General features: G+C 36.2%; 2 protein-coding genes across 12 annotated transcripts; one reads left to right on the forward strand and one right to left on the reverse strand.

Annotated features, from left to right (window-relative positions):
- Nucleotides 1-10,121: 10,121 nt before the first annotated feature.
- Nucleotides 10,122-14,049, forward strand: LOC132268981 (probable protein phosphatase 2C 51). Of its 6 annotated transcripts, none has more exons than XM_059769933.1 (7): nucleotides 10,122-10,251; nucleotides 11,617-11,913; nucleotides 12,211-12,400; nucleotides 12,853-12,955; nucleotides 13,049-13,190; nucleotides 13,400-13,583; nucleotides 13,678-14,049. In XM_059769933.1, the coding sequence occupies exons 1-7, from the start codon at nucleotides 10,185-10,187 to the stop codon at nucleotides 13,967-13,969; spliced, it is 1,275 nt and encodes a 424-aa protein (XP_059625916.1). In that variant the 5' UTR covers nucleotides 10,122-10,184; the 3' UTR covers nucleotides 13,970-14,049. The 6 variants fall into 6 exon arrangements, with proteins under 6 accessions (XP_059625916.1, XP_059625917.1, XP_059625918.1 ...); XM_059769934.1 differs by having other exon boundaries at nucleotides 13,409-13,583; XM_059769935.1 differs by having other exon boundaries at nucleotides 10,130-10,531.
- Nucleotides 14,050-14,878: 829 nt separating this feature from the next.
- LOC132268980 (uncharacterized) lies at nucleotides 14,879-50,214 on the reverse strand. 6 transcript variants are annotated; one of them, XM_059769930.1, is made up of 21 exons: nucleotides 49,573-50,204; nucleotides 48,960-49,218; nucleotides 48,170-48,275; nucleotides 47,931-48,072; nucleotides 47,419-47,680; nucleotides 46,816-47,183; nucleotides 45,868-45,914; nucleotides 44,116-44,266; nucleotides 43,713-43,899; nucleotides 42,514-42,739; nucleotides 37,557-38,066; nucleotides 36,842-36,899; nucleotides 36,271-36,358; nucleotides 34,367-34,441; nucleotides 33,382-33,465; nucleotides 33,057-33,200; nucleotides 22,164-22,233; nucleotides 19,547-19,629; nucleotides 19,375-19,429; nucleotides 15,680-15,778; nucleotides 14,879-15,531 (listed from the first exon to the last, which is right to left on the reverse strand). In XM_059769930.1, the coding sequence occupies exons 1-20, from the start codon at nucleotides 49,838-49,840 to the stop codon at nucleotides 15,713-15,715; spliced, it is 3,249 nt and encodes a 1,082-aa protein (XP_059625913.1). In that variant the 5' UTR covers nucleotides 49,841-50,204; the 3' UTR covers nucleotides 14,879-15,531; nucleotides 15,680-15,712. The 6 variants fall into 6 exon arrangements, with proteins under 6 accessions (XP_059625913.1, XP_059625912.1, XP_059625910.1 ...); XM_059769929.1 differs by having other exon boundaries at nucleotides 14,879-15,601; XM_059769927.1 differs by having other exon boundaries at nucleotides 14,879-15,582; nucleotides 49,573-50,203.
- Between the last annotated feature and the right edge of the window lie 21,875 nt (nucleotides 50,215-72,089).

Genomic DNA, 72,089 nt, shown 5'->3' on the forward strand with positions numbered 1-72,089 from the left:
TATTTGGGTGCTTAAAGAAAAAATTGGAGAAATTGAAGACAAAATGGTACGAGAATCTCCCTCAAGTGCTCTGGGCCTATCGAACCACTCCAAGACGACCCACGGGAGAAAGCCCATTTGCTATGGCATATGGATCCGAAGCTGTCATTCCTACCGAGTCCATAATCCCAACCCTTCGGACATCCTTGGTACTGGAAGGGAACAATGAGCAACAACTCGAACATAGCCTTGATCTTGTGGACGAAAGGAGAGATGCAGCAGCAATTCGGCTCGCGGCATACCAACAGCAGGTGTGTAACAGTTATAACAAACGCGTCAGATTCAGGAGCTTTGTGGTAGGCGATTGGGTTTTGAAGCAAGAGACAGCTCATGTAAAGAAACTGGAACCTAATTGGACCGGACCCTACAGGGTTACCGAAGTAGTGGGGAAAGGAGCATATCGTTTGACCGAAGCTGGCGGACGTCCCATTGCGCGTCCTTGGAACGCAATACACCTTAAAAGGTATTTCTATTAGTTAAGTTTGTCGATTTTGCTGCAAATTCTTCACAAATAAGGCTGAGTATGTCCACAGTCAGCCAAACTTTTCTTTATTTTGCTTCTATATTCAGTACAACTCTACTCTATTTATTTCTTTCTATAAAAATGGGGGCCATACTACTCTATGATTATGCAACTTTTATGCATGCGTCGCATTAGGCAATTTTTATGCATGCCAAGTCGCACTATGCAATTTTTATGCAATTAGAAGCACTATGCAATTTTTATGCAATTAGAAACAAGCTGCTTTTATGCAATTAGAAGCAAGCTGCTAAAAAGCATTCGTCACAATGATTTTTAAGAAAAAAAAAAAAAAAAAAAAACATGAGTTATGGCCTATGCTTAAAACTTTTTATCCCACATCGATAAAAAAGTATGTGCTACATTCTGTTATATATGGGAATATTCAAATAGTTAATTACGGTGTAAGGAGGGCCCACTGGTATTTAAGGCTGTCAAGCTCGATACCAGAGGCATTCCTTACACCGACCTTTTTGGCAAAATTTAGTCTATATCCCACATCGGATAGAAATAGAAAAGAAATGCGATTCGTATATGCGTGGTCCACAACATTTGGTTGCCAAGAAGGGAGTCTCAGTGGAGGAGGAAAGTCTCTAAAGTCAACAAATAGGAAACTTCACAGCCACTGTTACTCACTTTCTTGGCCTCTTATCATTTTTGAATCCTCGGCCTCATGATAAGTTGTTTGAGAAAAAATATAAACAAACTTCCCCTCAGGCTCAGCGCCGTGGAGTAGTTCGTTCGCCTCGGACCCTAAGTGTTCGGTTCGGCAAAACCTCCCTTCAGGCTCAGCGCCGGGGAGTAATTCATTTAACCTCCCCTCAGGCTCAGCGCCGGGGAGTAGTTCATTCGCCTCGGACCCTAAGTGTCCGGTTCGGCAAAACCTCCCCTCAGGCTCAGCGCCAGGGAGTAATTCATTTAACCTCCCCTCAGGCTCAGCGCCGGGGAGTAGTTCATTCGCCTCGGACCTTGAGTGTCCGGCTCGGCAAAACCTCCTCTCTGGCTCAGCGCCGGGGAATAATTCATTTAAACCTCCCCTCAGGCTCAGCGCCGGGGAGTAGGTCATTCGCTTCGGACCCTAGGTGTCTGGCTCCGCAAAAATCTCGCCTCGGACCCTAAGTGTTCGGCTCGGCAAAAATTTCGCCTCGGACCCTAAGTGTTCGGCTCGGCAAAAATCTCGCTCCGGACCCTAAGTGTCCGGCTCGGCAAAACCTCCCATCCGGCTCCGCGCCAGGGAGTGTTTAATTCGCCTCGAATCCTAAGTGTCCGAGACAGCTTCGGACCCTAAGTGTCCTATTCAGCACTATTCCTCCACGACTCAGTGCCGAGGGACAATTCGCCTCAAATCCTAAGTGTCCGAGACAGCTTCGGACCCTAAGTGTCCTATTCAGCACTATTCCTCCACGACTCAGTGCCGAGGGACAATTCGCCTCGAATCCTAAGTGTCCGAGACAGCTTCGGACCCTAAATGTCCTATTCAGCAATATTCCTCCACACTCAGTGCCGAGGAATAATTCGCTTCAGACCTCTGGTGCCCAGATCAGAACTCTTTCCTCCGGACTCCAAGTGTTTAATACCCTGTGGATGTGGATATATCATAAGTTCATCATGATCCACCCCACATCAGGAACATACGAGAAGGAAAGAGTATGTATACGTCTACTGCAGGCAAGTAAAAGGCAAGAAGAGTTCACTTAACAGTTAAATCATTGTCCATATGAATCATCCTGAGATATCAACTAAACTGTTAAAAGGATCTCCTTCTTCCCACCATCCTTGCTTTTTCTCGGATAGCATAAATCCGAAGCATAAAGACAATGTGTTTTGTTTAAACACATTACCAGTCAGAAAAATATGAACAGTATCAAAAGCATACAGCAAAAACAAATCAGGTATTGAAAGCCTAAAACAAAAAATTATATTCATTATCCCAAACATACTGTCAATAAAAACAAAATACATAATTCTACTTCCTCTTCGGATCGAAGGGAGTAGATTCAAAAGCATCCACTACAGTAGGACTTGGGGTAGGAGGAATTGAAGCCGCAGGGGTAGAAGAGCTAGGAGTACCCTTCAGGTGCGCCTTCACCATCTCGGCAAAGCGGATTTCAGCTTCCAAAGCCTCTGGCCCTTCATCATATGGGAAGTACACCCCCACCTGCTTGTCAAAAGCGTCCGGATCCATCGTCCTAGGGCCTGAGCCCTGATTATAGCCAGACCGAAACGCTTTAGCACTAGCCAGGTGTGCCAGATAGGAGTAGCGCCCCTGCATTTGCTTCCCCGCCTTGAAGCAAGTAGTAAAAGCCTCGGTCAGGCGTTGAACTTCGGCCTGAAGAGAATCCACCTTAGCCTCAGAGGCTGCCAACTGCCTCTTATACACATCCTTGGCTTCAGAAGCTATCTTCAGATTGGTAGAGGCAGTGGTGGCCCTCTTCTCTGCATTGTCAAGATCCTTTTCTAGTTTCTTGATGGAGAGGGATTGGGCTTCAGCAGTGGCGCAGAGGGCCATGGTGTAGTATAGACTCTGTATAACAGAGGAACAAATATGAGCATAAATGGAAACATAAGCAAGCAAGAGTAACATAATTCTGAAGGAGCAATGCGAACTTCTATGGCCCGGACCGGGGCAGAGGGGAGTAGTTGTTCCAACCCTATTTGGCTGATGGCTTCCTCGTCCTTTGGGAGCCACATCCCTCGAGCCACCGCCAATGCACTGAAGGGTCTGTGATCACAGAATCCCCTGAATGCAGGACTGACTTGTCAACCCTAGTGAAGGAAGGAGTCCAAGGAGCCCCAGTCTCAGCCAGAACAAATGCCCTGACTTCATCTTCAGGTTCGGCCTCTCCAGCCTTTTTCCCTTTGCTTTTAGAAGGGACCTTGCCCTTGCTAGAGGATGGGGGGTTGAGGCGAGATTTCTTCATTGGTGGTTCCTCAGCCTCCACCTCACCCTCAGTAAATCTAATAACGACCAAGGGTTGGGCATCTTCGGCTTTCTTTTTTAAAGCCTCAGCCCTCCGTATCTCCTCCTCAGTCATGGGGAAACTGTCAAAGGATGGTAGAGACAGATCCATGAGGTCTGCAGCAACAGCACTGGAGGCAATATCCTTGAGGTTTGAAGAAGTTAGCAGGTCCTCGATAGGCGAGGGGTCACTCCAGACTCGTTCCTCAAGAAAAGAAAGTCTGTTCCTTGCTGCGAAGGATGGGAATGTAGCTGAAAAAACACCAAGAAACTCATAAGTACGACGAAACATTAAGACTTGGCAAGGAAAATAGCCAGAACACTTGGTATGAAGGGAGGTTAAGTATTCTATACCTAATTTCCCGAACTTGCGCGGGATGGGGAGCGTAATTGATTGGGGCACGAACCATTTTCCTTTAACTATAACCATCCTTTCTTTCCACTTCTTTTCGGATGAAGGAAGGTTCGTGCATATCCTCTGATGAAGGGGAGAGGTAAAAAAGAAGCGACCAGGCTCGGTCCCATGCTTAGATATATTGTAAGTAAGCAGAAGGTCGGCAAAGGTCAAATCCAGAGCCTCTAATTTCCGGCGCACCAACAGTACCGAAAGGATGCGAAAGAAATTAGGATTTACCTGAAGGGGGGCAAGACCTAACTTGTTGAAAACTAAATGATAGAAGGGATGAAGAGGGAACCGGAGGGCATTAAGATGCCCTACCGAAAGAAGCAATTCATTATCTTCAATTCCCTCGCCGGAGGTAAAATCGGCACCCTCGGGATATTCTGCAATTTCTACTCCCTCAGGAATATCAAATTCTTCCATTACCGAAGCAATAGAGAACTTGATACGGCGAATAGAGATGATTGCTTTCCTCTTTTCATGAGTAAGAACATTATCAGAGCCTGAGGTGGATGTCTCGGCTGGAAGGGGGGAAGTACCTAATTGATTCAACGAAAGACGATCTGTAGAAACCCTAGGAGGGGGAGCCCTAATGCGAATGGGGAAGATAAAGGTGTGGATTCAGAATCCCCAATGTCTATACGTTCGGGAGTAGATGAAGTACTTATAATGAAAGATTGAAGAGAAAGATGCGGAAAAAAACTAACCTGACAAGGCGATGGAATGAAGAACGCAGGAGTGCAGCGAGGGCGAATGTAACTCTTGCAGAATCTTGTATGACGGAGTAATAATGAAAGACCTCGAACCGTTTCTGAAGCAAAGTAAAAAATCAGTTTCAATTCCCTCTTTAATGGGAGCCGTCACTCAATTAAAATTGAAATTTGGAGCAAAGTGTGGAGGGAAAAAAACTCCTCCAATAAAAAGCGCACACGTCATCACTACACATATCTACACTCCGAGGACATATAAGGCCCATCATACTCAAGCCCAAATTGAGGGTATTTTTAGCCCAAGACCATTGTTATTTGTCCTCCAGCCTCCATCAAGGCCGAATCAAGAGGTCATCGGCCCAACTGGTTAATATTTAACATCTGGTCTGTTACTCAAGCCCAGCCAGATCAAAGTATGTTCAGCCCAGTTATTCAAGAATGCACAAGTCCTATCAGTTGAAGGATTTACCGTAGAAGGAAAATTCTGCGATAGGAAGTTCTGTACAAGGCAAGTTCTATGTATGGAAAATTAGACAACGGAAAGAACTCTATTAGTAAAGAATGTTTATATGGAAAGAATTTGAGGGCAAGCAACGCGAGTCCTACCATAATTTCACAATCTTTTGTATATAAATAGAGGCTTAGACCTCCAATAAAGAGATCAAGCAATTCTACGCTTCAAGATATATTGTTCTTGTTTATCTTTACTATTGATTGAGCGAGTTGTTTTATTTTTCTTAATCATTATTGGTTGAGCGAAATTTTGCACCTACACGTAGCAATTACAATTTTAAAGGATTCTAATTCTCTAAACACCATAACCATATATATATATATATATATATATATATATATATATATTAAGAGTCTTTTTTGTTGGTAAGGTTTTGTGTGTTCCTTTAGTAATATAGTAGTTTTAAATTCTATTTCTATTTTTCTCACTCAATTTAACCGGGAAAAGCAAGAAATCTCTGCACTTATTGTAGCTCTCTCAATTTTTTCACTCAAGACTTAGCTTAGACACACAATATTTTAGTGAGATTATACCGAAATTGGCATGGTATATATCAATTTTCTGATAAGTTGTTGATAGGCTTTGTAATTCCTTTTCTTTATTTTGATGTATGATGTGGGTATTGCTAATTTATGTGTTACTTTCATATCATAATCCTTTTCTTTTTCTTTTTTTTATCTACGTATGCAAGTTTTTTTTCTTTTTTTGTTGATTCAATTTATAAATGTACTCTTGGTTGTTTTAAAGCAATTTAGGTGAATCAAACAAAAATTATCATCATTTTAAAAAGTGAGAAAGCATGAACATATCAATTAAAGACCAAATGATCTCTTCTGTTGTAGTTATTTTAGCGCCTGGTTAATTTAACTCAATGTGAAGATAAAGCTTGTAAACTTTATGAGTTAACGACATTGCTTTAATAACAGTTTATTTTTCCTCTTCATCTTCTTGTTGGTGTAGTGCTTAACTTGAATAGCATGTAATATGAATTCAAATAAATAAATAAATAAAGTGTGAAGAGAGTTTATCCCTTTTGATTCAATTGGAAATATATCCAAGTTAGGGCAATTTGCACAGCAAGTCCATAAACAGTATTGTTATGACAAACGCAACAATTCCAAGATAAAACCAAGAATCACGACAGAAAAATAAAAACACTAAACAAAGAACACAAAGATTTATACGTGGTTCGGCAACAGCTTACGTCCATAGTTAGAATCAAGCAAAAGTTTTCACTATGTATAAAATTGAAGATTACAAGTTTCAGCCCCTCTTTGTTTATGTACGAATTTTAGAGTCTCTCTTCACGCCACTCCAAACCCTAAGCGCCCTTATATATTAAGTTACAAGAGACTAATTATGGTTCATGACCCACGAGCAAAAAGGGGTCAAAATTTTATGCCCACACAAAGCTCATCCAACGGATCATCGCGTCATAAGCGGGTCACTCGTCCCGTCACCAAATTCGAGCCACAACATCACACGTACATTATTAAATTCATACAAGCTTAACTAATTAAGTTTAAATGCATCAAAAGAGACCTAAACACTAATTATACTGTTGATCCAGTAATTTACCCAAGGGAACAATTGACATCTAAGCTTTCATTCTTCATTTACTTCGAGTGTTAGCATTATAGACCTCTCAATACATTAGTTCATGATCATGCTTTTGGTGTTGTATGTTTTACAGTATTGGCTCTATGTATTAGTTCAGGACCGATTAACTAAGTATCTTGACTAAGTCTAGTGTTCATAAATCAAATACCATGGAAGTTTAATGAATTTTTTATGGTGTATGAATTTTCACTACTTCTGATGCTCATCATATAAAGAGGGGGAAGAGCAACTAGTTTACTAACTCTTAATTTCATTGACCATAAGTCAAGTAATTGTTCTTCTATTTCTGAATACATGAAATGAAGTTATGTATAATTTATCAAAAAAAAAAAAAAAAATCTATATATATTTTTTAAGTTGGTTGAATAAATTTTGTTTGCAGAATTCAGGAAAATGGCTTGTTTATCATGGCAATGCTTTTTGTGGCATTACTAAAATATATTAGACTATATTAATGGCAATGTTTTTTTGTGTTTTTTGAGATGACAAAATTGGTGCTAATATGCTTCAATAATTGTGTTTGATTGATGTAGCGGAAGCGATAAAAGCATTCATATGGAATAGGGGTTATCTTGAATCCACAAGATAGGGTTAAGTGTAAAACATACAACTATGATATAGTGCAAAATAGTGTCGGTGTAGTGTAAAACACCCATATACTATTGATTTGGTGCAAATAACCTCCTGGAGACTTCAAAAGGTGCAAATAACCTCCTGGAGACTTAAAAAGATGATAATATCTCATTTCAGTAGAATAAATTAATAAGTATCAATAGAGGCCATGTAAAATGACCATTTTGTCCAATTTGTGTAGGATTTTGTTTGTTTGAGATAAGAATAAAATAAATCTCATTTTGTCCAAGAATGAGATAAGCTAAACCAAATAACCCCAAAACTGGATATAATAAAACCAAAACCAAATACTCTCAAACTACTTCATCTATCCCAAAAAGAGTGTCACTTTTAAAGAACCGTGACTCTTACAAATTGACCACAAATTAAAGAGTATATAATACACCCTTAACTTTTCCTTCCTTTCCATAAAAATAAAATCTTTCCAAAAAAATTAATTTTCCTTCCTAATTTTTTTCTTATTAATTCTTGCATTTAAATGGAGCATAAGCAGAAAGACAAAGGAAACATTGACATCGAGATATATATAGAGTTCGTGTCTCAGTAAAGGCATGTGTGTGTGAGAGTATCAACTAAGAAAAATATATATACATATATAGTTGATACTCTTACATACACATGCCTCTACTAAAATTCGAACTCCTAGCCCCCCTTTAGGAGGTAGGATCCTAGTACCTCTGGGCCACTGTTGGTACATCGAGATATATATAGAGAGAGGGGGGGGGGGGGGGGGGGAAAAAGGGGTAGGCCAAACATGCCATCATTTTTGTTTGTTTGGAGTAAATAAATAAATAATTTGACACAAACAAATAAAAAGTTTTTTTTTCTAGAAAAAATAAATTGTTTGATATAACGATACAAAAAGAAAATAAAAGGAAAAGTAGTAGTTTTGAAGAAAGAAAAAGAGAGAGGGGGCGTAAGGAAATGTGTTGGGGTTTATGCATATTTCGTTAGGGGCAAAATAGGAAGAAAAAAAAAGGGTAAAATCGGGTTTTCATATTTATTTTTGCCAAAAAGTGGTCAGAAGGACTTATTTGCACATTTTTTTAATTTTATAGACTAAAATACACATTTTAAAAAATGAGGGATGTATTATGCGCATAACCTAATACATCCCTCCTTTTTGAAAATGAGGGATGTATTCTGCACATTTTCCAACTACACAAAACTGGTGCTGCACATCTTTAACTACACGTGCAACAATAAAATTTTGTTCACATCTAATTTCTTTTTTGGCTGAATTGAATTTCTTAACTTTATCATCTTCAATTACAAGAGGTGAAACAATAATATTTTTTCTCACAATCAATCTTTTGAGATTCACTAATTGCTTTTATAAAATTATCATTATTCTCGATGCCATCGTTAATAAACTGTCTCTCTTTCTTGCAATTTTGATATTGTTGATACAACATCTGCTGATAACTTGGCAGTAAAAATTTAGCAATCAAAACCATAATTGTCCAAATTGTTTTTCGTGCCTCTTACAGTTAGTCTTTACCTGTTCCCACCAAGCTAAAGCACCCTTTTTAAGCATGATTGCTACAAGAGAAACTTACTTGTGTTTGGGCATGTCAAAATACTCGAGAAAGTAATCAACTTCATTAAGCCAATCCAAGACATCCTCAGCGCAAAAACTATAAGTAAAAGTAACTAAATCAAGTTTTTTCTAAAAATTACGATTGTCTAAATACCTATAGTTTCTGTCACCTCGACCTACCGCAAGTTCTCTAAATCTATAATTCTCATCATCAAAAGAATCTGCATAGGCTGGAGCTTACGTGGATTATACATGAACATAATCCATATTCGGTTGGCTACGAAATACATTATCAGCGCAAACATGAACTAAACCACGACCCCACTTGCTACCAATCCAAAAATTAGTTGCTACGAACTATTCTTGAGTATGTATGGCTGCCCAAGGGCCTGCACTCTACAATCATAGCCAGCAAAGTGGGTGCTACCAAAACGAGTAATTGTCATCAACCTAGGGGTAAATCAAGGCTCTAACACCAACTGACATAGCGAAAGTGATAAAAGCGTTCACATGGAACTGGATTATCTTGAATCAATAAGATTTTATTTTTTTATTTAACACCCACTTTGCTCTTTTAGAGATTTAAACCATCACCATTCACTTTGGTACCTTGAATCCCACAAGGAAAAAAAAAATTCACAAAGAAATATGATATTTTATTGATAAAATTGATTGATTATTATGCTTTTGTAGTACATCATATTTATAAAAAAAAAAAAATAAGGTCCTAAAACTGTAAAGGAAACTAATAGCAAAAAGAAAATAATTACTTCAAGGAAACCAAAAATATAAAGAAACTACCCAAAATTAAACTCTTCCTAAAAATAAATAAAAATATAAAATAAGACCAATATCAAAACAATTAGGTAATCATCAAGCACATAATCAATTAGGTAATCAGAAAATATCTAAACACTTAGGTAATCATCAAGCACATAATACAAGAGGTTAAATAATAAATAAATAAATAAACTGAAAAGAATTCTAATAAATAAATAATCCATGAATAAATAATAAATCATCAAACTCAAATAAAATACAACTCCAAAATCCACTAAAAACAAGGACCCCTTGATGTAGTCTAGTGACGTGGCGTCTTCCTATTAGCTGCTTGTGACTCTGTGACGTCCTCCACACACTATAAATACACACATGCTGTCAGTAGTAAACACCAACTGACCAACACATCATCCTTCTTCTTCGACCGCTTAACCCAAATCAATAAACTCATTCATATATATATAGACACATGTGCTTGAAAGAAATCGATTCTAATATAAGCCTCGCTCTCGGATTCCATCTTCAATCCCTTCAAAGTTCAGTGTCAATTTCTACGTTCTTTCTTCAATCTTTGGTGCAACATTCAATTCGTCACAAGTCGTTCGGTCTTTTGAATATATAGTTAAGAATTAAATGTATTGTGATCAAAATATTTTCGGCTTCTACCAGGTGTTTGATGCATTTGATTCCTCAGTCTGCTCAATTACATGTGTATATATATATAATATATGTAATATGTTTGTGTGTATATCTCCTTTGTTCTTGGTTATCTGCACGAAGGAACCATTTTTGTTGAGGGATGATTTTTTTGGCCAGGTAACTGTTCGATGAAATGCCTAAATAGAAATATAGTTCAAGATTCCTGGAAAGAAATTAGTTTCTTTCTTTTGTTATCACACGTTATTCAGTCCACTGGGACTCATAAACTCTTCTCCTTTCTGAACACAGATTTATAACTGAGTTTTCAGAAAACAACAACCAAAATTTTGGTACTGTTTTCTGATCTGAAAACATAAATTTAATTTTGGTACTGTTTTCTGATCTGAAAACATAAAATTGTTGTCGAAAACTGAACCAAACAGGCCAAGTCTTTTGATACTCTTTCCTTTATTTAATATATTTCTTGCAAACATTGGGAACACCCGAAAAAGGAGAACCAGAAATTTTCTACAACTTTTCAATTCTCAGCAACTTTCCTTTATTTTCATGTACTTTGGTTTTCTCATTGAGGAGAAATAAATTCTATATAACGCCTTGTAATTGCTAAGGTTTGATAACTAGTTGAAGAGATTGTTTTACATCAACTAAAAGTTTGCTTTTCAATTCTCCTTTCTCTTGTTGTTCTTTTTATACTGACATGCTGATTTTCATTACAGAAATACTTTGATATCAAGTCAAATTAGTGAATTCTACAAAAATTATAGATATAATCTCTCTATCTATATTTTTTTTATTGATAATTAATGATGTAATCTTAAGGAGGAAATACAGAAAGGGAGCCATTGGCATTGTTTTGCACTTGTTGTCATGCATCATGCTTAATGCCAAACTTTTTACTGTTACACCAAGCTGCCCAAGCAATAACCAGTCCCAGAACCATGTGTAGGCCGGTTTCACATTAGATGATGCCTTAGTAATATATATAGATATATATATACAGATATATATATTCTATGAGGCATTTCCTGTTAGTACTTATTTTATTTGTATAGTTTCTTCTCCTGTGCTTAGTTATTCCATTAATTTCTACTGCTAAAATTTTGAAGTGGGGCTCTATGCTACAGTTCTTTCATAGATTAATTGTTAGTGGCCTCTGCATTTTTTAAATATAATACATCTTTTTTCTTTTCTTTTCTTTTTTTTTTCACTTTTCTGACCCTCTTTATATTCTTTTTATTCAGAGGATAATTCAATCACAAAACTGATGATGAAAAGATTAAATATTGTAGTACTTTTAGTACTACTTCTCTCTGCAATTTCATCTGCTACTCAGGAGGTATCTGTATCCTGCATGATGCTTTACGACGAAGGTGGTGCTCCTGCTGTTTTTGAGTCTCCTGAGTGCTCCCAATGGGTCATCTCCCCTGAATCTCTTAGAAATCAAGCTGCTAATTGTCAGTTTGCCACACTTCAGGGGCACAGGGAATATCAAGAGGATCGTATTGCATGCAATCTTGAAATGAAGATACCGTTTGTTGGTACTCTCTCTCTCACACACACACACACTAGATAAAAAATAATGAAAAATAACATAAAAAATTCAATCTGGAAGCACATATCTCTCACACACACACTAGATAAAAAATAATGAAATATGACATAAAAAATTCAATCTGGAAACACATAATAAATTCGGTTAGAATATTTTCTAGCAATATATATGACATATTTGTTACGTAATAAAAAAATATGTTGTAAATGGTAAAAGACTTGAGTAATAATGTTTCATATGAGCATAAAGCAAGCAAAATTTATGAAGCCTGGTGTGGATGCAGGCAAAAATGGGACCAAGGAGGTGATGGTTGGTATAGCAGCAATATTTGATGGTCATAGTGGTGCTGAGGCTAGTGAGATGGCTTCAAAATGTTTCCTGGATTATTTTTACCTGCATGTTGTATTCAATGCATACAAGCAAGCGTTATCCTACCAGGAAGAACATGGTTTGCGTATTTCAAATTCAGAAAGGTATCTCTTCAAGTGCTTGATTATTATAAGTATAAATAGAAAATTTAGAAGTCTGAACCTTTTTATTGTCAAAAGGTGTACTGTTTCCGTTTTTGTATGTCATTGCAGACTCATCTCAAAAAGTCCGTTTTAGTTTCTTTTAAAATGTAAATGAAGATATCCATATCATCTAGAACGTAGCCATGTTCCTGCAATTTTCCTGGTCATTCACTTAATATGTTAAAATTTCTTGTACTTATTTCTGTATTATTTATAACCAGTACTGCATCAAAAATCATGATACACTCTTTTACTTTTGTTATGTTATTTTTTTACTATTATTAGTTTTTTTTTCTGTATATTGTATTCTGGGTGTTTGATACATGATATTATCATCTAAAACTGCCATTTGAGTTTATATACGAGTAATTCATGATATGCTATTGAGATGGAAAGGCTTGTGCATGGAACAGTTATAAGGGATTTTTACCAGCAAACGATGATGAATCAATAAAGAGAATTTTGAAGGAAGCGTTGTTGAGGACAATCCAGGATATTGATTTAAAATTTTCTCTGGTAAGCATCTCTCTCCTCATTTGTATACTGTGTCCTGCACTTCTTAAAATTTGCTCTCATTGTCTTGTTTCCCATTCATTCAATTATTTACAGGAGGCTTTCAGTAACAGATATTTTTCGGGATCTACTGCCACCGTTGCTGTTTTGGTAGATGGTCAAATTTTAGTTGCCAATGTTGGTGACTCAAAGGCACTTTTATGCTCAAGGAGAACTGAGTCTCTGCTGGAGCCAGAAGGTCTTCTTATTCTTTTGGCTATTATTAAGTCCTATTGTTCCATTCATCTTTTCTTGCAATTTATTAGACACTGGTCGTATGAAAAGTAAAATTGTTTTTATATTTTGCATCAAGAATGATATGGCAGGACGACCATTTATATACTTTTTCCGGGGTTGGATTTATTATGCATCTAATGTTGTGATCTGAGTCAATGCTTATCACTTCAGAAACGACAGGTACATCAATGGGGAAACTTCATGCTGTAGAACTGACCAGAGATCATCATCCAGATAGAGATGATGAAAGAGCCCGAATAGAAGCCGCTGGTGGTCATGTTCGTGTGTGGGGCGTGCCTCGTGTCAATGGTATATTAGCCATGTCCCGCTCTATTGGTGATATATATTTGAAAAGGTTAGTTTTCCTACCCTAACCGTTAGCCGTCATATATCATAGTAATTTTGAGATGGAGAATTTATTCTCATCTCCTTCTGCTGATTATTATTAGGTACGGTGTTATTGCTACACCTGAATTGAAGGGTTGGCAACCTTTAACTGCCAACGACGTTTATTTGGTAATTGCATCTGATGGCATATTCGAAAGTTTGAAACCAGATGATGTTTGTCATCTTTTAAGCGACAAAAACTCATCCTCACGTTTGAGCTCATCCTCATTGGCGGACTGCATTGTGAAGAAGGCCTTTAAGAAAGGCAGCACAGATAACCTGACAGCTATAGTGGTTCCACTCAGATCAACTGCTTTTTCACAAGATCCTCCGGCAACAAAAGAGATGATGTGATTTGTGGAGAAATACTGATTTCCTTCGCTTTTAGCACTTCCACTGCAATCTCCAAATATCCACTTACCATTTTTTTTTTTCTCGTTTGCTCTGAAACACTAGATTAGAAGGCGTTTGATTTGGTACAATACTTAAGAGGCTTAGAGTATATAGTTTTTGTTAGAACGTTGTGGGTAGAAATATATTATATATTCAAATCTTCTACTGATTTTTTAGCTTTGTGATTGCTAATAAACCAGGGCCTTTGATTTGTTGTTGTTAGGACATCATCATATTCACGGAAGTCTGCCTGCTCAACACGCATACAAATAGAACTAGAAATGCAACTCAAACTCAAATCTCAACTCCAGCTTTAACCCAAGCTTCCCACTCAACTCAAATCCAAGCCATGAACCTTGGGCTGTTGGATGTGAAAAAATTCTAAAAGTGAGGGTAAATTTTCAAACCACCAAAAAAGGAATAATGCTTGAAAATGCCCAATGAATATCATATTCATTCATTTATAATAAAGAATATCATATTCATTAATTTATAATAAATTAAAACTTAAAAGGGTAAAAAAAAAAGATTTTGAACATGATTCTAGAATATACATTGTATAGTAAAGTTAATATTCAAGTTCTGGGATGATCCCAAGTTAAAATAAAATAAAAAATTCAACCAGACCTCAACCTTAATTGTAAAAATAATTATCAAACCCGTCGGGTCAATTTGCACCCATGACTAAACATATCCATGCAAAAAAAATAAACCTCCATCCATCAAAAAAACATTGCAGACAAATGGAAATAAAAAGAAAGACCAATTCCAAATAATGAGCCGCTGGACAAGACATGGCCTCCAATGCAGAACAGAATAACAATTGATTATGACGATGTCATCGACGTAATAAAGGACACCGCAGATGAATGGCAGGGAAAAAAGAGCTTTATTTGATATCATAGTTCCGGCAGTGGTTCACAATCATTCTATACTTCAGAACTATAATAATAATTTAAAATATATATTATCACTTGTTATCACAGTTCCGGTAGTCGTTCACAATCATTTTACACTTCAGAACTATAACATAAAAACAATTTTAAATACAAATATATTAATAAAATGTTAAAAAGAAGCACACGAGAATAAAAATGGCATTAAATTTATAGGATCGCTTCAACAAATTCCGCCCAATAACACAGACGTCGACTAAAAGGATACCAGTGCAACAGCTTGACTAAACGGTATGCTCCAAGGGCACCTACCAACTGAAAATTTTAGGCATTCCCGGTAGTTCCCCATGTTCTCAGTGTTCATATTTCATAAAGATTTTCTGTAAAGCATCCTGATTCTGTTGAGGGAATTTCTCTTCAATGCAGCGACAATAAACTCTGCAACAGGTTCGCTAAGCAACAGAGCTGACTTTGAAGTCCACCGATAGTCTGTCATTTAGTATGTTCAAAGGCACCTACCAATTGAGAACTATCCAGGCATATACCCTGTAGTACCTCATGTACTCGATATTCATATTTCAGAAGAGATTTTCCATAAAGCATCTTGCTTCTGTCGTGTGAATCTCTCTTTGATGCAGAGACAATAAACTCAAATTAAAGAGAATTGATGTAAACAACCTGCAACTGAAGATATATACTTTATATATAAACATTGCATCATAAAATTGCTATTATTCTTTGTATGTTTGGCCAGTACAAGAAAAAATTGTAGTACCTTTTAAGCACAAAAAACTTGTGTGACAGGTGGTCATCTTTGGAGAGGAGATTGGAAATAAGAATGTTGTAGAGCGTCATCAACACTCATTCGATCCTCCTAGAATTTAAATCCATTTAAAACCACATCATATTCAATATTTATCTATTTGCACATAAAACTCAGCTGAATAGCATTTTCTTTAACTCAAAATCCAATACGGACATAACAAAATTAATAGTTGACATAAGTTAGACCATTTAATTTGGAATACCAAGGCAGTAAATTAATATACTCAAAACAACTGCAAAGATTCCTAAATTCTAATTGGTAGTCCAAACTTTGAACAGTGAGGATGACAAGGCTAAAAAATTGTGTAACCAAATAGGAGGGAAGCTAGGGAAACAAAAGGTAACTGAGCTAGATATGTAATGCACACGTGTGATTGCACTTAGTTAAGTCGGCTCAGTTTACACTTCCAAAAGGTAAAAAGAAAGGCAAAGTGAGACATAACTTTGAAAAGGTGTAAAGAAAGGCCAAATGAGGGACATAGGTAGCGCGCCAATGACAAGCTTTAACTATTGAACTAACTAATAGGTGGATTAGGGGGAAAACTTAAAGGGGTTTATGAGAACCTTAAATCAATAATGTTGTCATTGCTGCATTATGTACAGCACCAAAAGATTGCGCACAGTTGAATAAAGTAAAAAACGACCTTGGAAATACCCCCATTATGGTCACGAACCACAATCCCTCCCGCAGCAGTCATTTGACACATTATCAAAAGCTGCATCAAAATGAAATTCGAAATAACCATAGTCTGGAGGTCTCTGCTTTGACAATTGACAGTCATCAGCAAAAAGAAGTCAAACCCCCAAATCAATGAATTGATAGATTACCCCTGGATCAGCTGTAAAATTCCTAGCACAATACCTCACCATACAAACTGGTGAAATAGATGCAGAGTCCTATCGAGGCACCTAAATTCTAAGATGCACAAGCACAGCTTTATGTTTCAAACATTCAAGAATGAGCGACTATTGACTCAAATATTCATGAGAAAACACCAAAGATTCTAACAGAACTTGTTACAGATCAAACTGGCTCGATGCTGCTTAAATATGTCAATCTAAATACGCATGTGGGAAACACACATATATACCCCAAGGAAAAAATGTAAAATTTATCTCCTAATATTGGGTGAAAATGAATGGTTCACGTCCCATATAACCTTCAAATATAATAAACACAACTCTGTTAAAACAACCTCCAAATATTCAAATTTCTAAACGATAAAGTATGGATCTGTTTTAGCATTCTTTTAAGCATCCTAAGCAAAAATTTAGCATTGGAAAGGTCTAGAAATTAAAAAATTTGCACACTAAAATTTCAAAATTCTCTCTGATGAACAGATAAGAACTACTAAAAAATTTTATACGACAGTAAGAAGCCACCAAAGCAACCGGCTGTTACATCAGCATCTTTTATTGGTAGACTGTCTGGACCAAGGAGGGAAGAGGATGTCCACAGGGATCCCTGTGAGCTGGTGATAATTTAAAGAGTATGAGTTCTCCATTTACATGAATTGGGTGTTCTTAGCAAGGTTGTTAGAATCGGGATTCTAGATAGGATCGATGAGGGCTCCATAGGATCGGAATCTTAGGATTGGATCGAGAATCTTAAGATTCTATGAAACTATTAGAAAAGTAACCCAAACTAACTTTCTAAATCAAATATTTTTGATATAAGTAGAGAATAAGGCTAAATAATCAATTCAGACACACTAGCAAAATTAATTAACATTAAAAGTACCAAGACACATGACAAACACTAAATATCAGTTTCTTGATTTCAACAAAAAAATTCAGCATAACAATCAAACAAAATCTCAGAGAAGAAATTAAAGTAAATCCTAGTGTAGAGAGAAAAGTACAATTTAGTTGCCTAATTGTTTGAGCAATTTAGTTGAAAAGTTTACTTTTTGGTTAAAAAAAAGGAACAAAAGAAAGAAAAACGAAAAAAAAAAAAAATGAAGTCTTTCTTAATTTTAGTTTTTTTTTTTTTTGGAAAGTTTCTTAATTTTAGTTTCAGAATTGACAAAGAATAGGTGGTAAAATAGAATTCTTTATGTTCCCTGTGCTGAAAAAGAAAGAAGAAAAGAGAAATTAAGAAGAATAAAACAAAATATAGGAAATTTTTTAAATTTTAAACTATACCTTTGAAATTCTGAGTTGATCGTCTCTACATTTGACGTTCGTTTCTTTATTATTATTATTATTATTATTATTATTATTTTTTTTTTTTTTTTTTTTTTTTTTTTTTTTTTTTTTTAATGTAAGTAGGCTAAAGAGTTGGACTTTATATTTAAAATTATCAAATTTATTAGTCCAAAATTAATTGTAAGCCCAAATAAATTCGGAAGAAGAACAAAATAACATGATTTAGTAGAATTGGAAGGATCGTAAGATTTTACGATCCTACTTCCGATCTATAGATCCTACTGAGATTCAACTTCCCAAGGAATTTAGATGGGATCGGAATCGTTATGGCAATTTGGGATCGTAGAACCGTAAGATTCTAAGAGTCAGAATCGGGATTTTAACAACTGTGGTTCTTAGTGTTTTTAGATAGATATGTTTTTGCAATGCCAAAACTTGACCCAAACATGGACAGAAAGCTGTTTTAATGCCAAATACAAAATTAGCAGTCAAGGAAAGTTCAGCTCAGGTCACGGGTGCATTAGTAAACTATAAGAAACTATCTAACAGTTAATCATGACAACCGCCTACCATCTCACTCAAAGACCATATTCCAGGGTAAAACTATATACTTTTTTTCCTAGCTTTTTAGGGGGAAAACATCAACACTTGGAACTGAGTTGTGCTATTGAGGACAATAAGTCAGTAACATTATCAACAAATGCAGTAAATAGTTAGATGGGTCCAACACCATAGCACTGACGCGGGGATGCTAACAAAAAAAGGGGGCAAACCAGAAATTTCACATGGATCGCATTATGTACCTTGTGTTATCAAGAATTTGCGAGGAATAAGTCAGTAACATTATCGAAAAATACAGTGAATGGTTAGATGGGTCCAACACCATAGCACTGACGCGGAAATGTTAGCAAGAAAAAGGGGCAAACCAGAAATTTCACATGGATTGCATTCTGCACCTTGTGTTATCAAGAATAAGTATAAGAGAGAAGTTCATTGAAACATGCTATCTTTTAAGGCCAACAGAGAAAAAAAATGGAGCATGTTAGACAACTCTATAAGTTCATTTTGAGTATCAATGTCGACACCTTTTGCATTATTTTCATATATCAATGCAATTTTTAGTAGGAATTGAAGGGGTCAGGTGTGCTAGATGGCAAGACTAGGGTTTTATCATGAATTTCAAAAGTAGTATTTATCACAAAATTTTAGCTGCACGCTGAAAGGAACTGCAAGAACTAATCTCTTGCAAGAACAATAATTATCAGAAGAAATTCAAGCACAAAATTTTATAAGAACCAACAGCAGCAAACTATCTAATGGTATCTTATTTTGCTTGAACTAACCTTTTCCAATAATGATATTGATTAAGATGATCCAACATCTATTCAAAATGGTTGGAGTAAATTTGTGGTTCACACCAGCCAAATAAAATTGTAATGACATCCACAATTAATAATTAAAATTTAAATCATAGAACTGCGTAATTTCGTAACTTACTGGATCCCAAAGTAATAATTGGCGCACTAATCGCAATGCCCTAACATTTGGAAACCTGTAAAATTTGAGAAAATAAGAATTGCAAAGGGAATGCTAGGATTAGGGTACTACAAAAGCAATAAATTATAAAAATGTACTTAATATAGAATAATGTATGATCATACAAACTAACCCTATATTCAGAGGATCTCTACTCTTTATTTGATGGGAAAAGAACTCTTCAGAGCATTTCCAGGAAGCTGGTGAAGCTTCACCCTGGTTCCAAAGCAATGACAATTGGATTGGTAGGTATATGTGAAAGCCAATAGCATATGTAAATATCTCTTTATTATTAAAGTGTGATTCATTAGACAATTCGGACATCTGAAGATCCACTTTCAGTATATTTTTTAACTTGTATGTGTTTGTATAAATAATACAATTTTGCATGATGTTCAACAATGTCATTCTTCATTCTAGGTAAATGTCACCCACACATTTCTAAAAACTCAATATATGTTATGTTACTTAATTCAACATATCATTAAGAATTACTGTCTCTGGTATATATTTTACAGGCACTGCATTCTGCATGTCTGAGCCCTCACCGTGCACAGATTAGCAGACATTTCAGTTCCCATTCCATTCCTTATTTTTTAAATTATGGATAAAATTAAGAAGAAAGAAAAACTCAAACTCTTAAAAGTTATTAAAAAAAATTTCATTTCCTTTCCACACACAAAATTGTGTGCTTGAATCTTCGTTGCTATATTCTAAAAGAAACACACACACACATATATGATCTATTTTTCGTATTATTGCCAAAATATCCATATCAATCAGAGAGGAAGCCCCTAAGTTTATGACTATGAATATATACGATGAAGATCATAAATCATAGGATACCAGCAAGTTTAAATTTGTCCTCCAAGTATCTTGCACCATATGTAGTTCCATAATTACAAGTGTGACAATCCGTTAATGCCCTCTTAATATTACGACCACAATATTTTCTTAGAAGTGCACCATAACAGGACCACATTGTAACATATAAAATTCACCAATCTTAGGTAATTGGAAGCCCATTATTACTAACTATATGTTGCCCCATATGCACTTCAAGATTTTTAAGAAATGTATACACTGCAGTGCAAACCAAGAAACTTGAAATGCCTGAATAATTCTTTCTGGTATTAATTACCATAATAACAAGGTGATATATGCATGGCCTTAAACCATTTATAACTAGTACATAGATTTATACAACAGCTATCTTATATTTGTTCTACCTTTATGAAAATGATTTTAATTGTTGGCATTGATAAGAGGAAAAGCAACTTCATATGGTGAAGTAATATCTATGGTCTTTTTAACTTCAACTCTCTAGAGCCAATTTAAGGATTATATCAGAAGAGCAATAGCTGAACTGGATAAAATGTGATATGGTAGAGCAACGCCTTAACATATGTATTAAGCTATATGATCATAATATATGTTGTAGACTATCATATTAACCTTGTGTATTTGTTCTAATGTGCACTTGTAATTATCTTTGAACTTTTATGAACTATTGGAATACATTACATCCTATTGGCAAACATCGAGTAAGACCAGCACGACCTAGTTAGGGATGGCAACGGGTCGGGTTTCCCAAACCCTAGCCCGCCCCATCTACAAAAGGCTGTCCCAAACCTGGGACGGGTTTTCCTCTCACAACCCATCCCCGATTATAAATAGGGGAGACTTAACCCCATCCCCACTCCAACGTGAAAAATGCACCAACAAAAAAATAGCAATGAGAAATTCACAAAAAAAAAAATAAAAAAAAATAATATAGCAATGAAGATTCAAGCACACACAATCTTCATAATTTCAAATTGGAAAAGAAGAACAGAACATAAAAGAGAGAATAATTACACAATCATAGATGCTCTGTAACATCAACACAAAAAAACTCAACAGAGAGAGAGAGAGAGAGAGAGAGAGAGAAACAATTGCAAATCATCTGGTCCCATGGTTGACGGTGTGAGAACCTGAGATTGTTAGAGAGACAGAGAAGTGGTGACAAATGGTTGCCAATCGTCTGAGGTTGAGCAGTATATGTATATATATATATATAAGGATAATTTTAGTGATTTCTAATAAGAATAAGGGTAAAACTGTAGTATAGTAATATAATCGGGCTGGGTTTGGGGTGGGTTGTACAAAAATCCAAATCTGACTTGGGTTCTAATTTTTTATCCAATGCCCGCTTCTAGGGAACAAAAAAGGCTTCCCATACCCGTCCCATTAGGGGCAGGGCAGGGCGGAAGAAATTGTCGTCCTTAGACCTAGTAGGAAATGGAGCCACAGGTACGGGGACCAAGTTGAATGAATAACCATGCTTGTCAGTGACGACTGACGAGAGAATTTATTCATACCCAATTCATTTGCTAATTGAACAGGAGGAAGTAATCTAGATTCTAGAACTGCCTCAGATAGGAAAGTTCATGTAACACTCCAGTTTTTTCCCAGAAAGAAATATGGAGCATAAAGAAGGAATAAGGCACCAAAATATAGGAGCATAAAGAAGGAATAAGGCTCCAAAATATAGGAGCAAAATTGCAGAAAGATGCAATTAACAGGCCACAAGAAATTCCATATTAGCAACTGTATAAACCTGTCGTATCATGCAACACTGATAATAATTTAAATATAACTATATGCATTGCCTATACAGGTATAAAATGGATAACAGAAAAGAAAGCCGCAGTGCTTCTAGATACATCTAACCATATACAGTAGTAAAATCAGTAAGACAGAAAATTCACCTGGTACTTTGGATGATGTTTTGAGGAACTCCCAGGGATTAATATGCACATTTCCATGAATGATCTAAGTCTGGCACAATAAAACATAACAAGTTATCAATCTTTAGTACCAACCTCAAAGAAGGCATGCAAGATGTTTAATCCATTTACCTCAAATTAATAAAATTCACGCCATGATATTTGTCAAAGTTGTAGTTCCACAGACGCAATTTTCACATCACAATAGACATCTTCTCCTATCCATTTTCAGGGATGTAATATTTACACTCCACTTTTATATTTTTGCACTCTACTTCTTTTTAATAAAATAGACATAATGACCCTCAAAGTGGAGCGAAAGATTACCTTCTGGCATAATTGTGCCATTTCCTTTAAATAGTAATAATAATAAAAAAGAAAAAAACAAAATAAAAACAAGAAAGTAGAGCATGGAAGTGGATTTGGATAAAAAAAGGTTCTGGATTAATCAAAATTGCCATGGTATTAGAGCAAATAGGTTCCGAATTCGGATCTCAACACTTCCCTGATAATGCAACCATAGACTACTCACGAGGGGGAGTCTCACTGCAATTGAGGGAATGTGGTGATAATATAAATAATTAAAATACACCGGACCATGCCAACTAAAAGCTTTAAATTTTGTTGTGCACAAAAGAAAAAGAAAAAAAGAGAACCTTTTAGAGTAGTCAATTGTTAATAAGGATTTCTAAATTCCTTTGAATGTTGCCATGGATGAACCGATGGCAAAATGTTCCACATAGTCTATTTCAACACTACACTAGCTAAAGATATAAATCACCAAATAGATCTTAAAATTTCCAAATTCAGTTGCCAGTGTTCACCTGCTAAGACAATGCCTCACTGAAATTTATCTTTCAACAAGAGTTACCATAACATAAAGTTGTTTTCGCCTAAACGTAGTAATTAACTTGGACAGTTTTTACAAGGAAAAATCTACAATCCTTGAACTTATTATCAATACTCGCCCATTATACAAATGCCTCACTGGAATTTGTAAATGTTTTCAACATGATATGCCATATCATTATTTATAAATCGTTTAGCCCCAAAATAGTAGCTAACTTGGACAAATTTAAAAAGGACTATTCTACAAAGCCTTGGAGAAATATCATAAGCTTTCTGAGAAAAGTAGCTGTAAGAACCGCCATGTGCCAATATAACTTTGGCACATTCATACCACTTAAAAGACATCGAATAACTAACATTAGTTGACGGTTTTTACGCTCTGCCACACCATTTTGTTCAGGGGTATATGGACAAGTAAGTTGATGAAGAATATCCTGTTGGTTCAGTTGAGACCGAAACTCATTGGAAACATATTCAGGACCATTGTCAGACCTAATATTCTTATTCTTAACAACAATTTTAAATTGAGTTTAGTAGAAATATATAAAAAGAAGAGAAAAGAGAGAATTGCGTAAAGGATTGAATGAGATGAATTACCCATTCACAGCTCTAGTATTTATAGATAAAATGAGCGCATGCTCATATTACAAAAAAGGAAACTAAATCAAATCAAAATCAAATCACAACTTATTCTAAAGCATATTCTATGGCATATTCTATAGCATAGTCAAATCTCTGCTATTATGGTAAGTCATACCATAAATCGTGGTATCATATATATGCTATTATATGCATAGTCAAATCTCTGCTATTATGGTAAGTTATACCATAAATCGTGGTATCATAAATGCTAACACTCCCCCTCAAGTTGGTGCGTGGATATCTGAAACGCCCAACTTGGACAATGCATTCTCAAACACAATCTTGCTGACGCCAGCTGCTAAGAGCTTATGACAAATGGAGTGCAAATTTGACCAGAGATGATCTTCTCTCAAATGAAGTGACGGTCCACCTCTATATGCTTAGTCCTGTCATGCTGAACGGGATTTGCTGCTATGCTAATGGCAGACTTGTTGTCGCAGTAGAGTGAGAATGGAAGCGACACTGGAAGGCACAAGTTTGTCGTCAAGGTTTTCAGCCAAAGCAACTCACCTACGCAAGAGCCATAGCCCTATACTCTGCCTCTGCACTAGATCGAGAGACAACATCCTGCTTCTTACTGCGCCAAATAACCAAGTTACCACCAATAGTGATACAATAACCTGAAGTAGACCTCCTATCTGAAATTGATCCTGCATAATCAGCATCTGTCCAAGCCTCAACACATAAGTGACCATGATTAGCAAACAAAATATCATGGCCTGGACACCCTTTTAAGTAGTGAAGAATCCGAATAGCTGCATCAAGGTGTGGGGCACGAGGAGAGTGCATGAATTGACTCACGACACTCACGGCATAAGCAATGTCAGGTCAAGTCATGGATAAATAGTTGAACTTCCCCACAAGTCATTGATACTGACCAATATCTGATAACAACCTCAGAATCAGCCAACCGATGATTCTGCTCAATCGGAGTATCAGCAGGACGAGCGCCAAGCTGACCAGAAGCAGAAAGCAAGTCAAGAACATACTTGCGTTGAGAGATGAAAATGCCAGTCTTGGAGCGAGCCACCTCAATGCCCAAGAAGTATCGTAGGGGACCAAGATCCTTAATCTCAAACTAATGGCCAAGATAGCTCTTAACCTCATTAATTCCAGTAATATCATCGCCGGTAAGAATAATATCATCGACATACACAATGAGAGCAACTGTCTTACCGCCTAAATGACGTAAAAACAAGGTATGATCAGCTGCACTTTGATGGAAACCAAACTTAAGCATTGCAGTGCCAAAGTGATCAGACCAAGCTCGAGGGGACTGCTTGAGGCCATATAAAGAACGACGAAGACGACATACCATACCAGAATGAGCAACCAATATCTGACAACAACCTCAGAATCAGCCAACCGATGATTCTACTCAATCGGAGTATCAGCAGGACGAGCGCCAAGCTGGACCAGAAGCAGAAAGCAAGTCAAGAACATACTTGCGTTGAGAGATGAAAATGCCAGTCTTGGAGTGAGCCACCTCAATGCCCAAGAAGTATCGTAGAGGACCAAGATCCTTAATCTCAAACTAACGGCCAAGATAGCTCTTAACCTCATTAATTCCGGTAATATCATCGCCGGTAAGAATAATATCATCGACATACACAATGAGAGCAACTGTCTTACCGTCTAAATGACGTAAAAACAAGGTATGATCAGCTGCACTTTGATGGAAACCAAACTTAAGCATTGCAGTGCCAAAGTGATCAGACCAAGCTCGAGGGGACTGCTTGAGGCCATATAGAGAACGATGAAGACGACATACCATACCAGAATGAGCAGGAGAACGAAAGCCCGGAGGAGGAACCATGTACACCTCCTCCTGCAAATCACCATTAAGAAAGGCATTCTTGACATCTAACTGAAATAGAGGCCAAGATCGAATTGCAGCAACGGAAAATAATACACGGATGGTATTCATCTTGGCGACAGGGACAACAGTCTCTTGATAATCTGTGCCATAAGTCTGAGCATAACCCTTGGCAACCAATCGGGCCTTGTAACGAGCAACTGACCCATCTGGATTATGCTTAACTATAAACACCCAACGACAACCCACAACCTTTCGTCCAATAGGAAGCGGAACCATGTCCCAAGTCTGATTTTTCTCAAGTGCTTGTAGTTCTTCTGTCATAGCATCACCCCATTGAGGTTGTGCTAGCGCATCTGCAACACTGGAAGGAACGGGAACCGAGGCAACAGAAACAAGAAAACTCAGATAGGAGGGTAAGAGAGCATAATCAGAAACAAAATTAGAAATAGGGCAAGTACAAGAACGTTTATCCTTTCGAAGAGCAATAGGGCGATCATCAAGCGAAACAATAGCTTGAGAAGGCGGAGCTGGTGCCGAAGGAACAGGGCACCCGATCTTGGGAGTAGAAGCTTGTACCTGTTCTCTCCGATTATAAACCTGTGAAAAAGGAACAATTCCCCCTGCTGGAGGGATATCACGAGGAAGAATTATAGAAGAAGAAACAGGTAATGGTAGAGGAGTTGAAGACGGAAGAAGGTGATCATCCATTATATTCAATGGGAACCATTCACTCTGAGAACCAATTGAACCACTATAGTATGGTGTATGCTCAAAGAAAGAAACATCCATGGATATAAACCGCCGACGACTGGGAGGATGGTAACACCTATAACCTTTTTGAGAGTGAGAATAGCCCAAAAACACACACTTCAAAGCCTTGGGGTCAAGCTTTGTACGAGTTTGCCCCAACTGCTGAACAAAGCACACACACCCGAAGACTCGTGGAGGAATCAAAAATAGAGATGAATTAGGATGTAAGACTGAGAGTGGGGCTGCAAAGTTAAGAATCCTTGAAGGAGTCCTATTAATGATGTAAACAGCGGTAAGAACTGCATCTCCCCAAAATGACTGGGGAACATTCATGACAATGCAGATTGCTCTGGCTAAGTCAAGGATGTGGCGATTCTTTCTCTCAAAACGACCATTCTGTTGAGGAGTTTTAACATTAGCCAGCTGATGCGCAATCCCAAATTCTGAACATAACCGTTGTACCTCCCCATAAGTGTACTCTGTACCCTGGTCAGATCGGAATTTTTTAATGGTACGACCATATTAAGTCCGAACCATTGTCATAAAATTTTTAAAAATGGTGTATACCTCATTTTTGGTTTTCATAAGATAAACCCAAGTAATAGGACTATGATCATCAACGAACAACACGAAATATCGAAATCCAAGACTAAAAGTAACTGGTCAAGGACCCCACACATCTGAATGAACAAGATCAAAAGGTGTTAAAGCAGATTTATTACTACTAGCAGGATAATTGGAACAAACATGTTTAGCCATATAACATGTTTCACAGGATAAATCTGACACTGCCACGTTACAAAATAAGGAAGGAAATAAATGTTTCAAATAACCAAAAGAAATATGTCCTAAACGCATGTGCCAACGCATAAGCTGGGCTTTATTAGATGAAACAATATTAGAAAATGAAGCTGAATGTGCTTGCGGTGACAATGAAGCATCCAACAGGTATAAACCGTCCACTTCACGCCCACTGCCAATCGTCCGTTTCGACACCAGATCCTGAAAAATACAATGAGAGGGAAAGAACGTTACACTACAATTTAATTGTTTGGTAACGCTACTAACAGAAATAAGATTTGTAATCAACTTTGGAACATGAAGTCTATTTGACAAAGTTAATGAAGGAGTAACTAATATGTGACCCTTCCCAGCAATGGAAGATGGAGAGCCATCCGCAAGGCGGACCTTGCGTTGGCCAGAGCAGATACTATAAGATTGGAAGAGAGAGGACATACCAGTCATATTGTCTGAAGCACTAGAATCAATGATCCATGGTGTTGAAGATGTAGATACGCTATGTGCAAACGCAATAGTACCTGAGTGGGCATAAGTGGAGGTTGGCTGAGATGATGCCTCCATTTGGTTGAAGAATTGCTTGAACTTGTCCAAATCAGCTTGAGTCAAGGTAACTATGGCAGAAGATGTAGAGGCAGGGTTGTCAGGAGTTGACAACGAGACTGGTTATGTAACAGAATATGCAAAGGATCGAGGCTGTTGTTTCTGTTGCGGTGGACGTCCATGTAGAGCATAATAACGAGATTTGATGTGACCAATTTTTCCACAATGGTCACACCGTCCACGTTGTCGTCCCAGAGGAGGACCGGTGGTAGTGCTCTGAACTGACTGGGATGGTGAAGTTCCTGAAAGGTTGGGAATCCGAACTGCCATAGCAGAACGATCAACTGAAGCAACACCTAATGGATGAGTCCGGTGGCTCTCATCTGACAACACATAGGAATATGCATCCTCAAGAGTAGGGAATGAAGATAAGCCCAATAAATGAACACGAGCATACTCAAACTCGTCGTTCAACCCGGCAAGAAACTGAAACACTCAATTCTTCTCCACAATTCCTGCATATAAAATTGCATCATCTGGATCCTTCCAAGAGTGGAAGGAATCATAATATGACATCTCCTCCCAAATAGCACGAAGCTTGGCGATGTAACCTGCAACTGTCAAGTCACCCTGAGAAATCCTAGTGATATCTCGCCCCAGCTGGAAAATTCGTGCATTATTCTGCCTCTGAGAATAAGTGCGTTGAACTGAATAATCTGCTTAGCAGTCTTCATAAACATATAGCCAACAGCTATGTTTGGTTGCATCGAATTGACTAGCCAAGACATAACCATAGCATTATCTGCAAACCACTGTGGATATGCCTTCTTTGACTCAGCTGGCTCTTTCTCAAAACCAGTAATATAGCCAATCTTGCCTTTGCCACCAATGAACATCTTGGCAGACTGTGCCCAAATCAAATAGTTGGAACCATCCAACTTCACTGTGGTGATTTGAAGTCCTGGATTTTCTGATGAGTTGGTGGGAAAAATGGCACCACCACCCACAGAATGTGAGCCAAGAGAATTAACAGTCGAGGACCCTGAATCTGCCATAATCTGTCACACGACAATAAAAAGAACTCCAAAAACACCACAAATTCTGTTAATAAATTAACGGGTCTCCTCAGACCATAAACAATGTCTCCTCAGACCATTCCCGAAAAATCCAAATACATACCTTTTTTAAGGAGCGCTGCCTGCTTACATATAGCCAGACAGCCTCCTTCTTAATATTCGGAACCGCTTTGTAAACTAATTTTTTTTTTTACCCAAGCCCTTCTAGGTGTTGAAAACCAACTATCACAATTTACCCAACCCTAGAAGAGTGAAAAAGAAATTGTAAAACTTAAAAATACCTGTTTTCGATCACAAAACAGCAACACAGAAAAACATGTGTAGGCAACGTCACACGATATCACAAACAGCCTAAGGTAGCTGTCGCACAAGTAGCAAGGCTGCTGAAAGGTGTGGAAAGGTGTTGGCTCTAATACCAAGTAAAAATATATAAAAAGAAGAGAAAAGAGAGAATTGCGTAAAGGCTTGAATAAGATGAATTACCCATTCACAGCTCTAGTATTTATAGATAAAATGAACACATGCTCATATTACAAGAAAGGAAACTAAATCAAATCAAAATCAAATCACAACTTATTCTAAAGCATATTCTATGGCATATTCTATAGCATAGTCAAATCTCTGCTATTATGGTAAGTCATACCATAAATCGTGGTGTCATATATATGTTATTATATGCATAGTCAAATCTCTGCTATTATGGTAAGTTATACCATAAATCGTGATATCATAAATGCTAACAAGTTTTGATCATTTGGAGGAATTGAGTAAACAAGGGAAAAACTTTAGATTTCTTTTTTAAGTAAATATACCCATGTGATATAATAACGATGCCCCAAAAAAGCCGTAACAGGAGAAGGACCCCCACACATCAGAATGTACGAAATCAAACATATTAGGTGTACGATGTATATGAGAAATATAACTGGTTCTGGTATGTTTAGAAAGCTCACAAATCTCACATCGAAACTTATTATCCTTACAAGTCGTTATCAATGAAGGGAAAAGCAAACATAAATACTGAAAGTTTACATGCCCAAGGCAAGCATGCCATAAATTTAAAGTTTGAAAAGAAAAATCTTAAGACCTAGAAACTGGAAGAACAGAGGCTTGAAGCAAGTGGAGGAGGTGTTGGTGGAGGATACCTAAAGTAGTAGAGACCATCGTGCTAATATCCCCTGCCAAAAATCCTCTTCGAACACAGATCCGTAAAACACAGCAATGAGGAAAGAAAATCGCTGCACAGTTTAGTGATTTGGCAAGTTTGCTAATAGATAGAAGATTAGATGCAAAGTTAGGAACATGAAGAACAGATGGCAAAATAATATCAGGGGATAGATGAACATCTCTTTTACTACGAATAATGGTGGTTGACCCATCGACTAAAATAACAGCCTGAATAATAGGGGTAACGAGAGTAGAAAATAATGACAACTCACCAGTGATGTGATCATTGGCTCTAAAATCTAGAACCCAAGTAGGTTTTCCCTTTTTAACAAGAAAAACAAGAGTACCTGTAGCTATAGTAGTCGTGGGAATAGAAGAGCCAACCCTGGTAGATAAAGCTCCAAACTGCTCCTGAAGCTGACCAATTTGGGACTGTAACTGATTGAAGTCCTGAAAAGATGGTCTGGGAGGAGTTGAAGCAGGAGGGACAACAATCTGTGGAGTAGTATACCCACCAATAGTATCGGCTACTGCAACAGTTCGGCCACGACCAGAAGGACGATTGTGAGAAAATTTCTACTTTAACTCGAGATAAAGCTTAAATCAACGATCCTTTACATGACCCATGGCTCCACAATGTTGACAAATAAATAACCTTTCCCTCTGAAAGTCTAAAATTAGCAGCAAGAGTCATTTGATCAACTGGAGTCTCTGGGAAAGCTACTTGTTGAGAGATCTGACGTCTATGCTCCTCATGGTCAACAGTAGCGAAGGCAATATATAAATCAGGCATAGGAGAGGTGTTTATGATATGAATTCTAAGAGCATCATACTCAGATCGTAAACCCATCAAAAACTGGTAGGGATGCTGGCAGTCCAGTCTCTTGACCAAAAGAGTTGCAGCTACTTCAGAGAAATTGGAGAGAGGTTCATACTGTGTTAATTCTTCCCACCTAGACTGGAGGTACCCAAAATACTCTGATACTGACAACTTGAGTGTCTCCTAAGATGCATGAGCAATCTCCTGACAGAGTTCAAAGATACGAGCATCATTACGGGAATGGGCATACATCTTGTTAAGGGCTTGCCACAGACAAAAAACGGAAGTGTGAAACATGAACATATTATAGATACGCTCCTCCATTGAGTTGAAGATCCAACCCAGAATGGTGCACCTGTCCATGTCCCATGTAATATTTTTGGTATCCGTCTTTTCCGATTCCTTGACTAGACCCAAAAGCCAACCAGTTTTCCCTTTCCCTCCAATATAGAGTTGAAGAGAACGGGACAAAGATACGAAGTTGCGCCCATTAAAAAACACACTAGTAACCCGTTGTGCCGGAGTATGATGTGCCGAAGATAAAGTATGCTGAACCGAGGAAAGTGTTATTTTGGCTACATTCAAAAAAACAAAAAAAAAAGGAGTCAAAAACCCGAGGGGTCCGGTGCAAAGGCTAGGAGGAGATGGGGGTGCGCCGGAGGTGAGGGAAAATGGAGAAAGGGAGAGAGAAGGTGGCGGCGTTGGAGAGGAAGATGGGGAGGCGAAAGTTTTTGTTTTGCTCTGATACCAAAAAGAAGTTGTTTTGGGTTTTGGCTTACTCAAACCGAGAGCCAAGAGCTATATTTATATACAAGAATAGGGTACAAAGAAAGGAAACCAAATCAAAGAAACAGGAAATATGCCAAAATCTACGTGATCCCATGATTATGAGGATCTTATTTACTTGATCCCATGATTACAAGGATCTTATCTACGTGATTTCATAATAATAGAAATTTTACATAAAGCACCTAATAAAAGGCTGAAAATAGCTAATAAAAATAAAAATAATAATAATACAGATATTTCAACATAACCAAATTGTTCCACAAAGTTTCTCGTGCAATGCAAACCATTTATAACGGGTCGGGTGATTCACGATCCAACCCAAAAGCTTAAGCTATTAAGTGGTGCTAACACCAAACCCATATATTTACCCAATTACTTCCCCATCCGGATCCAATAAGGAAAAGCTCCCCTCATAACATTATCCCCCACCCCAACTCACAATGCCCTCGTTGTGGTCGGGCCACCCTGCCTTATCAGTTGGATTTTATAAAATAGACAAACCTAAAGAACCAAATTGTTCCACAAAGTTTCTTGTGCACTGCAGACCATTTATAACGGGTCAGGTGCTTCACGATCCAACCCAAAAGCACGTTTAGGTAGTGCTAATACCCAACCCATATATTTACCCAATCACTTCCCCATCCAAATCCGATAAATACAAGACTCCCCTTGTAACATTATCCCCCACCCGAACTCACAACGCCCTCGTTGTGGTCGGGCCACCCTTCCTACCCTGGTGTGCGCACCCGGACACCTCAAGGCCGGGCGCTTGACATGACACCGGATCAAGGACTAGTTTGACTTTAATACCAACTATAAAGGGGTGGGTGCTTCCCGATCCGACCCAAAAACTTTAAGCTATTAGGTGGTGCTAACACCCCGCCCATATATATCCAGTTACTTCCCCCCCATCCGGATCTAATATGGGATAAGACTCTCCTTGTAACATCATTCCAGTTGAATATGCGGTAAGACAATAAGAACCAAAAAGAAAATGGGGTGAGGAAAGATTTAATGGATAACCTTGTGGCAAACAAGATTTGTATGGTGAAATTTAAACAACAGCTGATTGTAGCACATGAACAATGTGTCCAATTTCACATCCATCTCATGTTTAACATCAAAGCTGGCAATTATATTACCAATTTCCTAATTAATTTGAAATTTTTATGACAAAGTACCATATACTTACCGACAAGAGAGTGAGACTGACATACCCGAGAGAGATAATGCAAGAGTAACTCCCTATATATCCCTATATAAAAGTTGTGGAATTAATATATCACTGTCTTAAAACAGTTTTATAATATATTGTTGAACCAAAGCTGACATTACCATGACACGTTACCCGGTTCAATATAGCAAACAATTTTGTGCCTACACCGCAGACTTACTCATAATGTATCTCACACAAAACCCTTTCACTCAAGTTAATGAACAAATTGTAACAGATGTCATAGCACTATCAAAGTAATTAAGAGTTCATTTTGAAAAAGAAAATCCTACTTATATTGAACTAGCACTATTAAAGTCGTTAAGAGTTCATTTTAAAAAAGAAAATCCGACTTGTATTGAAGAGTTAATGAGGAAAAGTCTCCATGTTTCCCAATGACACAACTCACTTATATGCAAGCTCCTTGAAGCCTTCATTCCAACCCTGAAGATGCTGATCTAGGAGAGCACGTGTCAAAGCGTTTATCTGAAACACATCTGGGGATCCTAAAATCAACTCTAAGATCACAACACCAACGCTCCACATATCATACCTATCAGATAAAACAAGTAATGGCACAAAATCAGTCCATCAATAAAATGGTAGTCTACAAAAATAACAAACGAAGATGAATCATTTTCTGTTAAACATGAAGATGCACGCTATGCGTTTCAGGTTTATAGAAGAAAAAAAAACGCTAAACATCAATAATGATTAAATGGAACTCAACGTACTTCAAAACTGTGCTTGCTGGGCCCTGATACCAACTAGCATTTAGGAAAGCTTCTGGAGGAGTATACTCATCAGTTTGTTCAGCTCTGAGAAACACACATATAGACAGAAATGAAAACATGAAGTTACACAGCTAATAATAATAATTATTATGAACATTCCACTTCTTGTGCTAATATATCTTGGTGGACAAAATAGTGAACCACCTCCTCATATTTGATTTTAATTTTTAAGTGTTCAAAAATTGCCTAAAAGCCATAAAGTATAGCACCCAAGTAAAGACCCATCCCCTTGTGGCTGTAGGAAGATGATGGTAGTTTCACATATAAAACGAACATGGATCACAGCTACAGAAGGATGGAGATTTAGGGCAAGCAACAAGAAAAATAATATTAACTCCCTTGTCACTGAAATTCTTCAACTAAAACAAGGGAATGCCACAAAATATGTTGCTAAACCATAAAAAGTCTTCAAAGAGCATTGCTTTTGTGTAGAAGTGTGTTTTCAAACAATTAAAGAGTCTATGGCTGTTCACAGAAAGAAAGAAAGGGAAAATAAATAAATAAAGAAGAAGAAGAAGAAGAAGAAGCAACTAGACTTATTTAAGAGAATCTACAGAGAGAAAACTTCCATCCATATGTTTAGATTTGTGGTCTTACAAACGATAGATGTAGGGTTTCCTTAAGAGTGCAAGCTTGATAAAAGTTTTTTTTTTTATTTGAAAGAATAGGTAACAGCTTACTTGTGATCATGATCTAAGGTAGAAAACCACTCAAAGGAATGAACTCTGCTTAATTGATAATAATTGAAACTTATCCAGCAATTTATGCCCATTTAGTACGGCAGTGCTTAGCTATTTCTAGTTTTGAAGTAACTTTGATCTTTAAAGGGAATGATCTTTGAGGTAACAGAGCACAGAGGTTAAACTTGTCTATGGATAAACATAAATACAGGAAGAGGGAAAGTCTCCGTGGAGAAATGACATACCTAGAAGGTCCAACTGACCCATATAAATGCTTCATCGTGAAGTCATCCATTGCGCTGCCAAAGTCAATAATGCGCCTACAATTGACCACAAAAGCATACATAACCATTATATAAACAGGAAAAACTACAAAAACGCCCTGATCTAGTTAAAAGTCATTCACAATACAAGTATGACATGAAATCAATTTCTAATAGTGCAAATTCAATAAGTTAATCAATTGCTTAGTGCAGTAGTAAAACCAGAGCAGTTTCTGCCCTTCAGGACAGCCACTTAGTTTAAACAATGCCAAAGGTCAAGCATGTATCAGTGTGCCCCTCCTAAAACCACCCTCAATAATAAGGACCAGCACTTGGAAATAGCGTTAGAATAACTAAACAAAATAATGCATATTATCCTCATTGGAACAGCTACAAACTTTATACAAGGTCAATGTTGAAAGGATAAAGAAAAGAGAACACAGTGCAGACACATCATGTTGAATTAGGCAACCAAAGCAAAACTCGATATTGTTGAGCAAAAAAAAAATGTTTACTACAAAACATCATAGCATGTCATTAGTTGAACCATAGACCCAACAGAAAATACCGAGTTCAGCATATACTATTGGTGACTAATTGAACTTTAAAACTTGTGAAGGTTGTTGCTCGTCTTATATCACCAGGCAAAAGTCTAGAGAAAACTAAAGGTGGAAGGAAAGGTGAAACCCCCACCGCTCCTCAGCGGAAGGGAAAGAGGAGAAAAGAAATCTCAAAGTGCACCACATCTCTCTCAAATGGGAGTGTTATCCACTTATATGCTGGGTATACCAAATATATATCTATATCAAGAAAAAGACTTACATTTACAGGTTAGAGAACCTTATCTAAATAAACCTTAGGTGCGAACATGATAAGCTTAATCTAACCACCACAAGAGTCCTATAAAGATTTGGTAGTTGCCTTAATCATCACCCAAAAAACTCACTCACTAGGAAACTAAAATAATTAACATACTGTAATAAAATCTCTGTGGCAGTATAGGAGAATCCATGTGAACCATATTACCAAGTTAAGAATCTCACCCTATCTGATTACACCTTTCAGTTTCCATATCAAAACCTATCCCCACGCATAGAAGCATACATCTCTAGACATCCAACATGTGATAATGCATTCCTGAAAAGGAAGGCCCATAACAATCAAGATGGGTCAACACTACAACCCGAGTCAACCAACCTAGCAGGTTTGGATTGGTTTCTGAAGTTCATCAGTCCAGTTAGGTTCACAAGTACTAACTAGTAATAACCAATTTTATTCATTTCACTTCCAAATTAGAAGGTCAATAAATTAATTTAATCAGGAACAGTATTTAAAAAATCAAAGCTTGGTCCCTGCTGTTACATAAAGAAGAGAGGAATGAAGCCCACATCAACTGACAGAGCAAAAAAATATACACTCACAATCCCCTACATCCCACTCAATCCCTCATCTGAAGGTCATAGAACTGTTTGAATGGACCCTTTTGGGCATGCCAAGTCCACTACATGTTAAAACCAGAATATATCCGTGCTTCTGGCTTATACTAAACCAACACAGTTTATCTTCTTGATTTGGTTTGTTTCAGTTTTAAGGCCTTCAGTTCAGTTTTGGATAAATACTTCGGTTTGTTAAGGATTTGTGATGAACTCAAGCAACCTAGAAAGGTGCGCCCCTACTACTTTGTGATACTGATCTCAGTGCAAATTAGGTACTTAAACCAAACAAGTTTCTCAGTACAAACACAAGAATGCCTCAAGCCAAAAAAACATAGAAAAATCCATTTAGCAATAAACAGGATGAAGCTGACAACATTTGGAAACATAATCCTACAAAGAAGAAAAGTGAAAGTTAAACACCATAACAGTGAAAAGAAAAGGTTAAAGTACATTTTGGTGCTATATTTCTTGTCTCCAGTTGGGCTTCCTTTCAAGCATCTCCCAGAGTCCTGATCTTCAAAACAAATGACCATGTTCTCTTCCAAGAAGAAATATAAAGAAATACTTAGTTAGCAACTCAACATATTCCTGAAATAATGGCAATTTCCACTGGGTCATTTAAAAACAAAATTGAAAGAAAATAAGAAAAGGGGAAACAAAAAAAAGGAAGGAAAGAAGAAGAAGAGAGCTCCAGAGATTACAGAGTACAAAGCACATATCCCTAAAAAGTGAAAAGGAACAATGCATAAAGAGGTCTATGATTGCTCACTAACAAAAGATGCATTTATGACATGAGAAAGACAAACTGAGTCACAAATGGTTTCTACATAAATTCAAAAAAATATTGTAAAGGGCAATAAAATACTTATAAATTTATTCTCTGAAGTGTTACTCAACAAAACAAAAATAATCTGAGCTTGGATCGACCAAGGACGTCATAATATCTTCCAACGACAATAATGTTGTTTCTGATTTCATAAAATGATAATTTATAGCATATAAAAGGTAGTAAAGCCCTCACCAGGTTTAATATCCCTGTGGACGATATTGCGGTCATGACATGACTTCAGCGCCATCAACTGAACAAAGTCAAAGGAAGTACATAAGCTTATATTGTTGCAGACATAACTTAAGGAACTAAATAACTCTTTGGTATTTACAAACCCAGATTGAAACTTGTAGTTCTATCAAAAAGCAAAGATATAAGCCCGAAAATCCACAATCTAGGGCTTACAACCGATTAATACTAAAACTCCAATTGTTAGTTATTCTAGAGTTTCAAACTGATAATACACAGAACTCATCATGATGGCTCATGCACTATTTTATCAATTGACATTAAGAAGCGTTTAAGCTTGACGAGAACATGCACTAGGAAAAATTATCCAAAGAAATCAATCCATTCATAAATTAACCATGTTCCACATGTGCAGAGAAATTATACTACACACAATATGAAAGTTGAAAAGTTTTGACAACCGAGTCATCCATCCTCTTATGGGAAGAATCACATGCACAGAAGATGCAACATCAACCCAAGTGAAAGTAAGAAATATATAAGCCACAGATTCAAAATTAGAAAAAATATATATATTAAAGACTCATGGTAGTAGAAAACTCAATCCAAAACAAATATAAATCTTATGCAAGGTCACAACGTAAAGATGGAATGATATCCAAGTTACAAAATTCTAATGATAGTATAAAGATAAATCAGAAAAAGAGTGCAGAATTACCAATTGCCATATAATATTGCGCATTTCCTCCTGTCCTGCTTCAGTTGTCTTCAACCAATGCCACCACTTTGATGGACGCAATATCTGGACACGCTTCACGTGTTCATCATTTACTTCATCGGCATCATTTTCCATTTCTTCTGATGTATACAGAAGCTTTGACAATGACATGCCTTCATGGCGAAATACAAGCCATATTTCATTGGATCGAGACTCAAAAGACTCTACATATCTTGCAATATGATTCAGACCTCCTTCGTACATAGCTCTCTGAAGTCCATTTTTGTTAGGGAAATTATTTTCAAAATTCCAGGTGTTTCCAATCTCATGAACAACTGTATCATTTGTTTTTGACGACAGGTCATAGAAATCTGGTTGTGATTCCTTCAAGAAAGAGTCGGATATTGCAGCTGACAGTGAACCCACTAAAAATGAAGAGGCATTCAAGAAAACCTCCCCAAAATGCTTCTCCCTTAGCCCGCTCAAGTAAACAGTGGTCCCTTTCTCCACCTGTTAACAGTAACTAATCATTTGATGCTACAAGCATTCGAGAACTATTAAAACTGGAAAAGAATGGTTATCAGTCAGCCAAATCTGCTAAAGAAGTAACTAAAAAGGATTGATATACAATAAGCTGAAGGCCACGTCAACTGCTTATGTACCTCTCACGACTACAAGAATATTAAAACAAATCATTCTACAAAACTTGACCTCATATCCAAAAAAATTGATACAAAAACAAATATAGACCCAAAAAAATATATATATGTATGACAAAGAAGCAAAGATCTTATATACCACTTAGTTTTATTACTTTAGTGGACAAGTAACAATAGTAATGGCTTAAGACTTGACCTCATGTCCAAGTAAACTCATACAAAATAAACATAGAAAAAGAAATGTGGCACATAAAGCAAAGATCTTTTATACCACCTAGTGTTTGTTACTTTAGAGGACAAGAAGAATAGTAAGAAGCCAATTACTTCTCTAATATTCAAAACAAAAAAACCAAAACCACTCGAACTAATGAGACTGCAAGGAGTTGTGTTATAACAATTTGTAAGCAGTCATTTAAAGTGCACGGGGGTATATATATAGAGAGAGAGAGGAGAGAAAACTAATGAATCATATACATTGCAATTCATTATCTTTCTCACATGGCCATCTATAATTAGGCCTTGACAAATTTTTCCCTACATGTACTTCAATAAAGATCTTTGTTATCGAGCTATGAGATCATTACTTAATAAAAAAATGAGCATGTGTGACAAACTAGTATGCAAGAGTATTAAAAAGGCTCAATTTGACTTTTCAAATCACACGGAGACACCAAGTATAGTAAGCACAGACTTCAGCACGACATTAAAAAAAAATTAATAATAATAATAATGCGGATATTTGTTCAACACGGAACAATTGAGTTGTGACAGAAAACTCTATACAAGAAAACATGATGTTCCACATAAAAAGTGATGCCAGAAATGCTGCTAGACTAAAGGCTTTTTTTCCCCCCTCTGCTAGACTAAAGTGAATGTGCCATAAAGTAAGCAGACCATTTTTCTCCTTTATCAGTAAAAAGTGTGCTCACTATTGCACACCAGGTACACACCACCTTCTTCACCTTCAAAAGCTACACAAATGACAGAAGATAATGCTACCATTTGAAGACTTAATAGTACATGTATTTAGGCAGAAACAAATAAATATAGCAAAACAGTGTAAGGACAATAATAGCACTCAATTACAAACTTTACAGAAAATGATACATAAGGTTGATAAAACATTGAGAAGATTTAAGCAAAGATAATATCCTTCACATGATAGCAGTAACTTTAACTTTTATTTACCAGGAAAAAAATGAAGAGAGAGAGAGAGAGAGAGAGAGAGAGAGAGAGAGAGAGGGTTCATAAAAGCATGTGATCCTGTGCTACCAAATCAACACTTCAAGAGGTCTGGATGAAGAGATAGATGCACCATATGTGCTGGATAAAATATTTAAGATAGCAAAGGAAAAGGCAGCAGTTAAACAGTAAAGAACTTCAAATTCTCAACCTCTAATGAGAGTAGGAGATTGAACATCTTAATTCTTAACATAAAGTCTTGCTTGGACTACCAGTCTGCTGATTAAGTTTCAAGCAGAATTCTCAACTTCATTAAGACAGGAATGCCGGATGGCATTCAAATCACCCGACCACCTCCGGTTAGGAAGTATGAAGAAACAAATAAATATAGCAGCACAGTGTAAGGACAATAATACTACTCAAACTAGGAAATAATAATAATAATAATAATACTTACAGACTTTACAGAAAATGATACATAAGGTTGATGAAAACAATGAGAAGATTAAGCAAAGATAATATATCCTTCACACAATAGCAGTAACTTTAACTTTTATTTACCAGGAAAAATAAATAAAGAGATGGAGAGAGAGAGAAGGAGAGTTGATGAAGAGGTAGCAGTAACTTTAACTTTTATTTACCAGGAAAAAAAATAAAGAGATGGAGAGAGAGAGAGAGAGAGAGAGTTGATGAAGAGATGGATGCACCATATGTGATGGATAATATACTTAAGATAGCTAACGAAAAGGCAGCAGTTGACCAGTAAAAAACTTCAAATTCTCAACCTCTAATAAGAGTAGAAGATTGAACATCTTAATGCTTAACATAAAGTCCACCAGTCTGCTGATTAAGTTTCGAGCAGAATTCCCAACCTCATTAAGACAGGAATGCCGGATGGCATTCGAATCACCCGACCTTCTCCGGTTAGGAAGTATGAAGAAACTTATTGGTGCAAAAATTGTGTTCCAATTTTAATTAATCCAGTGAAGGTGAGGTTTGAACTAAGGACCTTGTCTACTCTAATGATACCATGTTAACCACCATCTACTCTAAAAGCTTAAACCATTTGAGAGGAAGTAATTTTAATATTTAAATACTACAACATCGTTAGGTGAGAGTCTCACCAAAAAGCAGAAATTCTGAGCGACTTCTTGAATCCAGAATAATAAACTATAAGAAACACTAGCATATTCAACCAACCAATATTAAGCAGGCAAAAACATTGAGGAACAAATCTAGCTCCCTAGTTTCAGAAAATGCCTACATAAGATAATAGCACTCATATTCAGAAGGATGATCCAGTGCCACTTAATTCTCAATAGCAAAAGGCCCAAGCAATCAAAAAGCAGCAGGAACCAACTACTAGAAAACACCTATACCACAAGGAAACAGCAAGCAGAGCTTAAATACTAACATATGGGCCATTGAAGGTGTGTCGATGGAACTATGCTACAAGTTGTGGATTAGCTGGGCTAGTAAGTAAGTCCATTATCTACCAATCCTAAATTTGGAAACAGCAAGCAGAGCTTAAATACTAACATATGGGCCATTGAAGCCTCTTATGGCTTCTTCTCGATAGCACTTCTTGTTATAATAACCAGTAAAACTAACCCAAGACTTGCCCTATTCCTCACAGACCTTTACCATCACGCTGAAATGGTTTCTTCTCTGCACCACTTCAAAAAACTTTCTCTGCATAATCTTGTTGAAGTTGGAATAGTCAACAGTGTCTTAGAAAGGCTCAAAAATAAGTTAACCATAATATTCTTACACTAAAATTGTTTAATATTTCAAAAGGTAGCCTAATTTATATTGCCATACCATTTTGTGTCTCCATATATTATCATGAGCCATGAGACATCCAAATACCCCTGAATATGCAAACTGAGACCCTAAATCGCAGCCCAACTCAAAGAAATGAATTGACATAATGATGCAGGATAGGTGGGAGCACTTCGAAATTGAAATTCAAGGATAATAAGAGAGAATGAGAAAGAAGAGAATAAAGACGAATGAGGGAGAAGGAGGAGGAGGGGGAAGAAATATCTGTAATCACTTGATATTCAATTCAATAATTGTCAAAGGTGTCTTAGCAATGTTATCAACCTACATGTAAATAGGCATCAAGGAAAACCCTAATCAAATCCTACTACCTAAAATAAAACCCTAATATCTTAAGTTACTAAAATATCCCTAAAATTAAAACCTTATTTAAAATAAGTAAATAAACAAAACTCCCTAATTCTATCTGTCATCCCCACACCACCAATAGTAGGTGTGGGTCATGTGCACTTCAAGGTCTCGGGTCATGTCCGGTTCTCCGTCACATAATCTTGACGTATGATACAATATCCACCATTCAGTAAGAGAAGAATACCTCTTTGTAAGCCAAAAACTCGAGAATCTGGGCCCACACCAATCACGTAAAGTTATTATGATCCAAGAAAAGTGACCCTGGTAGTTTTGGATGCTTTTAGTTATTTTAATTTTCAGACATGATTGACAAACCTCCATTATTCTAGGTTTTCACAGCTAAGAAAATTTTCGAGTTAATAAAACCGATCAACAATACAATTCAAGAGACTGCAGCAGTGGACTAATTGGGTTATTTTGTCATTTTACATCCATTTAGGTTTTGCAAAACCCTACTTTTCTTCCCCATTCCTGGAAACCTCTTCTACCAATACCAAGCTACCCTAATATAAATCATAGTAAACCCTAAAACATAATTCTTCATTATAGCACAAAGAGTTTAAACGGTTCTGCATCAACAAGAGACCTAAATTTAAGTTACCACCAATCATCGATTTCAAGGTGCTTTAAATAAACTTATTTTTTCAATATTAGCGAAGAAGTGAGACTGCAGAGGGAGAGAGAGAGAGAGCATAAAAGAATGAGATGAAATACGGCACCATCTTAATTTGATCACAATGGCTTCCCTAAATTCTAACTGGACCAGTGAACCTTCTTAACTTAGAGTCAGATTAATTCAAAAATAAGTTAAATACTTGAGATATCATATATTATGATGAGAGAGAAGGTTTGTACGAACAAAAAGGGGCAAAAGAGAGGAAGTAAACTATAAAGGTTCAATGTAAGTTAATTGAACAAATTACCATTATACGCTTCAAGATGAACAAGTTGTCATCAGGAGGACTAGCATTGCAATCATGAGCAGACGAGTTTGTTTGTGAAGCTCTACCACAAGTGTTGAAATTATTAAATGATTTTTTTTTGTTTTTACCCCAAGTCGAAGCATTGCTGCCTTCAGAGCAGTTCCAATGAAATGCCAGCCAAACTTCACCATATGATCCACGATCAAACCTCTTCTTTAGAATGTACCTAGTAACCGATAATGACAAGTCATATTAGGATATGAAAAAGAAAGCATAAGCTTCATCTATGAAACAAAAAATATATTAAAAGTAAATGCAAACTACAAAAAAGGTCACAAATTCAAAGAACACCAGCTAATGAATAAGTTTAATGCTGAATCGGCTGTCCAGAAAGTCACAAATCACATAAAATTATAAAAGTTATCCCAATACAACTAACTTCATCACTTAACAATATTGAAGCATGAGTGGAGCGACCAGTGAAGTACCCTCAATTCCTCTTGTATATAGTCCATCATTCAAGGCTTTACACAATCCACCCCAATCTAATATAAGCACACCCTTGCATGGTCACAAGCAATATGAGCAAACTCAAACAGCTCAACCAATGAGAAATATCTTGGAAGGTCCAAGGTGCAGACACAGTAATAAAAGGCCCACACTTCGGAGCAATCAATTTGAAGCAAACCAACTAAACCTGCATTTCTTGTGTCTAAGATAGAAAAAAAATCCTTTTTATAATAGATAATGAGAATCAGACCCCTGGCCCACCCCTCACAACAAACATTATAATAGCACCATTACAGCCATGTTATAAAGGCTATTGACAAGGGGTTTTTTTTTCAATAGACTGAAAAGCATATTATTTATAAGTTGATCTTATATTTTTTCATGCAAGACGTTCTTTTGAATGAAATGTCTGAGACAACAAATCAACTTGGATTTTACAACAATTGACCCCCTCAATGCAACCATTACTCCATGGTTTTGAGTCTCTTGAAAAAGATCATGATAGATTCTATAAAATCTCCACGTTATCACAGATTAATAAAATAAGTGGATGCTATAAAAAAATTCACAGGAGATCCATGTTAGTGCCACATGAAGGCATGAACACTACCTTGAAGGAAATTCCATCATTTATAAATTTGGAATGCTTAGTGACGATAAAAGCAACACATTAAAGAAAGGAAACATACCTTGGGTCAGGGGTTGCATGCTCAAATGATCCATAATCTGAACCAATATTATGGATAGGTATTGATTCAAGAAAACCCAAGAAGCTAGCAAAGCCTTCAGGATTTATGCATTGATCTTTACCCTCATTATTAGTCATCCCAAGGTGCAAGCACATGTTCTGGTCATTATAAAAATTTAAATGTCCACCTACATCATAAACACAACAATTAGAAGTGACTCTGTGTTAGTCCATTTGAGTTAACAAATTACAAAATCAATTTAATCTCTCTCTCTCGCGCGCGCGCGAATACACTTAAAATTTCAAAGAAATTCTAAAATTGAGAGTGACATAAAACAATTTTGAAAAGGAAGAAAATAGATTGTGAATATACTGTAGAAGAATCACAGAAGCAACTAACTTACCACAGCATTGATCAAGGGCCTCAGGTAAAGCCTGTGGTATATCATACATATCTTGCTGGTCAAGCTTCTGAACCGAGAATGTGTAATTGACATTTTCATTAAGATTTTCAGATAGATAAAAACAACCAAAGCTGCTCTTTTTTCCTTCAACCTAAAGTAGAATGAAAGCAAACATCATCATCCATGCAACATCCCCTCGACTGCTGGTGCAAACATCAAAATGAAAAGAATAACAAGATAACATTCATCTAAAGAAATCATTATCATTGTCAACTGTAATCATCACCTGGTCGAAGAAGATTAAATTGGATGAATGAAACCAAATAATTCATCCTTAATAGTACAAGATAAATTAAACTCAAAGGATAGTGCCCATTATTGAACTGCTCAAACTACTCATTTTTTGAAGAAATTTAAAATAAGAGTCAAACAGATTTGTGGAAATCAAATGGCATATGTTACTCCAAGTAGTTAGTCTCTGCCAAAGTATCAGTTGAACAGGAGAGGAAAGGAACCTAAAAAAGTGGACATATAATGAAGAGAGGATTCCCATCAATCCTTATGGTACAATAAGTACTGGTTGAAAAATCATCATATCTTGAAAAGTTCGTCGATATTTCATCAAAATCTTAAGTACATGCTTCTTAGATTATTTCCTAATCTTCTGTGAAATATATAGTAAATAGGCTAGCAGATAATATAAATCAAAATCATCATGGATCTATGCAATCCATGCATGAAAGATGTTAAAAAATAAGTAATTTTTTATTACTCATATTTGAATTCTTCATGCAGATGACATTCCAGTGATAACAATAAAGAATTGCTGATGCAACACTGAAAGGAGAGCAAACTGAAAATTATACAGGACAAGATAGTAATAACTCTAGAGCACTTAAATTAGTTTTGGGCAGTTTCAGGATAGTACTTGATATTTGATATCCAGATATTCTACCCAGCTAACATGGTTGCACATAAAATAAAAGTAAGTATCGTGTTAAATATCGCAAGTTTTTGTCTACATTTAGCCATAATGATAAAGAAAGGTAGGTTCAAAAACAGAGGAAACAGCTTCCAAAGAAGATTAGAGGGGGGAAAGGATAAAAAAGATTTAGGGAAAAAAATGAAAAGTAGCAAGAAACCAGGAGACAAAGATGCCCTTTGCAACAAAGAAAAGGCCAAGAAATCTCAGGTGGAATACACAATCCACTAAAATGTGATTGCTGTCTATTTTCTTAAGTAAATGATTAATTATAAATTGAACTTGCCACCCTCACACACCAGGACAACATACATCTCAGAAAACTGCAACATATAAAGCTCCATTTATTACTTCAGTACACAAAATTTATTGTTTTTTAAGTTCTTGCTTTTATCATTTTATATGCATTGCTGTATGACACTGAAATTATTCTGTTGACAAGTTGTGTAGCCAATAAAAATAATAGAAAACCTAGCCAGTAGCATGATTATGACAGCCTTTGGAACAAATTTACAGCTTGTTGGTATCTACGGTAAATCCAACTCGAGTCATTTTCCTTCTTATTCAACAAAAATAACTAGCTAAAAGAAATAAGTCTTCACACATCTCATATCCAATATGGGATTAAAGGACACAGAATGACCAGAGAAGTAATGTCCCTTTCGGTACAGGAAAACATAGACATACAACTTCTTAAGGCATCATGAAAACCACATGATTGGCAAAAAATAAGATTAAGAAGAACTGAAATGCTTGTGTTGCAGCCTTACCAATAACCTGTCAAGTTTTACCATAACTGGATGAGCATGCTCCAATTCTGCAGTGTTAGAAGTGTTGTCAAGACTTAGAAAAATGAAACATATCATATTGGTAAACAACCATCAAGCTGTGCATAGACTTCAAATAAGAACCTGGGGATGTGGGGTAACAATAAGGCAAAGTGAGAAAGTAAATCATGGAATTAAACTTAATACACCTGTGGTATTAATTTGTTATGGAAAATCCTTCAAGTCATGTATATAGCAGCATTTCCACTACTTACAGCTGACAATCATGAGTTAAAAGTTTAGAAACAGTTTTGTATATACAAATAAGTAAAATCTATGTTCATGTATTACAAATGCCTCGAATAGACAAGAACATATCTTCTCTCTTTTTTTCTCTTTTTTTTTTAGTAAGAATTGGGAAACAATATTAGAAGTACTGAGTAGAAAATAGATCCACAAGAACATGGAAGGTTGAGGAATCCTCCCTACAGTGCAGTAACCACGTTGCCCAGAGCCCAGGGGCCAGAATCCCACCCAAAAAAATCATAGCCATGTCTCGCTCTATCAAACTATCTACAGTTTTAGAAGGGCAGCAACTTCTATAACATCTATTCTAAAGAAGAGAAGAAGTAGCACCCCCTACATCATCACAAGAAAACCTCCAATAGCAATTGGACTTGGCTTCCTGAAAGCTATCATAAGAATTGGAATTTAACTCCCCCAACATGAATCAGAATTCTTTGAAGATTGTCAAACTTTTTGCCTTATTAGAACTAAGCATTTTAGACAAACATTTTTGTTCAAGTCCTCCCAAGTTGGTGTTCCCATCTCCATGCACATGTAACAAATAAGACTAATTACTTATAATTTAAAAAATAATTATAAAATAAAAAATAAAAAATAAAAATAAAATAAAATAACTTATAAGACTAATTAAACAGCTAAAGTTACCTGGCTGCTCATAATTAAACTCCTGAAGTCCTAAAGCTGATAAACTAACTTCTCCCCTTCCACCAAACCTTTCCTGTAGCGAGATTTGAGAAGAACCGGTTGATGTAAAAGAAACCACAATAGCTGCCATATTATCCATACTGCCTTTTTCATATGCAGTTTTAACTATGCAATCAGCTAGTGAGTACGAGCATGATGAAACAAGTTCAGATCTCCCATTGCCACGAGAGTGTAATTCCCACAGTAGATCACAAACATCTTGTGAGCTCATCTTTTCAAAAATTCCATCAGATGCGGCCACAACATAGCTGTCATTGACAGTAAGAGGTTGCCAGTCTGTCACCTCAGGTACAGGTATAACACCATAACTGAACCCAGAGAAAAGCTGAATGAGAGTTTCCATACTTTGTTCTTAAAACTTTTTTAGTTTAGGAAAAATGGAAAAAGTATTACCAGTGTAAATAAGGTTTTAGTATAATAAAGAGGCAAAAACAGCAAGTTAGAGTGCCTTCAAAACTAACTTATGTAAGCAACAATGGAATCAATCAGGAGGGAGCAAGTAATACCAAACATGAATTTTTTACTTCCGATTGTGTACCTCACCTTTTGAAGGAAACATCACCAATAGCTCGAGAAACAGCCAACTGTCCATTAACTCGAGATACACCACCCCACTCAAGTACATAACCGCCAGCAGATTCCACTCGGGACCTTTCATCATGTCTATCTGGATGATGATCTCTTGTCAGGTCCTTAGCAGAAAAATGTGCCAACCCATTGGAAGCTGCAAGTCTAAAGCTGTTGTATCCTTTTATGGGTGTAGCACGATTATGTCTTTGCTGCCTGTATAGCCTTAGCAAAGTGGCTGCAATTTGCAAGAGCCATAAAACAGTCAACTTTTTCCTTTTGCTCAATGAAGTGGGCAAAACACACACGCATAATACTGCAATGATAATTATAATCCAAATGCAACAGCATAATACCATTATTAAACAAAAAAAGAAAAAGAACATTGTCCACTAATACAGTCACACCATGGGATGACTGTTGTGAACATGAAAACTAAATACTTAAAGGTAAAAAACTGTTCAGTTTGTAACCAAAATCCTTCTGACCTTTAGCCTCAGAAGGAGATTGAAAATTTTCAGAGCACACAAGTGCCTTTGAGTCTCCAACATTGGCAACTAAAATTTGACCTTCTGCTATTAAAATAACCATGGCTGTAGAACCTGAATCAAGATATTTTCTAGACGCTTCCTTCACAGAAGAAATAAAGGAATGTCAGTGTAAAGCAAAAAGAAGGATGAGCGCACAACAAATTCTCAGACAGACAGATGCATCAGATAAAACCCACCATAGTAAATGTTGTGTCAATATCATGAATTGCCCTCAGCAATGATTTCTTCAAAATTTCTAACCGAAAAGACTCATCAAATGTTCCAGTCCCTGTAAGCTTAAACCTGCAAGTGATTTACTTCAGTCACGGATATACATACCAAAAAGTGCTTAATCAAAATTGACATGACAAACTCCAGGGTCTTTCAATTAAAAGATTGTTCCGAATACCCACCAAAATATAAATTTCATCAAATTGGAAATCCAACCCAGGAGTAATGAAATATAAATGAGTGATATGTTCAAATCCAGAGGAAATAATGCATGATGTACTTAAACTCCATGTATCTCCAAAGGATATAGTATACGATTTGAATCACCAATGAACAATATGAGCAACATTCTGAAGCATTTATAAAAAAAATAATAAAATTAAATTAAATTATGGTTGGCTGCATTCAAATATTTGAACCATGAGATGCTAATTGTAATTCAATGTGATTCCTATAAGACATTCCTCCCATGTTAAAGATTACCACCTTTGAATATGATTATATAACCAACATTGTATTACTAAATCTGGCACAATAATTATAAAATAATTATGTCAAAACCTCAATAAAACTAATTTCTATTCTAACATTTAAAAACACTCGCATCCAAATATGATTATATAATCAACATTCTTCCACAAAATATCACACAATAATTATACAGTAAATATGTCAAAAACTCAATAAAACTAATTGCTATTCTAACACTTAAACACAAGCATGCACTAACATACACAGATTAGGGCAAGAATGCACCTTCCGTGATGCAACGGATGCCGATCCAGTTCTTCATCCCAATTAAGTGCTTGATACAAAAGATCCTGTTCTCTCTTATTTGGCAACCTTCCCACAGAATTCTTCAACAAAATTGAAAATGTTGTATCAAGAAGAAAATATGCATGCAACATAAAATACTCTAGCAGTAGCTTTGAAGCCATCTCACTAGCTTCAGCGCCATTGTGACCATCAAAAACTGCCACAATACCAACAGTAACCTCTGTAATCCCCGAGAGACCTGCTCCATAATGAGATGTCTTTTATTAGAAATTTAGAAGATCGTTTTTATAAAAACGACCACCATTCCTGTAATAATTTCTCAAAAAGCCACAATTCCTTCAATAATTTCTCAAAACAATTATTTTTTGTATATTGTGTATAGACATGATTCATTGATTCAATTTAAGTTTTGTAAGAGAGATAGAAACCCTAAAATGTGTGTGTAATTTTGTCTCGACCCCCTCTTTACCAAGATTCTTGGTTTTTCTTTCAACTGAAATTTTTTTTCAACATATATATATACCCTAAAATGTGTTTACGTTTCAGATGTACGTGCGTTTATCTGAATAATTGAATTACAATTAAGAACTACCAGGGAAGGGAATCCGAACATCAAGAGCGCAAAAAGTACGATCCTCCTGATACTTTCGCCTTCCCTGATGCATCGCCGTCTGACACCGCTCGGTGCGTGGTCGGGAAGCGTAATTTGAGAGTTTCCAGCGAGGGCATTTTGGAGACTGAAAGACGGCCGGAGCACCACCTTCTTTGTACACCGTCAAGCACGTAGACGTTTCTCCGTCTGTACGTGTTATACAAACTAAAACACCTACTACGAACGCAGAGAATTTGTATAGATTCATTTGTGTATCATTTACAACATAAATTGAAATTTCGATGAAACGAAAGAAAGAAAGAAGAAAACAATCGCGCGGTTCTCTGGAATTGGGGGCGTTTCCTCAGTGGCTTTACGCCGAGACATCGAACCAGACCCAACAACTTTCATGTCTGTCGAGCGACTGTCGCTCCACCGTCGTGTAACCGTTGTAAGGTTTCGTTTCCATACAGCGTCAATAATAAGTCGGTGATCAAAGTCGGTTAGCGTGGTAAGGACACGAAAAATTAAGGCTCAGTTTGGTAGAGTGGGTTTGAAGGGAAAGGGAAGGGAAGGTGATGGAGGGTTATAAAAAAATTGTGTTTGGGTAAGGTGAGTGGAGGGAAAGGGAAAGATAGGGAAGGGTTTGGATGGGTTCTTCATAACAATGTACAGTAATTTCTTTAACCTTCCAAAAATGGGAGGATAAGGAAGGAAAGGGAAGGCAATGGCTCATATAATATTTGTCATGCCACTTTTACCCTCAAAATTGCACTTGATATTGAACATGCATTTAGCGCGGGAAGCTTGCGAACAGCGGACAGCGAACTCAAATTGGAACAGCGATGGAAACTGAAAGATGTGGGTTTTGATTTTTTGAGGCGGACGGCGAACCCGAACTGGAACAGCGATGGAAACTAAAAGATGTGGGTTTTGATTTTTTGAGGCGGATGGCGACGGCGAACCCGAACTGGAACAGCGATGGAAACTGAAAGGAAAAAAAAAACACACACTTGATCTTCATTCTAGTAGCTAAAATTGATTCCCAAAACAATTTTTCTTGAAAGGAGCCGCCTCCCATTTTTGGGAGCTTGCTCTACTCATATTGGAGCCTCCTCTACTTAAAGTAGAGCCTCCTCCACTTTTACTTGAGCCGGCTCCTCTTGGGGCAAAAATGTTGTTGCATATTTAAATCTCAAAATTCATCTTTTAAAATATAAAAGGGCATAATAGTAAATTTATTATTATCCTTCCCTTTCTTTTCTTTTCCCAAACATGATTGTTATCCTTTCCTTTCTTTTCCTTCATTAATCAACCAAACACGATTGAAGATTAAACTTATCCTTCCCTTCCCTTCCCTTCCCTTTCCGTTGTAACTAATGTTATCCTCCCCCTTCAAACCCACCCTACCAAACATAGCCTAAAAGAATTAGAATTAAAAATGAAAAAAAAATTAGTCGGTTATCCGATTGTAGCGGAAGTCGGCTAGCGTGAGCATAACGCGAAAATATATATATGGGAAATGCCTTTTTTGACGACAAATATATACTCGACAAAAACTGACTTCTTAGCAATAATCTATTTGCGCATGACACTTTCCTCTCTCGCTCGGCACACAGCCTCTCTCACTCCTCTGGAAAGCCTTCCAATCTCTTTGAGAATGAATAACGATCCAAGGATGAAACACAGTTATAGCGTATTCGGCGGCGGTAGTGAATACTCTGACAATACTCAACTTCGCCGATGGAGTTGGAGAGGACGAAGGGCTCAACACTGCAAATAATTCGATAAAAATGAATTTTTAATTAATTTAGACGAGGTATAATGAAAGAGAGAGAATCCCAACTCAGTCAGATTTGGAAAAAGGAAAGGACGCTGTGGTTTCAATACCTAGCGCCATGGCCGAATATTTCAATGAGATTTTCCAAACTTTAAATTAGACAAATCATTAGCAAAGATGATACGAGGTATGTTTGTTTTTTTTTTGTCATTATCTTTTTTTTCTTAGTTTTTTTCTTTAATTCTTCCTATTCTTCTCTCTATAAGAAGTCCTAATTTCTTCTATTTATTTCTTTTTTTAGTTTCAGTTTCTCTCTCTAAGAAATCCCTTTGTCAGAAATTCCTTTTTGGTTGCCTCTTCTCCCCCTCTACGAAAAATTTCCCCCAATAAATTGAACCTGCTATCCACCAAAAAAATCAAACAATCATCAGCGACTGGTCAATGCCGGCGACTAGTCCATCCTCACTCTCGCCACGAACCAAAGTACGAGTCCACCAAGCACAGCCACTGCCAGAAAAACGATGCCAAATAAGAAGCGCAAGTGAGATCTACTCACAGGAGCGCGTGTCGTTCCCTGCGAATCTCTGAAATTGCTGTTCTTCGTTGTTGCCGTCAACTTGCCTTGGGTCATCGTCGTTGGTTACCCAGTTTTTCCATCTGCCGGATCAGTCCGGTTTGTTTGTAATTTGGTGCCTTGACTTGTATATTTTGATTTAATTGGCGAATCATTTGAACACGTGGCCAGCTATGTAGGTATGTCGGTGTTTTATCGTGTTTTCAAGTCGGGTAAAATAGCATCACTCTATATATATTTAATTTTATCATTTTTCAGTACAATTTTGTTTTTGTAGATAAGGACTTTACGCTATTGGCCATTGATTTTTGGATTCGAGAACTATATTACTCCTAAGTATTAAAACTTAATGTATACTTCCCGGGTCGTTTTGTAACATTTAAGTTAATGTATTTCTCCTTTTTTATACTTATTTCAAAATACACGCATTTTTTTAGAATTAATATTAAGTATTACGTAATATACAATATAAATTAATATTTTAAAAAAATGTGAAAAATAAAGTTAAAATTCATGTTTGGATTGGATTAGATTTGTGTAACGGGTAAGTGCTTCACGCAGGTGGGTTTTTTACGATCCGACCCAAAGTTTAAGTTATCAGGTGGGACTAACACTCAGTTCATATATACCTAATCACTCTTCCATCTAAATTTGATGTGGGACAAACCTCTAACATTCTCCCCACTTGAACCCCATGCAAAGCCTTCGTTGCGGTCAGGTCACCTTGCTTACCCGGGGTCTAGACCCAGACGCACTTCGGGCCAAGCGCTTAGCGTAGCGTGACAATAGATCAAGGACCGAGTCTGATTTTAATGCCAAGTGTAATTGGTGGAAGTTTTGCAATTCGATTCAAAAACCTAAACTATTAGGTAAGACTAACACCCAACCCATATATACATAATCATTCTCACATCCGGATCGAATGTAGGACAAACCTCTAACAAGTATTATGGACCGAGAAAGTATATTCTATAAATATTGGTTTTGGATTAGTCAGTAATAAAATTTAACACTAACATAACATGAATTTAGTGGGTTTTTTTTTTTTTTTTTTTTTTTTTTTTTTTTGTCATAATCACATCACGTGTGTTTGTGGTTCAACCAACTCCTTTAATTAATCATGTCATATATTTATGTCAAGTCAAGTTTAGTATCCTCACAATTGTTCTAATTTTAATTACCATGAACATTTTTATTATTCTACTACGTAATATAAAATCAATATAAATATGAGTAATTTACACAGACCTCCCATATGATTTGCCCTAATTATAGGGACCATCCTTACTATTTTAGAAATTATGCAGACCTCCCCTAATTTTGAAAATATTATATACGGACTTCTCTTCTATTAGAGTCAACGACGAAAATTGATAACGTCAGCTACTATTTTTATTAAAATTCCTAAAATACCTTGTCTATATAATTAGATATTATATTTAAAAGATATATATATATATATATATATATATATATATATATATATATAAAGGGATAATTACACTTACCTCCCCTGGAGTTAGGGGTAATTACAGGCGATACCCTTTACGTTTTAAAAAATTACACCGTCCTCACTCAAGGTTTGCTCCGTCGTAACACTTAGCCCCCTCCGGTGAAAGTCAATACCAGTCAAAGATGATTTCTGATGACATCAACTATTTTTAATCATGTAATACCACATTTGCCCTTGCTATCTTTACAAAGACATTTTAACCCTTACTTTTGTATTAAAATAACCCATATACCTAGAATAAAAAGACAAAAAAGCCCTGTATGATATCTTTATAAGCCCACACTAGCTCCTCTCTCTATATACATATATATACTGGTCACATTTGCCCTTACCCAGAATAAAAATACAAAAATACTAAAGAGAGGGGGGCAAGCCGAGAGTTGAGAGACATTTAAATGTTTGATACCCCTCGGATCCGAGACACGGGTTGATCAGGCCCAGGCCCAAACCCGAGGGATATCAAACAATTAATATGTTATAACGAACACAGAATACAAATTGAATTAAGAAATAAATTTTAAGCTGAAAGAAAACTAAGTATAAATCCTTTAAAATTAAACACTTAAAATCCCAAATAATAATAATCCAACTCCAAAACCTCCAAGGATAGAACCCGGGAATCCATCCTGTGGACCCCTAATAAGAAAACCAAACTGAACTGAAAACTAAAAGAAAACCATAAAAATAGAGCTCCTACGTTGTCGGAAGAATGAGTGGTTGCGTCTGCTCAGCACAAACAAGGTCAAGTCTGGAACTGACGTACACCTGAAAAATAGGAGTGGGTCAGGCCCACGAACAAGGTCAATCCTACTACAATCCAAGTAGAGACTCGATACGCATATACACTCTAACCAACTCAACAATAACTATATAATCCGTGTCTATATATATATATATCCACACTATGGACTCTCACTGGACTATGATACGGGTCTCAACCTGAGTAGAAAGTAACATACAAAACGCACCTGAGTGGGCATGACTACCTAAGCCTAACAGGGTACACCTCAACCAGCATAACCAGTTACGCGTCTTATTACACATACGCTCCCTGACCATTGACTCTGAGACTCAAGCTCAAGTCACGGTACCATAATAATATATTTAAAATCCGTTCACATTCATCCATAAGAAATCCAATAAGTCGTTTAGCTTATTCAACCGCACAGACTTAAGTCGTTTAGCTTATTCAACCGCACAGACTTATACATAAGGAGGATTCTATTTTTGTGATCCATACCCTTATTCCAAAGTAGGTAGGACTTAGCAATTTGAGCTAATCTAAACCTGGTATGTCACCGTCCCATACCGGTACATACAATTCAATACATCCAACAGTTGATAGAATACATAATCAATGTACATAGCAACTGAACCATAACAAGCATAAATAGAGATATAGACTAACATGCTTACTCCAGTAACTGATAGATCAAAATAATAAGACATATTAATTAATTCCTTGATGAACACAAATTAAATAGATAAGCGTCATGTTTATCCCATAACTCCGTTACAAATTATCTTACTTGAGCATGCAGATAATTTATTCCTCTGTCCATAAACCGTGACAAGTCTAATAAAAAAAAATCATATTTATTATCATGCTTGTCCATTATTAATAATATCATATTAATAAAATTTCCACTCACAGAGAATAAATAAATTAAGGTTCAGTAATTTAAAATTCCTCTGTACTGAAATAAACCAACTTCCGCCGAGACTTACCAATGTTCGAGCTATAAATACCTACTAGTTTATTAAGCATTAATCCACTCCCACAAGTGTTAATTAGACTTAGAACATCTCAAAACACCCAAGCATAGCTTCCTACAGAATCTGAAAATCCCAAAATTCGAGTTCCGTAGTCAAACAGGTCGCAGAAAACATAAAATTGGAAGCCAAAAGAAAGAGCCTGCTCTTTCTTGCTTGGAGCTGGCTCTCCTAGACTTAGAGCCTGCTCTAAGTCCCCCAGAGCCTGCTCTTTGTTTCCAAAGAGCCTTCTCTTTCAAACTTTGAGCCGTCTCTTCTCTGTTCTTCATCCTTTTCACCTCCGATGTGTTTCTGTTGATCTGACTTCCATTCCTAAGGTACTTAAATGTTTAAACTAGGTTCCAAGTTAATCCATAATCCACCAAATTCTTTGTTCAATTACCAAAATCAATTAAAGCATGAATTTGCAACAAGGATTTAATACGAGCAGTTTATGCGTTCCCGGTCACTAACTGTTTTAACATATCAAACTTGCAAACTAAATTAATTCCAGTAATTCCCAACATAGTATAGGACTTATTAAAATCGTTACTCATCAATTTCCATGAATTCAACAGAAATTTTGCAATGAAGAATTTAAAACAAACTTTAATCAACTTAAAAACACATTCAGTTTTTGTTAGCATCTAAAACATGCAATCCAGTTCAATTTTAATCCTTATTAAATCCTAGAATTGTATTAGTCATGCAAAGAACACGAGCCTAAGGGAAAGAGATAGGACTAGAACTTGCCTGTGAGACTCGGTTCAGAAATCTCAGCATCTTTCTCCTAAGCTTTCCCGGTGATCCTTTGGTTTTCCTTCTCTGTTCTCTCCCAAACTCCTCCAGACTTCTCTCTATTCTCTTTATGTCATGAATAAGGTTCTCAAACCCTAAAGTGAACGTAATACTTACATTTATAGGTTTTTATAAGAAACCAAATTTTACTTCAAGCCCGAATCTGAATCCTAACCGGCCCATAGACAACCCAATTTTACGTCGGCTTATCACTTAAATTAAACCTAAACAGAAATAAAACCATAACGATATTTTCATACTTAATAATTAATTAAACCATTTAATAATTACTTCAATTAAAGGAAACAATAAATTCCAATGTAACGTAAAACAGAAAATAAAAAAAATTAATAATTAAAACAGAAAATAAAAATAATTTAATAATTAATTAATTCACAAAATCACCATTAAATAACAAGTCATCAATTATTGCAAATAAACACGCCAATCAACCATTTAAACAATTTAAAATTCAATTAAAACAATAAATTAAATACCAGGACTATCATTTTGAAATTAGGGGTATTACATTCTTCCCCCCCTAACAAAAGGAATTCCGTCATCGGAATTCGCTCTTAGCTTCTTCCCATAATTCAGGAAACTGCGAGCGAATGGCATCCTCCCATTCCTAAGTAGATTCAGCCTCATTGTGATGACTCCACTGAACACGAACTAAAGGGATAACCTTATTTCGAAGGATTTGATCCCGACGGTCGACAATACGACATGGTGGCTCCAAATAGGTTGCATCCGGCTGCAACTCAATCTCTCCAACATCGATATGCTGATACCGATCCTCATCTCGTAGAAATTTCCGCAACATGGAAACATGGAATACATTATGGATGCAATCCAAGTTATCTGGAAGTGCCAACCTATAAGCCGCAGCGCCAACCCAATCCATAATCATGAATGGACCGACAAACCGTGGTGACAACTTCCCTTTCTTCCCAAAGCGCATAACGCCTTTCATAGGCGATACTTTGAGAAGAACTTGATCCCCAATCTGAAACTCAAAAGCACGTGTGCGACGATCAGCATAGCTCTTCTGCCTACTTTGGGCGGTACGCATGCGATCTCGAATAAGAGCAATCTTCTCTGAAGTGTCCTTGATAAACTCAGGACCCAAGAATCTGCTCTCACCAACCTCCATCCAACAAACAGGCGATCGACATGGTCGGCCGTATAATGCCTCAAATGGTGCCATCCCAATAGTCTTCTGGAAACTATTGTTATAAGCAAACTCCACAAGCGGTAAGTAATCCTCCCAATGGCCCTTGAAGTCAAGACTGAGTGCATCCGCCACCACATTCGCTTTCCCTGAATGATACTGTATAGAAAAGTGATAGTTTTTCACAAACTCCAACCATCTGCGCTGTCTCATATTCAGCTCCTGCTGAGTGAACAAGTACTGCAGACTCTTGTGATCACTAAATAATCTGAAGGACTCACCCAACAAATAATGCCTCCAAATACGTAAGGCAAAAACCACTGCTGCCAATTCCAAATCATGTGTTGGATAATTAAGCTCATGAGGCTTAAGCTTCCGAGATCCATAAGAAATCGGTCGCTCCTCCTGCATCAAAACACATCCAAGACCCTACAACGAAGCATCCGTGTAGACAAGATACTCTATCCCGCTCTGTGGAGTAGCTAGAACCGGTGCAGAAGTCAACTTCCTTTTCAGCTCATTAAAAGCTCGCTGACAGTACTCACCCCATACGAACTGTACACCCTTCTTGATCAGATGAGTGAGTGGTCCTGCTATCTTGGAGAACCCTTGGATGAACCGACGATAATATCCTGCCAAATCGAGAAAACTCCTAATCTTGGTAGGTGAAGTAGGCTATCCCCACTCAACCACTGCTGAAACCTTGGCCGGATCCACCGCTATTCCCTTTTCTGACACCACGTGACCCAGAAACTTCACTTCCCGCTGCTAAAATTCACACTTCTCGAACTTGGCATATAACTGGTGCTCACGAAGCGTCTGCAAGACTATGCGAAGATGTCTAGCATGGTCATCCTCAGACCTAGAATAAATCAAGATATCATCAATAAAGACAATGACAAACTGATCCAAATAAGCCCGAAAAACTCTGTTCATTAAATCCATGAAGATTGCAGGTGCATTAGTCATCCCAAACAGCATGACACGAAACTCATAAGAACCATATCTCGTGAGAAACGCTGTCTTAGGAACATCCTGCTCTCTAACCTTCAGCTGATGATACCCAGAACGTAGATCAATCTTAGAAAAATATGTGGCTCCCCGTAACTGATCAAACAAATCATCGATCCTGGGTAGAGGTTACTTGTTACGAATAGTAACCTTGTTCAACTCTCTGTAATCTATACACAGGCGAAGCGAACCATCCTTCTTCTTCACAAATAGAACCGGTGCTTCCCAAGGTGATGTACTCCTACGAATAAAACCCTGGCTGAGTAATTGCTGAATCTGATCCCTCAATTATCTCATCTCCACTGGTGCCATCCTATAGGGTGCCCTAGCAATAGGCGCAGTTCCTGGATTTAAGTCTATCACAAAATCGATCTCGCGACTAGGTGGCAACCCTGGAATCTCTGAAATACATTCGGGAAATCCTGTACAATCGGTATGTTATCCAATGATACAGTAGTCCCCTCCTCCGTTTCCTCCTTCACCTGGAACAAATAGGTGCTACCAACCCCGCTAGAACGTGGCGTAGCGACGACATACATGTCCTGACCAGGTATGGTAAACATAATAGACCTATCAAAACAATTAACTTGGGCATGGTAGTGAGACAACCAATCCATCCCAAGTATCACATCATAAGTGTGCATGTCCAGGACCAATAGATTGGCTAGAAACCCGAGTCTGCCAATATCTAGTGCCACAGGCCCATCACTCCCATGAAGAATGGCTGTATCGCCCAACAGTGTAGAAATACCATGTGGTTTACTGCATACCCGAGTCGTCGTCTGTGATACCCCTTGGATCCGAGACACAGGTTGATCGAGCCCAGGCCCAAACCCGAGAGAATATCAAACAATTAAAGTATTTTAAAGCGAACACAGATGACAAAATGAAATAATAAAGATAGAATAAAGCTGAAAGAAATACTAATTATAAAACCCTCCATGTATAACTGAATAACAAAACTCCAATCCTCCAAAACTTCAAGGTTACAACTTGGGAATCCACTGGTGGACCCCTAACTAAAAGTTCAACTGAAACTGAAAACTGAAAATAGATAATGCTAGAAACATCAAGAGAAGTCCTAAGTAATCAGCTGAATGTAAGAATGTCCTCAACAAGCACAATCAAGCTCTAAGGCTGGAACCGTCCTGTACCTGAAAAGAATAATAAATGAGTGGGTCAGACCCACAAGCAAGTTCTAATCTAACAATAATCCATACAGTGACCCGATACGCAGATACATCGTAGACACCTCACAATATCTATCTAATCCATACATATAAATATATCCACACTAAGGGACATTCACTGGTCTATAATAGGGGTCTCAACCTGAATAGAAGGCAACATGCGAATACGCACCCAAAGGTGGGCATGAGTACCTAGACCTAACGGGGTGCACCTCAACCTATTATAAACAGCTACGCATCCACCGCATATACGCACCTTAACCAACGAGTCTGAAACTTAAGCTCAACTCGTGGTACCATAAACATATATATAAAGTCCGTTCAAATCTAGGGTATGTAGTTCAACTATTTATTAAATTGACATACAATAAATCAACTAGCTAGTCACTCAACTTATTTAGTTGATATGACTTAACCACCATCCGTTAATCCAAGAAGCCATTCAACTTATTCGCAACTGATCTAACTTAGTCACAATTAGGATTCAATATTTTTAAATCCATTCCTTAAATCCATTAGGGTAGGTTTATGCGTTTTGAGCTAAACCGTTCCCAGTATGTCATTGTCCCATACCAGTGCATACAATCCTCCATAACCAGGTAAATTACATTATGTATATAACAGTTGAGCAATTTACTTTCCAAAACCAATATCCAAATAATTGCAGAAAGAATATTAACGATCTAGCAATTAAAAACCATAATTAATCCATGTAATTGCATCAAAGAATTTAATATTCTAACAATTAACATCCAAAACACGCATAGTTCCAATTTAATATATCAATGACACTATCATGTTTTTAAAATAAGTTCCATAATCATATTATAGTCCAAAAGTCGCTAAATTAATTTAAGCAATTTAATTCCATCCATCCGGTAACAACGTACTAAGTCATATACTTATATTATGTTGTATCTTTTAGCACAGTCCAATTCATTAATTTGAAAGACTTCACTGTGCATTTAAAATAAATTTAGAATCATTTTATAGCACCCTAAACCGTCAGATTACAATTAGTCAGTAACTTTCTTTACAACCGTTAACTGCACGCAAAGTTGTCCAAAAAGCGTACTGTTAATTCTATTAAAACTAAAGGGTAAATTTATGCAATTCAAGACCTTAGTTACATGTTAAACTAATTATTTAAAAACCCATTAACTTTCTAAAATTGTTCAATAACCCAAAATGCCCAAACAGTAACTGAAAAGTCACTGTACGCACAAAACAAAGAAAGAGCCTGCTCTAGAAAAGTGGAGCAGGCTCAATGTGGCATAAAGCCGGCTCTACCACACCTTGGAGCAGGCTCTAACAGGTGGGAGCCGGCTCTTGGCATTCCAAAGCCGGCTCTCTCTCCTCCTATGAGCTTTCAGCCTCCGTTCACTCCGTTTCAGCCTATCTGCTCTGTCCTCGGCCATTCGAACCCTACTGTTCTTCCTCTAATTTAAACTTACAGGTCTTAAGTTACATTTATTATCCATGCAAACCTTGATTGGTTTCAGTAGGATTCAAACCAAAATTAAAACAGAGAGACGTTTTAAGCCAAAACAAAAACTAACACCACATACAGCACAGAAAGGTTTTGCAGATAAGTTTTCACAATTAAAAGACGACCAAATAGACATATACAAATCATGCATGGTTCAGTTAATGGCCAATTAAATCTCCTAGAGGCTATCTAGGTGCACAGAACACAAGCCAGAAGGAAGGAAGAAGAAAAGAACTTGCCTGTACAGTTTTGTAAACAAAACCTTGTCGCCGTTGTTCTAAGCTTTTTGACGACCACTGCAATATTGTCTAGCCTCCTATAACTTCTGTTCCTCCCTTCTCCTAAGCCTAATCTTGAAGCCTCGTTTGGAAACCTCACAAACTTGCTCTGCTCTTTCAAAGCCTCACTCTGTAACTCTTTGTATCTATGTTACGTGAGTAGGGTTTTTCCAACCCTTAATACAAATTATAACTATGTATATATAGGCGTAAAAATCCTAAACCCTAATCCTTGTTTAATTAGAGACAGAGCCCTAATTCTAATCCTAGTCAGCCCATGAAACTATCTCTGTTACCATAGTGCGGCTTACCTATACGTGAATTGCGAACCAAAGTTAACTGTAACTTAAGAATAGTCAATAGTTAAATCAATTAAATAATTTAAACTCCAATAACATAATTAAAAACCAATAATTAAATAATTAAATACATTTAACCAATTAAATAATCCAATTAAACAATTAAAAACACTTAACCAATTAATTTCAATTAAATAATAAAAGATAACTTACTTAATTCAATTTAAACACATGTCACATAGTTAAACAATTAAATCAAATAATAAATAAAAATAATTAAACCAAATAATCACCCAAAAATACAATAAAAATAATAAATAAAATGCCTAGACTATCCTTTTAAAATTAGGGTTATTACATCATCCCAGACAAAGTAACAAATGATCTAGCTACAAATGAGTGTGTAACACCCGTATCAAACAAAACACATCCAAGTAAATCATGAATAGGAAACTTACCTTCAACAGCCTGAGGTGCCTGCATATCCTGTAATACCCCGATAATTTTAAAAGATTTATTAATTAGGATTAATTATTTTATTTTATTTTTCAATGATTTATTTTATTTTATTGAGTGCTAGATTAATTATCTTATTTTAATTAAGTTATATTTCGTGATTATGTATGATGATTGATTGTTTGTGTGGTTGATTATTGATTGAATTATTGGTGTGTTGATTTTATTGGTATTATATGACTTAGTTGTAAATTCTTGTTTGTTTATGTGCTTCATGTAATTAGTTATTTTAATTTCTGTATTTAATTAATTATCTTATTTATTTAAATTAATTGGATTGGGCTTAAGGAAAGTTGGACCAAAAGATGTGGTCTTGGGCTTGTATGAAACCTTATTGGGTTAATTAATGAAGGTCCGTGGTTATTTAATTATTTAAATGATCACTTTTGTATCAATTATATATATATATATATATATATATATATATATAATTATATATAAATATAATTAATTAATAATTGTTATGGAAAGATATATATATAGATATATATTTATTGATATTTATAAGTATATATGATTTAATTAACTAATGAGTTAATTATGGAAGGAATATATATTTATATATATATATGTTTATAGATATAAATTATTTAAAGATTATTATTTTAATTCATAATACTAGTTGGAATAGGATTTGGAATTTAAGGTGTATAAAAATACATATAAGGCTTTAGGGTTAAAGGGTTTTACACGTTAGAAAAATAAAACAGACAGAGAGAGAGGAAGAAGAAGGGCTGACAAGGAGGAGGTCGGATCTGAAAAGGAGGACGTCGGAATTGGAAGAGATAATTAAAGCTTAAAGCGTCGGTTTCGTTTCGAAACCTTCAGGCGAGTTTTCTCTAACTTTTCTCTTAGAACTCATAAGGATTTCACCTTGAGTATCAAGGCTTTAATTAAATTTATTTGTTTAAAAATTATGGTTAGATCGGAATAATTAAAAAGTATAAACTATTATATTTGATTTTTAGATTATTGGATTTTAATTGATATATATAGGTGTTATGTATATTTTAAAATCAATCTATAGGTGGATTTGTGACCCAAGAGAGTTAATTATGGTTTCTTTATTTTCTAGAATTGTTCTGTAATTTTCTGGAATTTTTCTGATATTTTTAGGAATTTATTAGGATTTATTTTCCTATTATTTGTTAGGAAAATAATTATATATATATATATATATATATATATATACTAGGTAACTGGCGCATGTGGAGCGGCGGCACAATAAAGAATTGGTGTTAGATAATAGGGTGTATACGCCAATTAGGGCCATTTGATTAATTAAACTTATGTGAATTGATATGGTGCATCGCGGCGCATAAAAGTTTGGTGCGCAGGTGTATCTGGACCATAGAAGTGGTCTGGTCAACTATGGGATTATTTGGTGTATTGCAGACCATGAGAAGATGGTGCACTCGCTGATCTGGACCTTAGATCTATTATAGTTAATAGAAAATAATCTAGTGTGAGCGTGTTCATTTGCGCACTCATTTATGACCATTGGATGCGGCATAAAGGAAGTGATGGATTCAGTGTGGTGAGCTCACGGTAGCTGAAAGAGCTTAGCCAATACCAGCACACAAGGAGGCTTGAATCCAGCGCGTGCAAGTGCATCGTAAGCACGTGGGCGCGCGTGGGAAACTATGTTGGCCTAATTCGACACTAGAAATTAAAACGGTCATAACTTAGTCATTTTAAATCGAAATTGGGTCATTCTTGAGCTCAAATTCAAGGATTTTTCGTCTTCTTTCCAATGGTACCAATTTCATTATCAGATTCCCATCCTACTAGGAGATATTTATGTTTTAGTGAGAAAGTGCCGGAAAACTATTTAAACCAATATGGAGTATTTAAAGGAAACTATTTCTGACATATTTAGTTGCACTAATTTGTGTAAATATAATAAATTAATAATTTGTTATGGAAGGAAGTGTATATATATATATATATATATATATATATATATATATATATATATATATATATGTATGTATGTATTTATATTGATTTTAAATAATCAAGGATTATTAAAGAAGGTGTTAAACACATATATACATTAAATAACATATGTGTAGGTATATATATATATAAATCATTTAAGATGATTAATATTATCATTCTTATTTGGCATATCTTAATAGGCTGGTTGTTAAATTAATGATATGCGTATAATATGCATGTGATGGCTATGTATGATTTAGCGTATTGTTAATTTTAAAGTTAATTCATGGTTAAAGTGTGGGCATGGATGAATTGTCAAATGATTAAATATATTACCTAAATATTTGTATGAATATAATACATATATGGAAAGCATGGATGAATTGCTAATTAAATGTATGAATAAATATACATGTGGAGGCATGGTTGAATTGCCAATGTATAAATATACATACACGGAGGCATGGTTGAATTGCCAATGTATAAATAAATATACTTATGGAGGCATGGTTGAATTGCCAATATATAAATAAAAATATTTACAATGGCATGGTTGATTTGCCAAAGCATAATTACGTTGTTATGTGTTAGATGATTAAAATATCATCTATGGTTGTTGTATGTATGGATTGGATTAAGGTTAGATATTCTTAAATGAGAATAGTTTAGTACTTACTGGTTAGTGTATTATTTTACATTAATAAAATAATATTGGGGAAGACGTGGATGATTTGTCAAAACTTGGATTTTGGATATGTGATTTAAACAATTAAAATCATTATCGGGTTGGGATTAAATAGAGTATTTCTTTTATTATAATTTGTTGTTTAAATGATTAGACAACTGACTAGGATGGGATTAAGGTCAAAGGAGTTTTTATAAAATGAAATGGTAGATTGGTCTAGGTATGAATATTATTTTAATAATTATTTAATAGGTATGGAAATTTAATAAACCTATTAATGGATGTGATTAGTATAGTATATATAATTATATATAGACATGTATATCGTGCTTTATTAAAGTTAAAACTTTATTAGATTTGGTTTTGATCAGAGATGATCTGCTTATTGGTTTTCAGAGGCCTGGTAGAGTGAACTTGCTCGTAGGGTTTAACCCACGATTTATTTTTCAGGTTATTAGAGGTTCCAGTCTCGAGGTTGAGGATCCGCAGCTGGGAGACTGTCATTCATCTATTCATCTTGTGTACTTTTAAATAGTATTGGATTATTGGATAATGTTTTAAGGGGTCCTTGAGTTATGGGATGTCCGAATTGTAATTGTTGGAGAATCATTAAGTAATATTTATTTATTAGTTTTCTTCAGCGGTTTATTTATTCTTTATTATTCATCTTTGTATTCTGTGCTTGGTAAATACTTAAATTGTTTTGATATCCCTTGATTTTGTGCGCGGACTTGATCAATCCGTGTTCCAAAATTAGGGGGTATCACATATCCTGTGGCATGGGGTTGTACACCCTACCATAATGTAGCTGCTGCGGTGCCTGTCCCTGAGGCTGCGGCGGTGCTGGTAATGCCGGATAAGTCTGTCCCTGAATCCAAGGAACATGTGGAGCTGGTAGAGGCACTGGCGCCCTCTGCCTCTGCTGCACATGCTGTCCCTGCCCCTGTCTTTGTCCCTGTCCCTGTCTAACTGTAGGACACTGCCTGAAAGGGTGACCATACTCTCCACAAGTGTAACAACTACCCTGGAAAGTACCAATGGCCTCCTCTGTCGGTTAGCCTGTGGCTGACCCTGTCCTGCCTGTGGTCCCCCATTCTGTTGACGCTGAATAGGTGCCACATCCTTGGGAGCATCTGAACCACCCTTGTGCTTCTTCCAAGGCTGCTGTCTCTGGAATCTGCCTTTGTCATTCTGTCGGTGTCCATTCCCATTCCCTTTCTCAGCTGACTGGTTAGCAGAGTCTCTGTCACCCCGCTTTTCACCCTTGGCCTGTCTGATGTCCACGGTCAACTGATACTGCTGTAGAGCGGCGTCTACCACCTGAGCATAGGTAATATAAGCTGGACTACCTATAATAGCTCTCTCAATAGACCACATCAGTCCCTTGACGAAACTATTGCGCTTTTTCTCTTCTGTATCCACCTCTTCCGGTGCAAAGAGAGACAAGCGTGTGAACTGCTGCTCATACTTCGCCACTGTCATGTTCCCTTGTTGTAGATTAAGAAACTCAGTCTTCATAGCTGCCTTGACTGCATAAGGGAAGTACTTCTCATCAAAGCGTACACTGAACTGATCATATGTCAATGGCATCCTCTCCTCTACGGTGGTAACTGACTCCCACCACTGTAGTGCATTTCCAACTAGCTTGAAAGTAGCAAGCATCTGCTTCTGAACCTCCGTACACTGAACCAAACGAAGATGTCGCTCAATGTCCTGTTTCCACTGGTGAGCTGCTCTCGCATCGGTGGAGCCTGAAAACACAGGTGGACTCCCTTTTATGAAAGAACTCCTACCCTTTTCCCATGAGTTAGTTTGAACAACCGGTGCTGGTACAGGTGCCTGCAGAACCAGTGGTTGATTCCGAAGTGCAGCTGTTACACCAGCTTCTATAGCCCGAGCAACAAAGTTATTGAGGTGATGAGGAAACTCTGGATCTTTAACTTGACCCGGAGTCTGCTGAACTTCTTCCTACTTATTACGAAACTGACCATTGTCATCCTCAAATCCAGGCAATTGCTGCTCATCTTTTATTAGCTGACGTTGTAGGCGTTCTTGCTGCTTACGTGTCGCTCTCCTCTGCCTCTTATTTCCTTGCATGTTCTGTCCTCTTCTCCTACCGTTAACCATCTGCTAACACAGAAAGATAGACATCAGTACGTTCTAACCGAACCGTAAAAAAATTCAACGAATCCTACACTTAAGTTTTAATCAAGAGAAAACGCTACGCGAAAGACTTAATACAAAACACCCTAGAGACACTTGAACCTGGAGTGCTCTGATACCAACTGTGATACCCATCGGGTTTGGGCCTGGGCCTGATCAACCCGTGTCTCCGATCCGAGGGGTATCACACTTAACCTTAGCCCGGCGGTGCCGGTGAGGCTGCGTCTTCTGCCAGGTGTTTGCCGTCACCACCGCCGCCGACTTCAACAAAGCCTCGAACCTCCTCGAGTCCTCCGTCGCTGACCTTAATTGGGTCTATTCCGTCTTCAACCCCAAAGAAGGTGGAACTGAGCTTTCTCTCCCGCCTGTAATCACACCACAACATCAAGCTAGCAGTTGCAGAAAGAGAGAGGGGCAAGCCGAGAGTTGAGAGACAGCGGTTGAAGCTTGCGAACAGCGAACCCTAACTGGAACAGTGGACGATTGAAACTAAAAGATATGGGTTTTGATTTTTTTGAATAATCTGAAATGATATGCCGATATGGGTTTTGATATGTGTAATAGGTTTTGAACTTTTGATTCTTGCCTACAGATAGATTAACTGAAATATATGGGTTTTGAACTTCTGATTCTTGTAGATTTTGTAGTTTGCAGTTGTAAAGAGAGAGGGCAAGTTTAGAGTTGAGAACGAGAGTAAAGATGGAGGCGATTAGGGAGACTGAAATGATTTGCCCTAAAATTATATATATATATATATATATTGACTTTACTTCCCCAAAAAAAAATAATAATAAAAAAATAATTTAATGTGATATTAATAAAATATTAGGGACAATATGAAAATTTCAAAAAATATATATTCTTTATATGATATTAATAAAATACTAGAGGGTGTTTTAGTCATTTAACATGGTCAATGGCTGGAATAAGATGCCGATTAGTTTGGAGGGAGGTCGGTGTAATTTTTTAAATGTAAGGGGTACCGCCTGTAATTACCCCTAACTCCAGGGGAGGTAAGTGTAATTATCCCTATATATATATATATATCAAGCTTTCATCTGGTTTAGTTAATGGTGATCGCAGCGAGGATCTGTGACGGCGACGGGTTGTGGTGGTGGGTTTAAGACAGTGAGGCTGTGAGACGGCGACGGCGACGGCGAGGATCTGTGATCGGTGACGGCGAGGTTATGAATGGATGATCCGGCCGGCGTTAATAATGATTGAATCAACAGTGTGATTTTGGGATCTTTTGTTTTTCACTAAATAGGCATCATAGTATTCAACATATTGCAGGAGGATCTGTGATCTGTGACGGCAAGGTTGTAAATGGACGATCCAGCCGGCGTTAATAGTGATTGAATTGCAATGTGATTTTGGGATTTCTTGTTTTTCACTAAATAGGCATGATAGTATTCAACTGCAGAAAAATAGTATTGCCATCCAATTCGTGACGCATGGTGAGATTCTTCTATTACATTTAGGTTTGCCCTTGGTTGCGATTTTATTCAAATATAAAAACACTCTGAACTGCATTGTTCAATATGAAGTGATTATAACATAATGTTTAATTTATGGAATAATATTCCAAGGTCAACAAATTCTGCAAGTCAATCTTACATGTTAAGAGAATTTTTTGCTTAATAATATGAACTTCAAATCAACACATATGGCAATTTAAAAAAAATATACCAAATAAAACTCAAAAACAAAGGCACACATATATCCACTATCCTTGAAGTGTTAAAAGCTATATCAAACTAAAATAACTAAAAATAATCAATAAAATTAATAATATGTTCATTCATACCAATTATACCTGCTAAAACAAACCAACACATTATCAACCCTTTCCCGGTCATCAATCCTGCAACACCAAATTCCTCTCTGCCCTCTGCTTGGAAACGCAATTCCCATGCTCACAGTCAGTTAGAGCAAAAAAATCCGCTCCCGTCTTTCTCCACCTCACTCTCATACATAAATCATAATAGTTGCCCTGGATTGAATTTCATGGATGAGAATTTGGTGCCAAATCAAGGTCTCTGTAACTATTTTTAGGCTACTCGTCGAACTGGATCAAAAACTCACCGAAGTTGGGGTTATATTCCATTGGAAACAATGGTTAGGGTACATAAGTAAATTCATCTCATTTTTATTTACACTGTTATGTATATATAATATATACATATTATTTATATGGGAATTTTAGTCATTTATTATAGAAAATTGAGGGCATTTTAGTAAATTTGATTTGTCCGTTAGTACATTTGACGGTCAGTTACACATAAGGGAGGTCCGTGTAGGATATTTTCAAAATTAGGGGAGGTCCGCGTAATTTTCAAAACAGTAAGGGTAGTCCCTCTAATTAGGGCAAATCATAGGAAAAATCTGTGTAAATTACCCTATAAATATTGTCCAATTATTCTATTTTCATGAATTTAATCATTCATTATCTAAAACTCCATATTTAAAAAAACTGTATACTAAACACTCCTCAGTCAATAATTAGTACAATACATCCTTAAAGGGTTTCTCCCATTTTCCATGAAAAAAAATGACTATCAACAATAGGAGTAATAAATTTTGGTATTAAATTAACTATAGACAATAGTAGAAGATGGGTGAGATAAAATTGCAAATCAGTGAGACAGAAAGATATCACCCAAATTGCAAATGTGCAGAATCCCATTCTTGAAAGGGAAAATATACTTTTGGCGCCAATCGACTTCTGGTTGTCCTGAATCCCCACCCACCACACCACTGTTGTGAGACAATGTTCCTCCAATTGTAACAGGTTCTTCGTGAAATTGGCAACACAGGGAGGCTTCACTATCAATACCTCTATATATATATATATATATATATACCAGTAAAACACGCGCGAGTTAACAGTAAAATAAAAAATTCTGAAGTATAAAAAAATATAAGAATATTGCATTATTATTTATTATATACAAATAATAATAGTACAAAACCATATTATTTATTAAAATAAATAAAATTATAAAATTTAGAATAAATTATAAAAAAATAAATATAAAAATAATTTTGTATAAATTCCCTTTTATTGAATTTCAGTAGTTTAATTTTTTAATTTTATATCTTTCCTTCTTTAATTAGATTTGTCTATATCCATATATTTCTTTCTCTAATTAGAATTTCTTTTATTGAATTTCAATTTTTAAATTTTTTAATATCATATATTTCCTTCTCTAATTTGATTTCATACAACTATATTATTATTAGTGGTAGTATTATGTCCTACTACTATATTATTAAATAAAATTTTCAATATTATATATTTTCTTCATATTTCATATTACTATATTATTATTGTTATTGGTATTTCCTTCTCTGATTGTATTTTTTTATTAAATTAAGTAAATGAGTTTTTTAGTACTTGTATTATATATTTCCTTATCTAATTATATTTTCTTTGATTAGATTTCAGTATTTTAATTTTTAATATCACATATTTCCTTATGTAATTAGATTTCCTTTTATTGAATTTCAATATTTCCGTACAACTATATTATTATTATTAGTATTTCCCACTACTATATCATCAAATAAATTATTAAACTTATAACTTAATTAAAAAATTTAAAACAAATTTATGTGTGTGTGTGTGTGCATACATGTAGGTATATATTATTTTTACCTTTGTTCCCAACAAATAAAATAGAATATTTATTAAATTAAACCACTTATATATTTAAGATATTAGCCAAGCCTAAACAAATTTTTTTTTTTCACTTATATTCAAATAAATATATATTTTTAGATTAAATTGGTAATATTTTAATTAAAAATAAAAATAAAAAGAAAAAGAAAATTCATAATGGAAAAAAAAAAAAAGGCACCTGACATAATGTCATATGATTAGGGGAAAAAAAAAATGTGACGAAATAATCAATCTCTAGACACTTTTCCTTATCTTCACCATTGGTCATGTCAATGGTTGCCTTTTAACATACAATAAGTATTTTTACTATAATTAAAATTATTCTTTATGGTTTTATTAACCAATTTAAGAGACAATTCTTTAAGACCCTAATAATTACCCATACCCTTATTCTTTAAGGTAGTTTTGCTTAAGTAGGTCGCAAATCCATATCGTAATTACCTGTACTTATAGCTTTATCTAAGAAGAAAAAAAATGGAAAAATCATAAAAGGCTTATACCCTAATACAAAATATCCTCTTTGGCTTTTAAAACCCTAAAAATAAATAAATAAGAAAGAAAAGGTAGAATAATCTCATATTAACTTGAAACACCTAAAAATAAAATAAAAAAATAAAAATAAAAAGTCCTTAATGAAGTAGACATGAAAGTAATTTCAATTGTAATATGATTTTTACTTCGTAATCAACATCTCCATACCTTGAAAGTAACATCTCAAATCAAAAAACAAATAAAAAACATTCATTTTGATTTTTCTTTGTAGTTGCTTCTATTGCACACAATTAATAGAAAATACTATTACTACCATACCTTGAATGCAGCATGAGTTCTGCTTACCTTTTTATCCTAATTATCTGGGTCATCTGTAAATTTCATGGAAAACAAATAAGAAATATTAGTCAACAATAAAAAAATTTGACATAAAATAGCACAAAAAGAATCACACTAATAGACAAAATTATATATTCCATACCTTGAAAGTAACATTAATTAATTAATTGTCCTAAATTCAAAAATAAATCAAAACAATTCATTTGGATTTTATTTTTTTTGTAGTTCTTTTATGGGGTAAGTGCAGAAAACACCCTTCAAGTATACTTTTAATAGCACTTTTACCCCTTATTTGAAAAAGTATGCAATAAACACCCTTAATCTTTTGAAATTGTACAAAATTACCCCTCTGTGCAATAATCACCCCTAAATTATTGTTGTAATACCCATTTTACCCTTTTAATCTTCCAAAAATACCCATCCTTCTCCCTTTACTATCTGCCGCCCGTTCCTCCTCCCACCACTGTCTTTTTCTTCTTCTTCAACCACCGCCTGATCGATGGCTTGTGGGTTGTGGATTGGAGGTGGCAATGGCTGGATCTCAATACCAAGATTGTGTAATGTTTATATATATATATATATATATATATATATATATATATTTATGATATAAAAAAAACATATAAGTATAAAAGAAAAAGAAATAAAGTGGTGGGCCCCACCAATGTTTTAACCACAAAAGGCCATAAGGCCATTTCATGACCCAGCTTTTCTCTCTCTCTTTCTCTCTCTCTACGTCCGAGACTTTCGGCAGTTTCTTTTTTTCTTTTTTTTTTTTTGCAAATTCAAGCTTTGATCTAGCTTTAATCTTTTGGATTTTGGTAAAACATTGTGAAGCAAAGTT

The sequence above is a fragment of the Cornus florida genome, unplaced genomic scaffold (assembly GCF_030987335.1).
Source record: "Cornus florida cultivar Cherokee Brave unplaced genomic scaffold, ASM3098733v1 CherokeeBrave_3.0.0_Hap2_Chr08, whole genome shotgun sequence".
NCBI lineage: Eukaryota > Viridiplantae > Streptophyta > Magnoliopsida > Cornales > Cornaceae > Cornus > Cornus florida.

What these genes read in the sequence shown, in the direction of transcription:
- LOC132268981 (XM_059769933.1), top strand. Translation starts at nt 10,185, where the DNA reads ATGTGCTTGAAAGAAATCGATTCTAATATAAGCCTCGCTCTCGGATTC. An exon ending in CGTATTTCAAATTCAGAAAG is followed by an intron (nt 12,401 to 12,852) that starts GTATCTCTTCAA and finishes TGCATGGAACAG; the next exon opens with TTATAAGGGATTTTTACCAG. An exon ending in GTCTCTGCTGGAGCCAGAAG is followed by an intron (nt 13,191 to 13,399) that starts GTCTTCTTATTC and finishes TTATCACTTCAG; the next exon opens with AAACGACAGGTACATCAATG.
- LOC132268980 (XM_059769930.1), bottom strand. Translation starts at nt 49,840, where the DNA reads ATGAATCTATACAAATTCTCTGCGTTCGTAGTAGGTGTTTTAGTTTGT. An exon ending in TGTTCGGATTCCCTTCCCTG is followed by an intron (nt 49,219 to 49,572) that starts GTAGTTCTTAAT and finishes ATTATGGAGCAG; the next exon opens with GTCTCTCGGGGATTACAGAG. An exon ending in TAAAACTTGACAGGTTATTG is followed by an intron (nt 44,267 to 45,867) that starts GTAAGGCTGCAA and finishes ATTCTACTTTAG; the next exon opens with GTTGAAGGAAAAAAGAGCAG.